The following is a 67031-nucleotide window of genomic DNA, read 5'->3' as shown; positions in this document are numbered from 1 at the left end:
ATAAAAGAATCAAACAATTATTTTATTGGTCAGAAATGAAACAGCAAGTGGAGAAACTAGTAAAAGAATGTGAAATTTATATTAAAAATAAAATAGATGGAACTCCATATGCAGGGCTATTACAACCTCTGCAAATTTCCATCCAAGCCTGGCAAGAAATCAGTATGGATTTCATCGAGTCGTTACCAAAATCAGAAGGTAAAGATACTATATTAGTAGTGGTGGATCGGTTAACTAAATATTCACATTTTATTCCTTTAACTTATCCCTATTCAGCACAGAATGTAGCAAGATCATTCTTAGATACAGTATACAAGTTACATGGAATGCCACAAAGTATTATATCAGACAGAGATAAGATCTTCACCAGTCAGGTATGGCAAGACTTATTCAGATTAATGGAGGTCAAACTACATCTGAGCACTACCTATCACCCACAGACTGATGGACAAATAGAGAGAGTAAACCGATGCTTGGAAACATATTTAAGATGTATATGCTTTCACAGTCCGCACAGATGGCTTAAATGGCTATCTCTGGCTAAGTGGTGGTATAATACCAACTATTACTCCTCCCTAGGGATGATACTTTATCAAGCCTTGTATGGACATCTACTCCCGATGTATCCGATAGTTAATATGGACATGCAACAGCAAAGTACAGTGGCAGATTGGAACAAAGAAAAAACTAAGATGCTACAGATCTTAAGAGACAGACTCAAAGAAGTACAGAACCGCATGAAACAAAATGCAAATAAGAGAAGAATAGATAAAGAATATCAAGTAGGAAAAATGGTATACCTCAAAATCCAATCCTATCGACAGACTACAGTAGCCATGCACAAAAATCTGAAGCTTACCTCACAGTATTTTGGACCTTTCAAAATATTAAAAAAAATTGATCCTGTGGCTTATGAGCTTAATCTGCTCGAAGGATCTAAAATACACCCCGTATTCCATGTTTCATTACTCAAACGAAAGATTCAGAAACTCGAGCAAGCATCACCAACAGTACCCCTCATAGGAGAAAAAGGATAACTATTAGCCCAACCAGAAAAGATTCTAGACAGAAAAATGGTTTGCAGGGGAAACAGGGCAGTTACCCAAGTGCTGATTAAGTAGAGCAACCTCGACGAAGAAGAAGCTACATGGGAAGACTACTGGTCTCTCAAGAACCAATTCGATCCTTGAGGAAAAGGATCCTCCGAAGAAGAGAGAAATGTAACATCCAATCAAAAAAAAGAAGAAAAGATTAGTTAAATAATAATAATAATAATAATAATAATAATAAAATAGATATACTCCTCTTCTTCAGACTGCTGGAAGGGGAGCATAAGAGATCAGGAAGGAGAACTCTAGCTCTCGAAAACTCCGATCCAAGTCGGACACATCTCTCTCTTCCTTAAGGTGGCTAGGGTTTCAGAAGATTCAAAGGGTCTGCTAGGATTCCAGAGAGAAAGAGAAAAGGAAACAGGAGAAGCAACAGGATCCAGAGGGTTCCAAACCCTTATATTCTGTCAGGTTCGGATTATGAATCCGGTCAGCAAACCCAACAACCTACTCCGACAAGCCTTAAAAATATCCCCTCATATTTCATTTCACATTTCATTTCAGGGATATTTGCATTTCATTTCACATTTGTATTTCATTCCGACAAAATGCCATCTCCATTTAATTAGAGTTGCATTTTATTTCGGGAGCATTATATTTTTATTTCTTGTAACTGCATATAAATACCAACTGTAACAGAGATTTGAATCAAGCAATGAAAGTATTCAGAATTCCCTCCAAAAGTTCTCCTTCTTCTCCGATCTAATCTACCTCTCCGATCTGATCTATCCTTCTCCTGTAAACTCTCTTCTTCTCTCAATTCTACTCACAGATCTACACAAAAATTACACTGAATACCTCTCTGGAAGTTTGGGATATTACACTTGGATGACAAAGCAATCTCTTTAATACGTGGACTTTGGTATGTTCTTTCTGTTCTAAACTTTTGATGAATATGATAAGTGTGAATGATTAATGTAGCACGTCTATTCATTGAACATGGAACAGGCATCTAAAAGACCATTCCAGAATACCTGAGATTAACAAATCTCTTGTTTTGTAATTTTATGATGCATGCAGCCACATATATTGAGGATGTTCTCTGGTGTTGGCACATTTACATGTGATGTTGGAGGGTGTATGATTCACAATCGTAGTGGATTGGAATGAAAAATTGGAATGGCCATATCTCCTGAAATATTTGGTTTGTGATGGTGATTAAAATTGAAATTGAAATAAAAATTTAAATTCTTAAAAGAGACTTTGGATTAGATTTTAGAGAGACTGAGTCACTTCTATTCCATCTCAGAAATATGATGGGACTCCATCCAACTAAAAGGTTGAAATGGGAGTCATCTATTTCAAGCCCTAACTCTCCTCCAAGCTTACCTTGGTTCCATGGTGAGACTGGTCTTACCTTAGCATGTTTGTTTGACAAGAATTGGGAGGTGTGAATGGTCTTATATTTTGACCTATGATTATCAAGTTTCTATAGGGAAAAACAAAACCAACAGAAAACCTTGAGTATCATTTTCTTTACTCATGGTTTTGCGCGTGAGTAACAATAAAAGATATTAATAGATTATATATATATATATATATATATATATATATTATTATTATCAAATTGTTCATGTTAATATTTTAAATTACATAATATATGAATAATGTGTACATATTATTATCATATCATGATATATCATACATTATACAAGGGTTTAGCTAGATTGCTACCGGTTTCCAACGAACGATGGCTACAGTTTCGCTTCCATCATTTGTAATATGTTTCCAGCTTTTCCTGCATCGCAGGACTTCATTCTTTGTGTTTGTTTCCATTTCTAAATGTATTAACATCAGGATAAATTGCCAATCAGGAGGAAAGGATCACTGCCTACCATATCCAAAATAATAATAATAATAATAACTATTATTAGAGCCCATTAACGAATGCCTTAATTATTTTCAATGACATGTCAGAATTTAATTAACACAATGTGTATTGACAGAAAGAAAAAAAAGAAAAAAATAAAAATCTAGGTAATCCATTAACAACAACTTCATAATTACCATTTGTGTTTCATTAGGATAGATCTTAAGTTCTTAACCGCTCATAAATGGCAAAAAGGGGAAAAAATACAATTATCACTAAAATAATATATTTTACTATAATTAATCAATCAATAGAAATTAAATACACCAAATCAACTAATATTCGAGGCCGGATGGTTGAGGGTGCCAAGCATAGCTCCGGTAATTCCAAAGTTAGGCAATGGGTCCTCCAAGTGGCGCTTATTCCCCCTAAACAAATTGTGATATTTTCTTCTCTGCTTGGACTGCTTCTTTTTTAGGCCCTAAATGCCCTTCAGAAATGCCCCTCTTTAGTGAGATGGGAGCTATCCAATGGCAAGTACAAGAATCTCAAATGCTCTACAGAGCAAATGGAAAAATTTGTACATGTTCAGCAAGGCAAAAGTTATGTAACTTGGCTTAATATAACACAGTAAATACCAGTACAGGTCTTAAATACAGGTTTTCCACAAACTAAACTGGTCAGCATAGGCAAATTATAAGATATATAGGAAGTCCAAGTTCACAACCACTTGGACGATGGAGAAAGGAAGAATAGGAGAGAAAAGAGGCCTAGAATTAGAAGAACATATTACATATGCTAGTTCTTCCTTGGAACAAAACCATATGCTGCATATCGATGTAATCCATGTTCCTGAGTTTGAATCTTGTTGAAGACTACATTTGCTACTTCTAAATCAGCACATCCATCATCAAAGTTGAGAGCATAACCCAAGGGATCATACTGAAATTTGACCACCCTTTGTTTCCTTCCCTTCCTTATGGCTCTTCTAATCCTTGCTCTAATCCTCCAGAGAAGGCTTCTGTGGTGCTTCCTGCTATAGTTATTCACACATGCCACTCTCCCTGCCCGACTCATCTCTGATGCTTTGGTTTTTAATGTATGTTTGCTTAGAAATTGGGCAAAAAACTGGAATATGTGACAGCAAACCTCTTGTTACACCTGAGACAATGGACAAGAGAAGGCCTTCACTCCACTGTCCTGCAGCCTATGGATGCCTATGAACCACCATTTCTGAATCCTGATGTTGTCTCAGGGTTGTGAATGGTTACAGCTGACTAGAGTGCTATTTTGTTCGATCGAGTTGGATGCAATTTTCTGCTTCTCTACTTATCTGTAAGTGCCAAAGAAGCTTGGAGGATTTCAAGCTTGATGGTTGAAAAGACTAACAACATTAAAACTACAAAGAATATCTCATTTTCTCCAGGAGCTCCCCAGTTCCTCAGCATGACCATGTTAGTCACAGCCGAGAGACACAAAGCTACAAGTCATCAGATTCTCCTGCAATTTACCGGCTTTCAGTTTCCTTAGAAATTGGAGGCAAGACACAAAAATAAATAGCATCAAACCTCAGCAGATTCATCATGGATGCTTACCAGAGTGGCTGAGAAACACAGTTTTCATGGTTCAAGTCCATCTGCTCATGATTGAGAATTCAAGAGATTATTATCTCTCTCTCTCTCTCTCAGGCATCTTCTTGGGACCTCTGCAACAGCTTTAGTTAGCTCACAGGAATGTAAGATTTGCCTGTAATTCCTTGAGCCTTTGAGCAGATTTAAATAGCCTAAGGTTCAAAGAGAATACACTTGCCATTTTAATTTCTGGCATATGGTTCTAGGTTATGACAACTGAAAAGACGATAAAGTGCTGCATTGTAACAGATACGCTTTGTCATCTCACAGTGTGTTGTTCTTTTTGGTGCTATCTAGTTTAGTGTTTGTAAAGGCTGCATTCAAATAGTGTTGTTGGGCTTTTAAGAAGTTTTCCTGCAGCCATGGCATGTGGGGATGTGTGTGGAAGGAGAAAACCTTTCAGGGAGCCATGAAATGGGTGATGATTCTGGGATTCTTTTCCATGATGGATCAAATCACCATGACTGTCATATCCTCCATCCTTGGGGCCCATCCTCTACAAATCAATAGCAAGAGAAAGAGGAAGGAATAGCCTTCAGTAGAGGAAAAGTCCTTCAGAGTTTCTGCATGCTTTTCTCTCTCCTGATGGTTTATTAATTAGAGGGAGGGAATAGCATCACCTGTTCATATGCTGTGCAGCCTCAAACTGCTCCCCTTGTTTGAATGTGTTCGGATTATGTGGTCTATATTCCCAGCGGCTTGGCCAGGTTACCTGAGGCTGATGGCCTGTGGCTCCTTCCCCTGGGTCACATGGTTTTCATAAAAAAATTGTTTGCATGATGATCTGATGATGCTACCAATGAGATCATGATAATGTGCAGGTAATCTATCCTGTCAGATTGATCGATCTATCATCTTTAATCTGAATGGCCTTTTCTGACCCATGGGCAGGACAGATGGTGATGGGTCCTTGCTCCTCTGAACTGAGGCTGTTGTGCCCAAATTACTAGGTGGAATGATATCCAAGGTTTCAGTATAGATGGTACTCCTATATAATGGGCTGTTCTGACATTGTTATTTTCTACTATAACAGAAGTGATGGCTGTTATCCATGGAGTCAACCAATGACTGGCTCTTTTTAGAATGTAATTGTGACCATTGTAATGAACTAAATAACTATTATAATGAGAAATGACATATAGTAACAGAAAAATAAAGGCATGCTTTGTTAAAGTCGCTATTTATGTAACATGTTAATTTTTACTTTTGGCAGAATTAAAAATGCTTTTCTGCTGTTCTATGGATATTTGAATTTAAAATGGGTCTTTTGCATGTAAATATTTTGCTTAAAAATTTATGAAATATTAGGAGTCTTATTTGCACATTTGCAGAAGTGCTTTCTTATCCAAAGAAATCCCAAAAATGCCTTGTTCCTTGAGTTCCTTCATGGAAATACAAAGCTTTAACCGTGGATCTCAGCTCTAACTAGGATGGTGGCAAGGAGCATGTAGAAGCTCCTAAGTGATGATTAAAGTGAGGCAGGGGAAGAATGAGAGGCGCTATATTTGTGGCTTGTGAGGCCATCATTTGCAATAGATAAAGGAAAATTGTCAAACTTCTACGAGGTTAGACCTGATGAAAATACTCGGCAAAAATTTCATTTGTGGGTGTTGAAAAGTTGACTTGGAGCTCAATTGGAAATTTTCTAGAGGATACATATTAATTTGCAAAAAAAAAAAAAAAGTATATTGTAGAAAAGACATTAAATATTAGTTTTTGAGAAAAGAAACCTTAAATATTATTTTAATTTGATGAACAGTAAAAAAGTTGCATGATGGCCGTTAGATGGATAATAGGTAAAATCATTGGACACCGAAAGAATCCAAAAAGCGTGTCAGTCTTTTTTAAGTGCACGGATCTTCTGCTATGCACTACAGTGTGCAATGCGTGCCGCATGTAGCCACATGCACGATTCATCGTGTGATGGATGGTGCATATAATGTATCGTACCGTACAATGCATCGTGTGCACAGCAGAAGATCTCCGTCCTTTTTTTTTTAATGGGAAGAATAGGGATGTCACCGGATGTGGTTTGGACGGGCTAATACATGGTACCCATCCCATACTTGCCTTGGACGTGATGGATGGAGTTGGATAGTATGTGCTTTATTATTGTATCCGATCTGGATCCGTTATAGATTGGGTAAACTCTATCCTATTAAGATTAGGTCGGATGAAATATCCAATGAGACGTCAAAGATATACATTTTTCTCCCATGGGGGAGTTATTTCACAATTTGGACTAGAGGCTTGGAAACTTCTCATACCAAAAAAGGTAAAATCGTTTAATTAGATAAGCTTCAATAATAGAGCTCTAACAGGCCGATATCCTTGCAAGAAAAGGTCTTAGAGGTCCTGAATCATGCCCACTATGCTGTCAAGAAGAAGAAACACTGGACCATCTACTACCGAGGTGCACATACTCTAGGACTGTGTGGGATCATCTTCTGTGTCACCTCTCTGTGCCCCGACCACCGCTCAACTATCCGGACATCTAAAATAAATGGATAGACTCTGAACATTTCAGTGAAGAAGCCGCTCTGCTGAGCCTCGCCTCGATTACTTGTTGGTGTGTCTGGAGAGAACGAAATGCGAGAATTTTTTATTTTGAAGCAAAGATAGCTATAAAGATTGCTGAACAGAGAGCCTTTTTCTACACTAGTTGGACATCTGAATTCCCAAATGAAAAGTTGCAGCTAATATCAGCCCAGTTAGCTCACCTGAAAGTTAAATGCTGGTAGTTAAAAGCCTACGAAGGAGAAGAGGAAGAGCAAGCTCAGTGGTTCCAAAACAACACCCCATGTCTGCTTCAATAATCATGAGTTTCTCACGTAAACCATGCAGCCATGCAAAGTTATTGAAAGAAGCACTAATTAGGTGGGCACCAACGAAATCAGCTTCATATAGAAATGTCCCTTAGGGAGTGAGCTTTTGATTACCACAGCTGAATGTTTTAAGCTCCCGACAATAGAACAGAATCATCCTAAATACCAACACTCTGCTGGAAGGGGTCGTCAACTTGTGCTCGGAGAGGGCACATAGATATCGCTTCTTTGTAAGCAGCTTGTACCATTCACCTGCTACAACTTAATAAATAAATTGTGGGGAGAGTGCCTTGCTCCTCTCACTAGCACTTTTAAAAAATATATATATATATCTAATGAGGCGGAAAAAATTATCAATATATTTTAATTGAAAATACTGACAAGATGTGAGAAAAAGAAAGGAGCTTTTGGAGTTTTTCTAAGATGTTTCTTTTTTTTTTTTTTTAGATGTGCCACGTTTCATTCTAGGCTTCAGACGTCAACCAAAGTGACATAAATTCCAAAGGCTCCATCTACATGGCTAGATAGAACAAATGCATTTCACAAAAAATAGATAAAGTTCTCTACATCTAAGAGAACTTGTTTGGTTCGCAGAAAATAAAGGGAAAAAATATGGTCAACAAGAAGTGAAAAAAAAAAATTTATTTGTTGGAATTTTTAAATCAGAGAGATTGAAAAAAGGCATTTTCATAAAAATATAATTCCTACGTTTCATGGGGAAAAAAACTCATGTAGGACATGGGTTTTTGATTATCCAATGAAATAAGAATTGAAGCCTTTTTTTCTCAAAAATATCATTTTAAGCTATCAAAAAGTTTATGGTGGAAATAAACACTCTTTATCACAATGCTTCAAATCTTCCTCCACCACAATCTAGGGCCAAAAATATCCTTAATCATTTTTATTGGCAAACCATAGTAATATATAGAATAAGGTAAGATTTTTTCTTATATTAAGGATAAAATATATATTTTATATGATTTTTTCAAAAAAATTGATGCTCAACCAAAAATAATGCTAGGGTTATCCAAGCTGGAGGCAAACTTTTGTTACTTTCCTCTGTTCTTATTGCTGAACTCATTGCAGTTTGGTTGGGTGCCGGGCTACAATTCAGGATCTTCATGCAATTCAGGTTTGGGGTAGAGGATGATTCTGCTATTGTAATTTCTTGGCTTACAGCTAGTTCTTCTAAACCCCAGTTGCATGATCCTATTCTAAGAGACCTTTGGCATTGGAAATTATATGACACTTCTTTTCACATCGCTCATATTTATTCGGAAGCAACCCAAATGGCTGATTATTTAGCCAGCACGGATCTCCTTGGTGATTTTACTCAGCATTCAGGGGATGTATCATGGTTACACTTACTTCAAGCAGATGATTATGGTATTGGTTTTCGCCGACGCCAGTAATCTTAATGGTATTATGCTCCTTCTAGTTTTCTACTTCTTTTCAGTGCTTTAATCTTGTTTACAATACGGTGGCGTGCACATAATGTATGGAGTGCTTTGGGGGTATTCTACTTATCATGTTCTATAGTATGTTGTGCTGTCATGTTTCTATTGCTTCCCCTTCTCGTTATAATTTTTCACTTACAAGCCCTATAGAATAAAATAAGATTTTTTCTTGTATTAAGGATAAAATAGATATTTTCTATTATTTTGTCAAAGAAATTGATGCTCATCCAAACATTAGCCATATTTCAGCGTGGATCGTATACCACACTAACTGTCCATTACACGATGGATGGCCAACAAACAACAAGCCTAAGGGCACGAGATATGCTGAGTGCTTTAGCTAATTAATTTTAAAAAAAATTATTTATAAAAATAACATAATTTTTAACTTATTTACCAGATTGATGCAAAAAGAATAAAACATCATTTTGAATGGTATTTTATCATCACCACGTCACTCTCCATTTTCCACGTAGACGACGTCAAAAAAAAAAAAATTAAAATCGCCAAAACAAATGGTGCTTTTTAAGACACCATTTGGAATGGCATTTTTAAAAATACCATTCCAAATTGCATTTTAAAAAACACCATTTGTTTTGGCGATTTTAATTTTTCCCTCCAAAAAAAGAGAAAAAAAGGTAAAAAATGAAATAAAAATAAAAAATTTTAAATTTATAAAAAAATAAAAATTATAATTTTGATAAAAATAAAAATTATCATTTCAAATTAGTATCCCCATTTCAAATTATCTTTTTAAAAAAAATATCTGAAAAAAATTGATGTAAAAAAAAATAAAAATACCATAAAAAAAGAACTGAAAAGAAATAGAAATTATAATTCTAAATTTTAAGAAAATAAAAAATTTTAATTTTAATTCAAATAAAAATCATCATTTCAAATTACAGTCTCCTTTTCAAATTAATTTTTTAAAAAAATATCATTAAAAAAATGATAAAAAATAAAAATTACAATTTTTAATGAATTTTAAAGAATAAAAATTCTAATTTTAATTCAAATAAGAAAGATAATTTTAAATTATTTTTTCCATTTAAAATTAATTTTTTTTAAAAAAAATCTCAAAAAAATCATAAAAAATTAAAAAAAATAAAAAATACCATAAAAAAAGAAAAAAAGAGAAAGAAATGAGAAAAAAATAAAAATTATAATTTTAAATTTAAAAAAATAAAAATTTTAATTTTAGTTCAAAAAAAAAACATCATTTCAAATTACTTTCCCCATTTCAAATTAATTTTTTTAAAAAAATATGTCAAAAAAATAAAAAATTAAAAAAAAGTGCCATAAAAAGAAAAAAATTTTAAAAAATGAGAAAAAATAAAAATTATAATTTTTAATTTAAAAGAAACAAAATTTTTAATTTTAATTAAAATAAAAAAAATACCATTTCAAATTATTTTTAAAAAAAATATTCCAAACAAAGAAGAAAAAAAGAGAAAAAAATAAAAATTATAATTTTAAAAATAAAAATTTTAATTTTAATTTAAATAAAAAATTAATTTAAAATTATTTTTTCCATTTAAAATTAATTTTTTTAAAAAATATCCCAAATAATATCTTAAAAAATTAAAAAAATAAAATATACCATAAAAAAAGAAAGAAATGAGAAAAAAAATAAAAGTTATAATTTTGAATTTAGAAAAACAAAAATTCTAATTTTAATTCAAATAAAAAACATCATTTCAAATTACTTTCTCCATTTAAAATTAATTTTTTTAAAAAAAATATGTCAAAAAAATAAAAAACTAAAAAATTAAAAAGTGCCATAAAGAAGCAAAAAATTTAAAAAAATGAGAAAAAATAAAAATTATAATTTTAAATTTAGAAGAAATAAAATTTTTAATTTTTATTAAAATAAAAAATATCATTTGAAATTACTTTCCCCATTTCAAATTATTTTTTTAAATATTCCAAACAAAGAAAGAAAAAATGAGAAAAAAATAAAAATTATAATTTTTATTTAATAAAAAAAAAATTTAAATTATTTTTTATATTTAAAATTAAAAAAATATATCAAAGAAATCTTAAAAAATTAAAAAAATAAAATATACCACAAAAAAAGAAAAAATGAGAAAGAAATGAGAAAAAAATAAAAGTTATAATTTTAAATTTAAAAAAATAAAAATTTTAATTTTAATTCAAATAAAAAATATCATTTCAAATTACTTTCTCCATTTAAAATTAATTTTTTTAAAAACAATATGTCAAAAAAATAAAAAATAAAAAAATAAAAATTACCATAAAGAAGCAAAAAATTTAAAAAAATAAGAAAAAATAAAAATTATAATTTTAAATTCAGAAGAAATAATTTTTTTTTATTTTAATTAAAATAAAAAATATTATTTCAAATTACTTTTCTCATTTCAAATTATTACTTTTAAAAGATATTCCAAATAAAGAAGAAAAAAATGAGAAAAAAATAAAAATTATAATTTTAAATTTTGAAAAAAAATTCAAATATAAATTCAAATAAAAAATATAATTTCAAATTATTTTTCTAATTTAAAATTAATTTTTTTAAAAAAATATTTCAAAATAATCTTAAAAAATTAAAAAAAATAAAAAAATATCATAAAAAATAAAAAAAAATAAAAAAAAATAAAAATTATAATTTTAAATTTAAAAAATTAAAAATTTTAATTTTAATTTAAATAAAAAATATTATTTCAAATTATTTTTTCTATTTTAAATTAATTAATTTTTTTTCTTACCACACTGTACGTTGCTGTTTGTGTCCGTACCAGATCGAGATGTACCAGTGCAGTCTGATTCATCTCATAATTAAAGTGAAAAAAGTAATTTAAAATAATATTTTTTATTTGAATTAAAGTTAAAATTTTTATTTTTTTATAATTTCAATTTATAATTTTTTTTTCACATATTTTTCTCTTTTTTTCACTTTTTTATGGTATTTTTTTCTTTTATTTTTTTAAATTCAAATTCAAATTTTAATTTTTTTATAATTTAAAATTATAATTATAATTTTTTTTACCATTTATTTTTATTTTTATAAATTTTTTTTTGTATTTTTTTCTTTTGTTTGGAATATTTTTTAAATAAATTAATTTGAAATGAGAAAAGTAATTTGAAATGATATTTTTTATTTTAATTAAAATTAAAAATTTTATTTTTTTTAAATTTAAAATTATAATTTTTATTTGTTTCTCATTTTTTTAAATTTTTGACTTTTTTATGGCACTTTTTATTTTTTTAATTTTTTATTTTTTTGAATATTTTTTTTAAAAATTAATTTGAAATGGAGAAAGTAATTTGAAATGATATTTTTTATTTGAAATAAAATTAATTTTTTTTTAATTTAAAATTGTAATTTTTATTTTTTTTCTCGTTTCTTTCTCATTTTTTCTTTTTTTATGGTATTTTTTATTTTTTTAATTTTTTATGATTTTTTTATATATATTTTTAAAAAATTTACTTTTAAATAGAGAAAATAATTTAAAATTATCTTTTTTATTTGAATTTAAATTTAAATTTTTATTTTTAAAATTCATTCATAATTATAATTTTTATTTTTTTCTCATTTTTTTCTCATTTTTTCTTCTTTTATGATATTTTTTTTAAAAAATTAATTTGAAAAGGAGATTGTAATTTGAAATGATGATTTTTATTTGAATTAAAATTAAAATTTTTATTTTTTTAAAATTTAGAATTATAATTTTTATTTCTTTTCAATTCTTTTTTTATGATATTTTAAATTTTTTTACGATAATTTTTAGATATTTTTTAAAAAGATAATTTGAAATGGGGATACTAATTTGAAATGATAATTTTTATTTTTATCAAAATTATAATTTTTATTTTTTTATAAATTTAAAATTATAATTTTTATTTTTTTAGAAATTTAAAATTATAATTATAATTATAATTTATTTATTTTTTTTTTGAAAAAATTAAAATTATCAAATAATATGGTATTTTTAAAAATATCATTTGGAATGGCGTTTTAAAAAATGCCATTTGATTTGATGATTTTAATTTTTTTTTTTGGCATCGTCTATGTGGAAAATGAGAAAAAAGGTGGGTGACGTGGCGATGATAAAATGTCATTCAAAATGGCATTTTATCCTTTTTACATCAATCCGATAAATAAGTTAAAAATTAAGTTATTTTTGTAAATAATTTTTTTTGTAAAATTAATTAGGTAAAGCCTTCGTGTCTTGCTCCTCTCACTGGCACTTTTAAAAAAAAGAAATATCTAATGAGGCGGAAAAAATTATCAATATATTTTAATTGAAAATACTGACAAGATGTGAGAAAAAGAAAGGAGCTTTTGGAGTTTTTCTAAGATGTTTCTCTTTTTTTTTTTTTTTAGATGTGCCACGTTTCATTCTAGGCTTCAGACGTCAACCAAAGTGACATAAATTCCAAAGGCTCCATCTACATGACTAGATAAAACAAGTCCATTTCACAAAAAATAGATAAAGTTCTCCGCATCTGAGAGGACTTGTTTGGTTCGCAGAAAGTAAAAGAAAAAAATATAGTCAACAAGAAGTGAAAAAAAAATTATTTGTTGAAATTTTTAAATAAATTTATTTGTTGGAATTTTTAAATCAGAGAGATTGGAAAAAGGCATTTTCATAAAAATATAATTCCTATGTTTCATGGGGAAAAAAACTTATGTAGGACATGGGTTTTTGATTATCCAATGAAATAAGAATTGAAGCTCCTTTTTCTCAAAAATACCATTTTAAGCTATCAAATGGTTTATGGTCGAAATAAACACTCTCTATCACAATGCTTCAAATCTTCCTCCACCACAATCTAGGGCCAAAAATATCCTTAATCATTTTTATTGGCAAACCATAGTAATATATAAAATAAGGTAAGATTTTTTCTTATATTAAGGATAAAATATATATTTTATATGATTTTTTCAAAAAAATTGATGCTCAACCAAAAATAATGCTAGGGTTATCCAAGCTTGAGGTAAACTTTTGTTACTTTTCTCTATTCCTATTGCTGAACTCATTGCAGTTTGGTTGGGTGTCTGGGTTACAATTCAGGATCTTCATGCAATTCAGGTTTGGGTAGAGAATGATTCTGCTGTTGTAATTTCTTGGCTTACAGATAGTTCTTCTAACCCTTAGTTGCATGATCACCCCTAAAAAGTTCAGATAAAAAAGAACTTCTCTTTAATCGAATCACCCCTAAAAGGAAGGAATTCTCTGCCAGTCTAATCTACATGCAATAATCGAGGATTGATCGAGACTCCCTGGTGTACACGACTCCAACTCCTCCTTTATAAATAGAAGGTCGCGGAGATCTGCAAAGTAAGTTCTTGACTCCCACTCTCTCCTTCTCATTATTTTCCATTTCCTGACTTAAGCGTTAGAGGATCCTCATCAGAAAACACTTCGATAGGACTTTTTTGCAGGTTCAAAGCCGAAGCTCGAGCAGGATCTCCAACATACGCCGTCACCTCGTCCATCCGACCTCAGGTGCAGGAGCTGTACGTAACAATAATAATCTTAAAAACTAATGGAGAAAGTATGTTGTAATTTTACAAAAAACAAACTACCTCATCACCTTAACAAAATCCAAAATAATATAAATTGACAATTACACTGGCAGCCAACAAAAATTGTCATTACTATTGCAATATTAGCGTCAACAATGAACGTTTATGCCTCCATGTGAAAGGACATTTAATCAGGTGCAGATTCCACTGCCCCAAATAGTTCACAAAGCTTAAGTCTTGACTACTTTTTTGTTTATCTCGAATGCCGTTATAAGTGTGCCGTCTAAACAATGGGGTAGTTCTTCTTCAACTTTTCCTCCTATGCCCCTTCTTCTTTACTAGTCTCATGGCTACCTCCTCCTTTTAGCACACTTAAAGTTAATTTTGATACATCCTATGTAATAAGGGATCATAATGCTAGGGTTATCCAAGCTGAAGGCAAACTTTTGTTACTTTCCTCTGTTCCTATTGCTGAACTCATTGCAGCCTGGTTGGGTGTCCGGGCTACAATTCAGGATATATCTTCATGCAATCCGGGTTTGGGTAGAGGATGATTCTGCTATTGTAATTTCTTGGCTTACAAATAATTCTTCTAACCCTCAGATGCATAATCCTATTCTTATGGACCTTAATTTGGCATTGGAAATTATATGCCACTTCTTTTCACATCACTCATGTTTATTCAGAAGCAACCCAGATGGCTGATTATTTAGCCAGCAGGGACCCCCTTGGTGATTTCACCTGGCATTCAGACGATGATATGGATGTATCATGCTTACACTTACTTCAAGTAGATGATTATGGTATTGGTTTTCACAGGCATCAGTAATCTTAACGGTATTATGCTCCTTCTAGTTTTCTACTTCTCTACAATACTCTATGTTATATTGTTAATCTTGTTTACAATATGGTGGTGTGCACGTAGTGTATGGAGTGCTTTGGGGGATTCTACTGATCATGTTCTACAATATGTTCTGCTGCCATGTTTCTACTGCTTCTCTATATTTGACAGTGTTGCTACTGCTGTCTCCTGTTTGTGTATGAGTCTTTCATTATATACTCTCTCCATCCATTGGGAGCTTATGTAAGCAATATCTGGATTACAGCTTGCTTATGTATTTTCAGGCTCTACTGCCTTTCTTGGAGTACAGGGATCTTTCTGCATGTTCTATTATCCTATTAACTGTTCCTAACCTGATATGCAAAGACTTCAGTTTTGAGTATTCTTTCAAAGCAGATGTTCCAGCAACAATTTCTTCATGTGGTTTCATCCATCACTGGAGAAAGTGTCACCTTGCCAATTGCCATGTATTGTTTCACAACTGCATTAGGGCTTCAACCATTGGCTTTCTAGCTATTTCATCATAAGTACTTGCTACTTTGCGGTTCACTGTTACACTCTCCACTCTGTTCTACTCTGAAGATGCTTCACAATTCATTATCAAGTTATTATCTATATTAGGCTCTCCAGCTACTTTGTGCAACAATGATCTTTGCTGTCAACTGATGCTCCTTTATTTATTGGTCTGCTCTTCACTGGTTTGCTTGCTGGAGCTCAGGATATCTGTGGCAAGATTGCCTTTTCATACGCTTATTTGGCTTGTTGAATGACTCTACACTTTTGGTTCTGTATTTTCTTATCTTCCTGCTGCTGTTATATGGTGCTTTGCTGGTGTACAGGCTTACCCCCTTAATCTCTTATTTTGGTTTCCTTTTGTATTCATTTGAGCCAAATATATGTCCGGAATCTACTGTTTTGTTTTTGTAGTGTAAGACAGTTTTGTATACTCTTCTGTGTTGATATTAATCTAGCTTGATTTCTTAGCCAAAAAAAAAAAAAAAAAACTAAAAATACATTAAAGCCACTATCGATCACATCGTGTCCAGGCGACAACTTATCCTCTCTCCTCTTTTTTTTTTTTTTTTTTTTTTGGGAGAGGACGTTGGACTCTGGTTGTTTTTTAAGGGCATGAATTTTCTCTGTGCACTAGTGATGCATCATATGATGGTGCAACACGCACATGAGCCATCGTGTAATAGATGACTACATGCAGTCATGGACGGCTGCATGAGGTCGTGTGCGGCATGCATGCACAGCTCATCGTGTGCAATCATCCATTGTACGATAAATGATATATATTATATATCGTATCGTACAATCTACAGCAGAGTTTCCACACTTGATTTTTAAATTATATTTAATAATAAAAATTTTTGAGCTAGGCTTACCGTGCTTGATTTTTAAATTATATTTAATAATAAAAAATTTTGAGCTAGGCTTACTAGAGAGATATTTATGATGTAGCTCAAAAGCAAGTAGTTCAAGTGACCTCAGGATTCTTACCAGAAAAAGGTGACTTTAGGACACGTCGAATGCGTAATTTCTTCATAAATATATCCTTTTTGAATTGTGTCCACCAATATCAGGGCTGTATTTATTAATTTTATATATTTTGAAAAATTTTTAAAGACCAAGACTTGTATTAGTCCGCCTTCCATGGAACGCCACCAGCTCTTGCTTGCAAGACTACCACGGTCAAGTCTATAACCAATGAGCTTCCTCTCTCTGACCACCCAAGTGACCATGGTAAAGTCCTAGGTTCTAACACCATCCCGCGTTCCCCATGGATAACGACACCCGAACCGGCCGTATAAAAACGGTTGGTCTCTGGGTGTCCCCGCAACGCGGTGAGAAACGACTAGACCAAATAGCCGGCCGGCGAAGCTTCCACTGAAAGGGAAGTCGTCTCCTTTACTTAGTTGAACCCTTCCAAGTTCCCCTTCTCTCCATCGATCTCGCCCAGGTTTTGCGGGCGCGCGCGAGAGAGATGGCAGGTCGGTTCGACCCCAACCCCTTCGAGGAGGAGCAGGTCAACCCTTTCTCGGTGAGTCCATCTCGTTGGATCCCTGCTTTGTGGATGAATGAATTCCTCTGCCAATTGAGCTCCTCTTGGAGAAGGATTTTAAGCAGGGCGTAAGCTGCTAGGATTTAATTTTACGGTCTTCAATCTTTTTCTGTTTTAATTGCTTATCGGCTTTTGTGGGCCTAATTTGTAGAGTTACTTTTGATTGAAAATTTTGATCTTTCTCACTTCTTAATTCCTCAAGAAAAGGCAGTTGATTGATTCATGCATAGATTATATGTTCCAAGTATTCGATCTTGATCGATAATTTTGTAATTCTAAGAAGCATTGAGCATGCCCTGTGCTTTTACTTTTGATGAAGGAAAGTTCGACTTAAATTTCTTTGTAGGTCAGAGCTGTAAATTTGGTAACTTGGGTTTTATTTGGATCACTGCATAACTTGTTTATTAGCCGGATGATGGTAATTAAGTATTTAACCCATAGATGAGGAAAACATGAAGACTTGATGCCATCTTTGTATAGCACTCGGCTGAACGAGCTTTTGCCATAAGTAGGACCTGGCAGAGCAATAGAGGAGGTTTTTGGAACATAACCTTTGACTTAAGAACATTGACTCGTGGAATTTTAAATGGGGAATGCATCTTTTGGACTCGAGAGGACTTGTGAAGCTAGAGGACCCCATAAGAGATATTATTTTGCAATAGAATGCACCTTTTTGGAGTTGAGAGGACTTCTGAAGCTAGAGGATCTCATAAGAGATAATTTGTAATAATTAGTTAATTTGTTCTTAGCGCTATTCCTAAGCACAGATGGTTTATATTTTAACATCTGTCTGTTAAATGTCTACTGCTTAGACCCTTGAGATGATTTAGGGATTGTATGCCATGCTATACACCAATGGCTGGGATTATAAATTTTTGTTGAAGAAATTATTTTCATGGAATTTGGAGATAGAAATGCTAAAGCCTTGTGAGACTTCTTTATTCCTTCTTCAGAATGAAATTTCATTTCCTCCTGATCAGACCATGTTATAAGAAGGCGGCAATGCATCATGTTATCCCCCTAGTAGTAGCTTGAGTTTAAATTTCAAGGATATGAGTCAAAGCATGAGGACATATAATTCTTCAGATAGCAATAGAAGCTTATTTCAGCTCAATGTAGTAAAAATTATTTAGTATTTTTCATACTGAACACATTCATCAGAAATAGCCCCAAAACTGTTGATAAAAGATCTTGGAATTGGCTTTTGAATTGATACTATATAGCTTAGATTGTCATTAATCAGAAAAAATCTTTATAATTTGCTAATGAGCTTTGGATATCTGTGCATACAATGTTAGTTTGATTGGGTACTGGAATTGGGGATCTTGGATCTGGTTTTTGAATTTGTATCATGTAGCCTAGAGTATTATCTATCAAAAAAAAAAAATCTTTATAATATTAATTTACAAAATGAGCTCTGGATATATGTGCTTACAATGTTAATTTGATTTGGTACCGATTGAGCCAGACTAAATGTTGAACAGAAGCCTAAAGAAGTGCTAAAGTGCTGACCTGTTCAAGCTAGATCAGGCAATCTTGGCTGATTGTGCCCTCGGTTATGACTTAGGGTTTAATCTCCCAAATATGTTTTGAAAACTATTAAAGGCTGGAAGTCCAGATATGGAGATAAAGAGAACCAAAATGAAGCATTGAGTTTAGAACACATTAGGCACTCTGTGTTGGAAATAGGTTGGTAGTTGGAAGGTTGTTGGACAAAGCAATTGTTGTAGTTCTACACATGATCCTGCATCTTTTTTGTTCTTTTGGATTCCTTTTTAAAGTTTGATGTAAAAGATGGGAATGGTCATTGACCATTCATGAAGGAAATGAATTTGTTAAATTGAAAGAAGGGAAACAGAAATAGAAAAGAAGATCACACATTTATATAGTTTTCAATTTTAGGGAAGAGGATAATTGAAAATGGTACTTTAAAAAGAAAAAGAAAGAAAGAAAGAAAAATTCTGAAACACTTTCACAGGAAAATCTGCAGCCACTAATGAAATAAGTGGAGGATACATAACCAAATAATTACACAGGAATTAATTTTATCAGATTTCTTGTGACAGGAGCCAACACTTCAAGGAAAAGCAACAAGACAATCAAACTATGGTGGAGGTCCATTCTATACTACGGTATGTTTATCATATTCTACACTACCTTTATTGCTTTTACACATTCATGAAATTCATTAGAAGATTGCATATGTCATGCCCCAAATCCGAGACATAACACGGTCATGCTATCGAGAGATGCTGCCTCAATAATACGAATCCTAACAATCATAATCAGCTAAAATCTATCACAAATAAAATATAATATGATATTTAATTCTATCATTCATCAAGTAATTAAATCAAGATTGGTTTAGAGCATCTAAATCCAAAATCAAATACCAAATTTATATCTCAAAATTCATAAATAGTTAACTACAAGCCATGATCATTTAATAAACTAAGTCTCAGCTATAAAATTTTTAAGCTTGCTATGCAGATCCCCAAGTCTAGATCCTCCGTCGATCTTAATCTTATTCCTCTATAAAACAAAAAGAAAAATAAAGAAGTATGAGTTACACCAGCTTAGTAAGTAAAACCTATGCTTCCTTACTGGATCAAGCATAAATTTTTTCATGATAATACAATATTTAAAAAATAATAGATATTACAAAATAAAATATTTCATAAAGCATATAATAAAATAAGTCATAAATCAGTCATGCATATATAAGTCCTGAACATTTCATAAACATGATTCTTAAGTCATTTTTGTCATGTATTCATGTCATTTTTGAAAATATTTCTCATAGATATTCGTGCTACAGTCATTTTATACCCATGACAAGGCTAGTGTGGTTAATTGATAGAGTTGTTATTTCGTATGCCAACTTTATACCCGTTGGCAGGGCTTGTATTCTTATGGATGCTAACTCCGGATGTCGACCTCCCCTTAGGAATTTATTCATAGTTATCTGAGAGCTTTTGAAAATTTTATATCTTTTTTTTAAAACATACATATATATAGATGAAAAAAAAATTCATATTTCATAAATATATTATTTTCATAAAATATATTCATGAAATCAATGGTCATAATAAAACATACCTTTTTCATATCTTATAATTGTTGATTTTTATTTTATAAAAAATATGATTTCATCAACAATAGATCATTTGTATGAAAAATATAATAATTTAAAAATAAATAAAGAGTGTAAAATTCACTTACCTTGTTCGTCCTAAATCTTTAAACTTTGTTAGATGAATCACATAATCCTATTGAAAATATTAAATTATAATTAATTTTCATTCGATAAATGCAATAAAATTAAATAATAATGAAAGAAGGCAGTTGACTAGGTGGTCGATTACTCAGTCCATAGACCACCCAGGTACCAAATTAATTTGGAGTCATCTTATCGAAGTCAATGTGGATTCGTAGAAGAGGAAGGGATGGCCCAGTACAAGATCTATAGGTCTTCTTAGAGAGAGAAAATGGGTGAAGAGAGAGAGAAAATAGCATTTAGGGTCCCATCATCATCTTGAGAGAGAAAGTATGAGAGAAAAACTCTAGAGAGAAGGGGAGAGAGACATGAGAGAGAGAACCTCTCTCTTTTCTCTCTCTTCTTCTTCTTTTCTTTTCTTTCTTTCTTTTTCTTTTCCTTTATTCTTCTTTTCTTGGCCGATTAAGAGAGCAAGATGGCTGATGGCCGGAAGATCGATGCCGAGCAGTGACATAGGCGGCTGGTAATGCTGGAGCAAAGGACAGCCAGCAGCAAGTGGTCGGCCAACAAAAACAAGAACAAAAATCTCGAAAAAATAGGGGATCCACCCCTTTTCTTTTATTTTTTCGGTCATTGGTCGATCACCGGTGGCCAAAACCTTCAGTGAAAGCTATTAGGTAGGTGGGGGTCACGATCTAGGAGTGTGGCGCCATGGGTAGCGGCGCTGATGGCCAAAAAAGGAAGAAGGCTTGACCCAAACAGGAGAAAAACAGGGCATCTATTTTTGTGGGTTTTCCGATGAAGCTAACAGCCGGCGGCCAAGCGCAATAACATAGGAAGAAGGGGAAAAAGGAGAGGAAGAGGGGCCGGGCTTATCTCGAGCTCTGGTGATGTCTCCGGCGAGGATTTTAGGCGGGCACAATAAGAGTAAGCCATGGCTTCAACGGGAGAAAATAAGGAGAAAGAAGAGGGAGGAAAGCCGGTGCTCATCAGGGACAACTTAGGAGGAGGGAGGAGGGGATTTATAGAGGAGCCTTGGAGTTTTAGTTGCCCTAGGACTTTGGCTCTTCCCAGATTCAATCAAAGAAGGAGAAGAAGACTCCCGTCCTCTTCCCGGATTCAATCGAAGAAGGAGAAGAAGACTCCCGATGGAGTCTTCTTCCACCCTTTTTTTTTTGTTTTTTCATTGGCCGCTTTAAGATTCGTGTGGCTGGTCTAGGATCGGATTATCACAGCATATATATACCCATTGTTATTGCTTATATTAATAGTGGAAGAGTGTTTTCTTAGTGTTAAGGAATGACCAATTTTTTCAGTTCATTACCTACATAGGAGCAAATTTATCTTGTGGCCTTCAATGATTTGACCAGAAAAGAATAATGATGTATGAATATAAAAAGCATTAGCGAACCGGAAGATAATAACTCAAAGAAATATGAAGCATACTAGAATCATGTTGCTTTGTTGAACAATTTTTAGAGAAGATAAGTGAACAAGAAAGAGAAGAAAACCTGGGACAATGATAATAACTAGATTATACCAATGCCATATGGTTGGCGAAGGGGCTTGTAGTTGCATCAGAATTAGATAGAGGAAAATGAGGGCATGCAGAATCCTAGACGGGCAACAGAAATTGCCAGAATTCCAAAGTAGGCATAAAATAGTTATGCCAGCTAAAATGGGCATAAGGAGGTTTGAACGAGTGTAGCCTATTCTAAATCCATGCCCTATCTGGAAAAAATGTTTGCTGGGATAAGACCTTATCTAAGCCTTATGTTCCTACCAGACAGGACCCTATTGGTTTAGGTTCTTTTGATTCATATTCTAACACATGAAAGCATAATTGTCTTTTACATTTTACCTTTCATTAGGTGCACTAAAAGCAGGATTTCTCCTTTAGAAGTTCATCTGAAAGATGAAAATTTCTCGGCTCTACACAAAACAAAAGTATATTGGGCATTTCTTTGTTTGTGGAAAGCATGTTAATTATGTTAAATGCTATAATCAATGTAGTAATCTTGTAATTGTACTGTGTTCGACCATAATACCTGTTTTCTCTCATTGAGTTTCTTGATTCCTTGCAATAGTTTATGCGATGCTAATCAATAATTTCAATATTCCAGCACCCTGGTAGTAGTCTTTCGGATTCTAGACTCTCACCTCTTCCTCCAGAACCTGCTGAGTTTTACAACGATCGTGGTGTGACAAGGGATATTCCTGTTGATACAACAAAGGTAAGTTGATTCATTTAGCCTCACCAAAAAAAAGGAGGTGGAGGGGGGCACAGAGGGGAAAAAAGAAAAAAGAAAAAAACACTCACAAAAAACAAAAAGGGGCACAGAAAAGAAAACAGAAAAAGACAAAAAAAAAAAAAAAAAGAAGGGGATACAAGGAGTTTGTGTGGACACAGAAGGTCGCAGTACTAACATGGAAGATGGAAGACATTTACATTCATTACCCATTGTTCAAAGGCAAGGGTATTCTTGTAATTTAAATGGAACATTAGATGCACCCAGTAGAGTAGTTCAGCTGGGCTAATACTGACACATTTAATGTTCAGTCAATTTACAAGAATACTTTTAACTTTTACAAATGCATTAGAATATTTGAAGGGTATTTAAGTAATCTGGATGCTGTTTTTAAATGTCTCCCATCTGCTTTTCTTGTATCATAACCCTGTTCATATTATCGATACAGACTTACATTCAATATTACACATACGGACACAAAAGAAAAATGATAAGAAAACAGCTAATTTATTTATCACAATGTTTTTTATAAATTGTGTCAGGACCTAAAAAGGAAAGAGAAGGAACTCCAAGCCAAGGAGGCAGCATTGAGGAAGAGGGAACAGGTATTTCTGATTTACATGTTGATTTTGACCATGTGGTTGTTATTATCTAAATGAGACCAATGCATAGTGGAAATATTGAAATATGGGATATTCAGTTAATGACTGGACATATGTTTGAGTAGTCCTAAATGATTTTCTTATTTTATATATGCTGCTACCTTAATTGAAAATAGGTGGGCCTTTTGTAGATTTGGAACATTTTCACTCTGGCATCTCGGAATCTTTGTTTTCATATGGACCTGCTTTTGGGAAAAAATTGTGCAATGCTTGTAGAATAGTTATACTCACCTTTCAATCTTTGTTCTGTGACAAGGGGTTGGGATTCTCAGGCTTGGTGGTCACCGAACTCTCTACCAGCCTTTCCCTTGCCTTGAAGTCATCATCATGCCAAAGGAGTACTATCTTCAAGCATAGCACACAAAAAGAACTTTTAAAAATGATCGGGCATGAGAGGAGAGGAGAAAGGAAGATACCCATATGCATGCATCCTGTATTGCATTTATTTTCTATGGGATGACTATTTCTTCGTAGTATGACAAGGGAAGCAAAGAAGCCACAGTTTGGTTGTTTGAGTTATAACCCTTTCTGATCAAGTACCTTGGATGCACATCCCATTATTCATCATATGTAGTTCCACTTAAGCAAGAGATTTTTTGGTAGCTAGAAGCCCATAACCTAACCCAGGTTTTAGGGATTTAGGAAAACTGAAGATTCTCATAGCTGTAACTATGAATCATAGTCATATGCTAACCATTAGGAATGCACAATGAATTTACATTTATGAGATTGAGAAAGCTTTGGGCCCTACTAGCAGTTAAAATAAATTGGTATGACCTTATTTCATATGAGCTCTACCTGAAGTCAAATATGTTGAAACTGTGATTGGAAAACAGGAGGAAGTTACATGATGTTCTGCAAAGATTTAACTATTTAAGTGCTGTGGGCATAGGAGGGTGGCTATTAGCTGTTTGTAAAGTCTCTTCTGTTGATACAGAGTGTCAGAGACCTAGGTTCAATCCTGCCTGCCTCTGGTATTTAGCTGAGCTTCCATCCATCCTAATTCGAAAAAAAAACAGGTGTTGTTGGCTTGGCGTATGCCAGTCAGTGGTGAATTCCATGCCAAGACACATGTTATGTTATTCTAAAGAAACAAATAATGAAAAAAAAAATGAAATTCAATAAACCTTGTCAGTTCAAAAAAAATTACAAAGGAACTAATGAGTGCTGTGCTGACCTAGTGGCACTGCCGCCAGTTGCCATGAACTGGCATGGCATGACTTTTATGTTAGAACTTTGATGGAGTGAGCTTGGTGCTGTTTGGTAAAGATCATTCTTGTTGGTCTCCTTGATTTGTAAGTGGAAGCATTAGCAAAAAGAGATGTAGTTTATGCATTGATCATATTCTCAACCTGTTTGCAAACCTTTGTTATTGTTTGTTCTGCTCATCTCTTGAAATTATAAAGGCCTTCTTGATATGTAGATTTCACTGTCCTTTTGCTAAATATTCTCTTCTTCTTCACCTTCTAAATGACCAGCATACCATGCTTTATCATTAGTGAGACTTTGATCCTTAAGTCTTGTCATTTAATAGCGGCATCTTAGTTTTGAAGATAGATAATTATTTGAGATGGGCATCATTAGCAGTAACATACCCTTTGGCAGCAATAGGGGAATTCGTTTTATGTATTAAAGATATATATGATACCTTCAAACTTATATTGCTTAGATTTTTGACTAACAGAAGCTTTTCTAGACATTACAATATCTTGATAATTTTGAATTGATAGGTCCATGGTCTAATTTGCCCTAGCATGTTATTGTTTTCGCTCAGACTAGCTGCCTGTGAATTACAGATGGCTTTCTACTTTTTTGTTAGAGAATAATCAGTCTGAAGAAAATTTGGTGAAGTGCATTTTATGGCATTGTTATTGCTCTTCTTTTTTCAATTCCCTTTCAATTAAAACACATCAATATGATACTTTCATTGAATATGGTTTTAGTTCTTAAGTATCTACAAAGGATCAAGTGCCTCATTCTACTATCTTTTTGATAGATAAAATATAACAAAACCTGTATCCCTAAATTTTCTCCAAGTCTATATCGCTTCATATTTACTTTTGCGCTTCTTACTAATTCCAAGTCCCAGCAGGTCTTCTTTCTAGAAGAATTAGCACATGGTCAAGCAATCAGCAAAATCTCCTAAAGCACTCTGTTTAGTCCGATACACAATGCTGATCTTAATATTATATTTTATAATGTACACTTTGTTGGCATCTGCAGTCCATGTTCACATTCTACCTAAGGGTATAGCTGTGATGCTGGCACCTGCAATAAAGAATCAAATTTGTGAGGTCTTGTTCCAGTTATCAGAAACTGGTTGATGTTTTATGTTCATTGTACTTGAATGCAGGGCAAGCATGAGCTATGTCATTGGTAGAGTATGGATATGTTGAATTTCATCTTCACGTCAAATAGCACCATATGAAGTAATACGTAGATGGTAATTAAATTTCAAGGTGTCATATCAATTGTAGTCATGTTGCCCCAAAACACATGGTCGTTGTGGTTCTTGTATGATACACTCCCTATGAAGGGAAACTTGACTATATTTCGATGTATGTCAGAGTCACTTGCCACATTTATGCAATCTTGGTCATGTTCTGTCTCCACCCAATTCATCATTATTTTTTCCTACTAAACAGAATGTCTTTCAAAGATCTGCCTTTCAAGTTTCATTTTTCATTATCTAATCCTAGTTGCATGTGAGACCACATCTGATATCATGTGATTTAAACAATTTCTTGATGGCTGGCTAAATAAAAAAGGAATTGCATCAGTTGTGGACATATCATGTGATTTAAACAACGTCTCATTGGCTGGCTAAATAATTTCTCATCCAACTTTTCTTTGTTGTAACATAACTGATATTTGGAGAGAGAACAAAAAAATATCAATTAAGTATATGAGATTATGTGGAAGTTGGGCATATACTTTACTTTATTTCACTTAAATCAGTTTCCTTTCTACCAATTCTTGTTTTTTGTCAATTGATCTGGCTGTTACCTGAACTAATATTCATTTTTCTGAATATCCACTTGTGAAAGATCGACCAATTTCTGGGTTTTTAATCTGTCCAGAGAGCTAATTCACTTTTCCTTTTGCATGTTTATTGTGTTTTTCTTTTCCTCTAGTATTATTGACCACCATGTCATCTTGTATACCCTGCAGGAATTAAAACGAAGGGAAGATGCACTATCAAGGGGTATCAGAAAGCAATTCGACTGATGCATTTAGTAATAAGTGGCTAAAATAGGTTGATTACTTTCTAGCATAGAGTTAAATTTCACTCTATGTTTTTGCAGCTGGAGTTGTTTTAGAGGAAAAAAACTGGCCACCTTGTTTCCCAATAATTCACCATGACATCGCAAATGAAATCCCCATTTACTCACAAAGGATGCAGTATCTTGCTTTTGCCTCATTTTTAGGTATGCATTCTTTTCTGCAGTGAAAGTTTTGACTGGTTGCTTTTCCATCCGGCTCCTGCTTGCTTTCTTTGCTTCTAAATCAAATTGTCCATCTCTTTTACCTCATCTAAGCTCCTTCCCCAATCCAATTTTGTTTGGAGAGGAAGCTTGTCCGGTGTTCTGCTGCAAAAATAAGTTTTCTTTTATTGATTGACGATATCTGATGTAGGACCATGTAGGGATTGTCTACACACGCATGGAAGGTCCTATTGATGAGCCTGATCTAGGTTTAAGATCAAAGATTTTGCTCGTCTGGTTTGCAGAAAAGGCAGAAGAAGGATTTTTTGGCTGTTGTGATCAAACAAAAAAATAAAATAAAATAAAATAAGGCATCCCAAATATTTAGTCACAGAGAAAATATGGTAGAGGAGAATTTTAAGGGTTTAGATGTTGAAGAATAAATTGGTATTGACCGTAGTTTGAAATTCAAGTCGTGCTGCATGCAAATTTGTGGAAACGATGATTAAAGTTTATATCCAAGAAAGGAGGAGAAAGAAAGCAAAATCCAAAGTATCCAAAATTTGAGATCTATATTTAAGCATTAACCAATATAACAAGGATCAAAAAAAAAAAAAGATCAGTTATGGTCCTTATGGACTAAGCTGAATGTAGGATAAGCATGGTAATATATCAAAGAGTTACAGCAGAATTAGTGTAGTGTTAAAGAGAAGAGAGAGGAAGGAGGGAGGTTAGAGGAGAGAGAGGTCAAACTGGCAAAAGAAATCCCTTATTCTTCTCTAATAAACCATGAACCTTTTTACATCATCTAGTCTCAGTAGGCCTTGTCATGCCCTTCATGACTTCTTTCACAAGCAAACTAGAACTCTTCATTTTGGAAAGGAGGTGAGAGGAGGAGAGAAGGGCCAAACCTGGCCAAAGATACCCTTTGTTTCTTCCCTAATAAGCCACATACTTGTTAGGCACCGTGCCTTAATAGGCCCTTTTACACTCTTTATGGCTTGTTTTGCAAGGAAAACTAGGACTCTTCATCTTGGAAAGTATATCTCCTAGAGATGTAGTAGGCAGTCCTTTACCTTCATAGATATTTGACTCCAACTAAGATCCCCAAACATAGGTTCTAACTTTTATCTTAGCAACCTCTATTGATTCAACTTGGTCTTCTAAAGAGACAAATGAGAAGGCTATGGATGTGGTCACCATTCACAGTACTATAGCATGAACAGTGCTATGAATAGCATTCCCTCAAACAAGACATCTAGTTACAGGATAAAACTCCTGGCCTGTAGTACTATGATTTGATTAAACATCTAGAGGGCTCGAAATAGTGGAATTTTAGATAACATGACCTCCAAACACCATTTGATCACAGCTCAATAGCTTGGGCCCCAAAAATTGCTGAATGACCTCAAAACTTGTTTGCAAGGTTTTTTCTCATAAGGTGGAAGTTGTGGCAGCCAAGTTTTATGGTAGACTAGAGAGTGGAGACTGAATGTAATAGATAAGTTACTGAGTCATCCTCTTACAATTGGATTTTGAAGCTTTTACGTGGTGCTCAGATGCCATGAAACTTGAGGAGCAAGTATTGGATGGGTTGCAATGATGCAGTAAATCAACTGACAGAATATGGTTCAATAATTACAATTATGATAGCTAAAGTATACAATTACAACAAGCTAAGACCCTCTCATCTAATTTGTTAGTATTTTGTATGGTACAATGACATTCTTATTTTGATACAGCGCTATGGACCAATAGGTTTAACTACTTATAAACCTTACAGCATTAATTTTCCATATCCTGTCTCCCAATTGAATAGAATCTTATATTTGCCCTGTTTGTAATGGTCCAATCTGAAGATTGAAGAACATTACGCTAACCATAACAGTAGGATCTTTAACTGCACATATTTTTTATTTTCATGCATGTTTTTGACACTGCGGTCATCTCACTTTGATTGTTATTAACATACTGTCTTGAATCTTGCAATTTGGCCGTTGTGCAGGATTAACCGCATGTCTGTTTTGGAATATCATTGCAGTCACAACAGCTTTAATTAAGGGTGAAGGTGGGCTGATGAGTTTAAACATCACAAATCTGTCAGTTGATGATGTTATACCCTGTAGAAAACTGTTTTATGATTTTAACATGGTTTGTTTTAATTTTTATAGGTGTGAAAATCTGGTTCCTTTCTATAATCTACTTTATTTCTGGTTGTCCTTTAGCTTATGTGTTGTGGTACCGCCCTCTTTATCGTGCAATGAGGTAAAGCAATTTTGTCACATGAGGGTTTTTTAGTACCTATGCTGCACTCATATGTCTTGCATATCATTTATTGCATTACTACTACATGATAAGATTGTAGTTTTGATTGCATTGCAACATGTGTTTCAGGACTGAAAGTGCTATGAAGTTTGGATGGTTTTTCATGTTTTACATGGTGTGTAACATTACTCGGACAAGTTTTCCATACATAAAGCAGTAGTTATTAATAATTAGAATTTTTTGTAAAGGCTCATACTTTCCCCCTGCTTGACAGGTTCACATTGCTTTCTGCATCTATTGTGCTGTTGCTCCACCTTTTCCTTTCAAGGGAAAATCTTTAACGTAAGCTCCTTTTTAGTATCTTCTACATGAAAAATATAGATAAATAAGTGTGTTGTAGATAAATGAGTGTTTTGTTGCATAGAAGATACATAGCTAGCTCAATCATTAGTTTGTAATTTTTCATTTCGTTTCTTTTAATGGTTCCATCGCCCCATATCTTTTCTCTAGGAAGATGATGTATGTTTTCTTAAATACGAGAATGCTATTTTGTTAACTTAATTTGTTAACTGAACTACCTGAAAGTCATATATTTGAGAACTTTAAACTCTACAATTGCCAATTGCAATATTGAGTAAACACTGTTGCAGGTGTGCATTAGAAACTCATCTTAGTCATCTCTCCCATTCTCACTCATTATCTCATAGACCTGCATCTTTATCATAATTAACTTCAACTTTGAAATATAACATTTTAAGAGACTATATAGTATATACATCTTGCCTTGTATTCTATTTTTATATGGATCAATGTTTGTTTATCTTTTAGTAAATTTGTTCTTTGACTTCTTCACTGTTTTGGTCATCTGAGTTGCATCAATTTAATGGATGTCTACCATCTAAGTTTGTAATCCTTATCGTACATTTTATGTGGTGGTTTTCTGACAAGACTGTCTGTGTTTTGTGGTAATCATAATTGGTCTTCATATTGAACGTCTGATGTAAATTGCAAATATTCTTTGCTATGCAAGAAATTCCATTATGAAATGAATAAACAAACATGTGCATTTTCTGTACGTATATCTGACTTTCTTATTATCTATCATTGTTGTAATTCTGGACATTTGGATCATAACAAAACCTGTATTGTTAATTTTCTTTCTTGGTTTGTTTGAACTTGGTGTTTTGTAAATAAAATTAAATATTTATGGTGCATTCATTTTTCACAGAAGCTGCATGACTGCATTGTTGAAGCACCTGCTTTTAATGCTTTAAGTTGTAGACTCAAAATGCAGCACCCCGTGAGATTTGTTTGATATGCAAGTGACTTGGTCATCTGCATGCAAACCTTGGACTATAGTGTGCATCTGTTTCTTTATGCATATTGTGCACTTCACACTGCCATTGATTTGCATGACATACACACATCTGGTGCACCTTTTGGTGCAACACCATTTTTGCCACGATTAAGCTTTAGGCTGGCTATGGTCAGTCCCAATCAGTTCAGACTTCAGATTATTGTGCCAATCCATGTCTTTGGTTACTGGTGCTACTGCATGGGAAGGCAGTGACTGGGACAGATCCTATTGGAATTACACCAGATTAGGTCCAGTGCAAGTTTAATTCAAATCCAAGCAAGTTTAATTACATTATCATACAGTGTCCATTTTCAGAGTGCCAAGCACTAAAACAAATTTCTCATTGAGTACAAGCATGCTACCACCCCCAAGGTGTTTGTGGGACCCAGTTGATGTGGGGTTTCAATGATGTTTGGGCCTCAAAACAGACCGATCAAAGAAAAAATTTCCTTTTCAGATGAGCCTTTGACCAGGCATGTCTTCCAATCCCAAAAGAGTTGGATGGTGTGACAAAACCAAATTTGGTATAGAAGTCGAGATCTAGCTCCGGGAAGATTTTAGCTTTTTTGCAAAATAAAGTTATGGCCATTCAAGGAAAGTTTCGATCTTTTTTAACTAGAAGAGAAATTTCACTATGATTCTAAAAGAGCGGACTTTACTAGTATAAATAGAGGATTTGTGTGATAGTTTTATTCATCTTTAATGAAAGTAAAGGGCTTAGAACCCTGCATCTGAAAAATTCTTAATATTCTCTATTATTTTCTTCTAAAAGATTCAAGTTGAGCGGATTGAAGAAAATTCTTTCTTCTTCATGATGAAATCATTGTCTCTATTTATCTTTCTCCCTCCTTTTCTTTTTTCCCCCTTTTTGTCACTTGTTTAAGTTTGGTTCTTGTGTTAACACTGACATGCAGACTTTCCCTCTGTTACTAATGTAAGCTGTTACATTAAGAAAGCACGCACACACACGCACGCGCGCGCACACACACTGCCAAATGATTCTTTGGAAGGAATGCTTCACATTATAGATCATATTATCTGTTGCATTTGATGCATTCTTGTGCAAATCTTGACATTAGTTGAAGTTTCTGTCTGAATCTTGATCTTATGAGCCCTTTTCTTTCATATCTGGCATGTGCAATCACATGACTTCCCTATTATTTTAAAGAGAGGGTAATTATTATGTGCTACAAGCACACTTGAAGAAGATGATAGTTTGAAAAATAACTTGCATGAGGGCAACTTTAAAGGTGGTTGCTCGTGGATGCATGATGGGAGCTGTTTATCATTTGAAAGCGCAGATTATTACTATGGGCTGAAAGTACACTTGCGGAAGATGGTAATTTGAAAATGACCCTACATGATTAAAGTTTCAAGGATATCGCTTATTTAGTTTTACACCATCCATTTCCTAATTTTCTTCCCTAAATTTTATCATCCCTTTTAAATGCAATGACTTGGTTCATGGTGCACTGTAATGGACAGCAAGGTCTGCACACTACGAAAAGCACATACGTGTTTGGCTATAGTCTCTTTTAATAACATCCTTTGTTTTGTAAAGGATTTCGGTAATATGTTAGCTTTCTCGTCCTTTTATTTCAATTTACATATTGCTAACCCCTTCACCACTATCACAAAATCTGGTAGGATAATGGGGAAACTTTGAAAATACTGCAGTATATAGAGTTGTGAGATATACGGAATTATATCTTTCAAAAGTGTTGGGATTTTGATCAAGGCCATTATTGGTTTAAAAACAATAATTTTCATTTAATGTAGAGTACAATTTCAGTAGTTTCTGTAATGTTCAAATAAAAGTAAGGCAATGATCATATTTGTTAATTGTCATAATAATGTGAACTTCGCTGATGTTTTTTCTGTGCTTGTGGAACAGTGGTATCCTAGCAGCAATAGATGTCATTGGTGATAATGTTTTGGTTGGGGTAAGCATGTATAAAACTTCCTTTATCATTGTTGTTTGTTTGCTTACCAGACCTCAAACTTCGGCTAGATATATTGCTTCTCTTTAACTTCTCCCATGTCAGTCCATCGTCGTCTTTTTTGCTTAAGCAAATGCTTTAGTAAACTAGCTGACAAAATGTAGAGTCATGGATAAAGATGTACATTCTCCAATAGTGTACAATGGAATGCTTGGTGCTCAGTTTGTCTGGTTAGCCATTGCAGATGAGAACTGGAGATGGTAGGTTGAACTCCAATTACCATCATTACAAGTTCTATGCTCAGATGAGTAATGCCTTTAGCTCGTTGCAAATCATTGTGAGCCTATAGTTGGTTCAGTTTGTTACTGAAGCAACACAACTATGAGCCAACAGTTCCTGTTATAGGTGGGTTTTGTTTTCTAGCCAAGCCTAGGATAGAGTTTGACTATTTAAAATAGACATTGGTTTCATCGGTTATCAGTCTTTAAATGTTAATAAGTGTTAAACATTGTCTTTTGCTTTGATAGGTTGTGTCAGATTTAACACAATGGAGTTCCTCACCAATTTCAGTTTGCCTGATCATGTAATAGATATCCAACTTAATTCCTCTGTTGTTTGCAGATCTTCTACTTCATTGGATTCGGGTTCTTCTGCATTGAGTCACTGATCAGTATCTGGGTCATTCAGGTTATTTTCATATCAATATATGCAATTTTAGTTGATGATGGAAATTCTATATGTTGGTCATTCATGCTTATGCAGTATTTTGGTTGGCAAATTGTAGTGCCCAGTACTTTTGGCCAGGAAGGCGATGGATTATGGTTGATTTATCATAAACCCTGCCAAGCTTATGATAAGGGGAATCTTAATGTATCTCTGGATTATTGATCCATACCAATAGAATTATTTTTCAGGATCAGGGCACAGGTCTCCTTATGCTTACTGAAAATACAAGAGAACAACAAATTTCTCAAAATTGTGATGGAAAATAAGAGGGGAAAAAAATCCATACCTGGTAGTATGGGACACATCATTTTAGATATTCACTTTCCCATTGCTGTGTCGTTGTTCCATCCTCTGATGCTGGGGGGTCCAATTTCATGATGTTTCATAATGCTTCTCAGTAAAATTAAAAAGAAAAACGAGGATAAGAGCCCTACAGAGGTCTTATTACATGCCAAAAACATTACATTACTCGACAACTATTGATTCAAACTTAAGAACCAAAGCATGCATATACATATTATCATGTCATTCAAGTTGTCGCCATAATTCACATGGTTGGTATTGTTTCTTTTGGCAGCAAGTATACATGTACTTTAGAGGAAGTGGAAAAGCTGCAGAGATGAAACGTGAGGCAGCACGTGGAGCTCTGAGGGCAGCAATATGATATGGACTCCATAAATCACAGATTCTGGTCTGTTAATACCTGAAGAAAGAAATATTCACCATGCACTGAAGCATATGGTAGATCATCTATGTTTTCTATATTTGCTTACTGGCTTTCCCCCATGTATGTTGTATGTTCTGAGATTTAAAAGATAGAGGTGGTCACAAACAGTATCAGAGCACATTGGTAGCTACTATTTGTTAATTTTCACTGGAGAGGCCGTATAGTTTCTATATAGTTTCTGCTTTTATGTTTTTCCTTACCAATTTTGTTTGTTTGCATAATTTTACTGCAATCGCAGTTTCTGAATCAATGAATGACAAAAATCCCATTTTTCTAACATAGCAAGGCACCTGTTAGCAAAGGACTGTTTCTTTCTTTTCTCCTCTTATTCCTGGCATATAATGAGAAATCTATACAATTTTTTTGAATTGATGTATAGTTGTTACTTGCTGTAGATAACAGTAACCTAAGTGGATACCTTCTAAGGTGCCAGGAATTTGATTTGATGTGGGGGAGGAAGAAGATTTTACACATGGTGTGTGGGCGTGTGCATCCTATGTGGATGGTAATTTGATGGTCCGCAGCCTTAGCTCTAGTGGTAGGCATCCCTCCCTGCTTGGGAGAGGTCAAGAGATCGTAGCAGCATCAGCATCCAAACTGTATCTCATTCAAGACCAGATGGTTAAGGTTAAAAGATTATCTTAGATGAGTCGAGTCAGGAACTTGAGCAAATAATAACAAATTCTGATTCATCTGTGACAACTTTAAACTACTAATTTACAAAGACAACAAGCACTTGAAATCCCCTGTATGGTGCATCTGGTGATGTATATGCAATCATTCTTCATGTTTAGACTATGGAATGTCATAAGCATGTGGGGTTATAGAAAGGAAAAGACTTTAATATTTTCCAAATGTGTATCCACCAATGTTGCATGGAGGTCTTGAAACAGAAAGTCATGGTCTCTGATGTGAAATGGTAGTCATTTCCCAAAACTCGTCACCACTCATTATTGGTATGAGTAGTCACTCGGCTGCTACGGCTCTGGTGGAAACTATATGATTCAAGGATTTCAGAAAGTATAAATATCATAACTTGAGTTTTCATTTTGTAGTATGAAGTATGGATGTTTGTGAAAACTGTGATTTAGCCAAGGGAGAAATCTAATTACAATAATTATGGGAACTTAAAAATTGGAATAGCTGCTAATATATAGTGTTCGGATTAGGATGATTGCACCTCCAACTCTACATCTATTCTCATATCTTGAAGCATCAAAGGAGCAAGCTCACCATCCATCGCCTTTAGCATCCAAATTTGAGGTGGCTATTGTAAAGATAATAATAGGCCATGGATCCACGAAAGATGTAGGAAATTTTTTCCAAGAGTTGCGCTTCTGTATGTGCGTGTGTGTGAGAGAGACAGAGAGAGGGGAGGAGCGAGAAAGAGAGAGATGTTGTAAACGAACAAGTCATGATAGACAACAAAGACTACAAAAAACTATAGCCACAACAACAAGGCAGGATCTTCAATTCTTCCTCTTCCTTTGCTAGAACATTACCAGAGAACATGGACTACAAAATTACTAGAGAACTCGGATGGACTGATGAAAATAGCAATCTGTCTTGTGCTAACATCTTTGAACAATCATGGAGCAATAAAGTCAATCCACAAGCAAATGGTCCAGGTTCTCTCCTAAAATTATCGTGGCAGACCATAGTTTAGAATAATGCTTGCATGGTAAGGTCAATATGCAATCAGGAGCTTGCATGCAGCAACTTTCCACCTGACCAGGTTAAAGAAAATTCCAAGTAATGCATCAACCCAGCTGGGTCGGGTTGTAGATTTGAGCCAAGGATCAATCAAAGCTGAAGCAAACAATTGAGTTTGATGGGAGCTCGGACAGCATTGCTTTCCATTTCAAGGTTTTCTTGAATAAGTGTGGTCCATTCCATTTGTATTCGTATTTCATTATTTATCGTTTATCCTTTTGAATTGGTGATGCATACATGGAGTGTTGCAACTGAATGGCAATCCACTACCGACCAGGATTAAGTGCCTAAAGAATATGATAGACCGTTAACCAAGAAATTAATGACTTTACAAGGAAAGGCAAGTGCCCGAAGGAGAGCAATACACTGAGCAGGCTCGGTTCTCAAACCATAAATGGCGTAACTACCCCATTCAGATTCGGCAGCATACCTCCCTTTCCTTTCCTGTATGATGTTCTGTACTGGAATAAGCATTCTGGTTTATTTATAGTATAGCCCTACTGTGATGAATCTTGAACCAGCAACTTCCATGTAAAAGAAAAACTACTCTGTTATATTTTCCTACAGTGTTTCAGGGGAACCTGCAAATTTGTTTCCAGAAAGGCATTAGTCAATAAATTGTTAGACATCAGATCATATACTTGAGGATCAGGAGCCACAATGAGCCTTACCAAAGCTGGGTGACTGGCACCACCTATCCTGTTTAAGTGCAAACATTACATGGCAAGCTTCAAAGGTTGGAAGAGTTCCAGCTCTCATCCACTGCTTGGATGATCTTCTCATGCAGTAGTACTCCAGAGCATGCAATTATGCCTCGATCAAGGCCTTCTAAGTATATACCTCTAGAGAAGTCCAATGGACGGCCGCCAGCATCTGTGACTACCCCACCAGCTTCTTGTATGATCACAACCCCAGCAGCATGGTCCCATATCTTTTCTTTGTACCCAGCTCTTGGAAACTTCATAAAAATCTCAGCATCCCCTCGGGCTATGGCGGCATACTTCACCATGCTGTAAACACGCAAGGGCTGCTTTCTGCATATGAGGAAATAAAATATGAGGATGTTTCAACAGAAGACCCATGACCACAGAGATGTGTAAAGATAGAGCACAATGCGCCAATTTTAACAGTTCACTGTGGAAATAAGGGTGGATAGCTCTCACTTATTTGTTTAAAACAAAAGGAAACAACTCAGAAGTTGGGTTAAGAATGAAAAAGGCAAGGGCAGAAAACTTACCTGACACCAACACTCTGCGCCAATCCAGCTGTGAAGGAGTGGCTTGAATTGGTCTTCTCAACAGGCTCACAGAATGTTGCCAAAGCAGGATCATTGATGGATGATACTTGAATTTTTTGTGCAGAGCTTTGCCAATCAAAATTACCATAGTCATGAACCAATGGTTGCATCCAAGCTTCACCACTACCTTTCCGAGCATACATCACGCAACCTTTATGCCAGGACCCATATGCGGCAGGAGACAAATTAGACATGAGCCTGTAATAGCGTTGGTGATAGTTTAGCCATGCCTTCTTCATTGGGTAATTTGGGCACCCGAGAACACCAAGAATAACCTCTCCATCTTCTATCAAAGCAAGAGCAACAGCATACTGATCTCCACGCACAAAACCCAGCGTCCCATCCACAGGATCAAGGACCCAAAACTTTCCCTTGGGGCCTCCATTAGAGTTACATCTACTTATAGCTTCAAGAACTTCCTGAGTTCCAAGTGCTTTTGCAGGGCCTTCTAATCCAAATGTGGGAGCTTTGGCCAGACATGCATTCACAGAATTGACAACAGATTCTAGCAATGATGTGTTATCCTTTTTGGACAGAGTTTCAACATCTTCTTCTGCTACAATGGACACATTTTCAATGCCGAAGTACTGTGAAAGGACCCAACTGACAGTTGCTTGAACGCCCCAATCTACCATGCAATGAAACCTTGATGATTAACAATATATGGTATAAATTGCATATGCTCACAGAACTGGAAAACATTATAGAAAGAAATTAATATGCAAGACTAAATAGCATGGTAAATGTTAGCAAGAGGTCAACCAGATTCTAGTGGTTTCTGCTTATTGGAAGGTTGTTTCCTGAGAGTTTGATATCGTATGCATTCATATCTCCTTGCTAATAGCTGCATAGCCCGTTATTTCTGATTTTCACTAATAAGTTTTTTAGTAGCCAGAAATCACTCATTGAAAGAGCATGGCCTTTTCATAAATCACATAGATTTTCAAGAAAAAAAATTCACCCATATTAATCTAACATTAACAATCCATCACCATCAAAGAGGTGCCTTCGTTAATTATCTGAAAATGACCAACAAAGCATTATCATTCTCTAATTGCAACAGCTGTGAAGACCTGATCTTCTGCAAAGAGAGAGAAAGATAAGAGAAAAAAAAAATAGAAAGATGATTCTGCCTCCATCAAATCATCATGACATTTCATTGATTTGCATATTAGTCTCCAAGGCTTTTAATTAAGTCACGTAACCTTACTGGTTGCTAGTTGTGTTATCTAGACTACCAAGATTTTTAAAATCTTAGAGCATGGAAGCTATAGAATGACATGGAACTATTCTCATGTCAAGTTTTTTGATGATAACGTGTATGAACAATTATGGAAGAAACCTTGATACTGTACATCTGAGCTCGTATCTAGGTAAAAATGGCCGATCTGCTTCTTGCTCCCAGAAAGTCTACTATTTTTCAGTTCCCCACAAGTTCATCTAATTGTTGGTTTGATTGCTAGCTAATGAGAGAAATTCCAAAACGGAAAGCTAAAACTGAAACTTGCTATGACACATCATCTTGTGAATTGGTAGACAATCACTGAACCTATTTATCCTAACGAATTAGGGAGAGCTAAAACTGAAACTTGCCTATTCTACTCTAACTAAATAGACATAACAATGGAACAGAAACTATGAGCTGGGAAGAAGTAGACAATGGATATGCAAATTTAGAAAATGATACATTTACAACATTTATCCTTGTCAGACTATATTTATCTGAATCTTTAAACCTTGCTTAGTTCAGGGACAGTGCAGAACATCACCAGTTATCCTGTTGCATGCCAGATGACCTGTTTGCTCCCAAATAGAGGAGTATACTGAATGAGCAAAAGGGGGATCCTACAAGAATTTTTAACTCACTTTTTCTGCATAACCTGATAAAACTGGTCTAACAAAAATAATCAAATCATCCATTCCAGTTTATTCCTCCATTTTTGCCTCAAGTTATCCCACCTAACCTAAACAAAACTATTCCCAAACCAAGCAACGCTTAAGGGTCATGTTGAATGATGAAATGCTTTTTATTGGCTTTTCAAAGTGAGAAGATGTTAGGATCAATTGAAAAGTATAATGGACCCTATTGGAGTGAGTAAATTTTTATCCCTAAAATTCTCAACATATTACATGTTTAGGGGAGGACCAATGTCTGAACCTTGCATACCTCTAGAATCCACTCTTCCAAACTTCCTTCAGACTGTTTGGTAACAATGTTAATTTCCTCAAAACTTAAGCATTTGTTTAGAGCAGATACCATAATTTCATGTGTACATATCATTCATCAATTATTAATCATCTATGCACTCTTAACCGTTATTCAACAGCATTGACCAAGGCCTTTAAAGCATTGGGCATGGATATGATATTGGTGGTATAAATAATAATAGTCCACTACTCCACAAAACAACATTAATATAAAAACTCCATAATATAGTCATCACTCAAGTCTATAGACAACATCAATGACACAAACTCAATCAACCATCCATCATTAAAAGGTTAATTCACTCAGAAAAAGAAAGCTACCGATGCATCCCCAGATGCATCAAGTATATTGGGTGTTTCTGGCAAATATCAAAAGTCTACTTAAAGTATCCAGCACGTACCCTAAGCAAATCCAACAAGCATTAGGATCTGATATGCATCAGATATGGATATTGCATGTAATTTAAAGTGTCAATGCTTCCTAGACTAAGATTATATTCAGAGTGTCATGAATATATCAAATATATCTGAAACATGATTGATAGAAATTGTCCCCAGATATACACTAGCAGACCACAGATCCAGCATCAGCCATCAACATTTCTAAGCATCTTTGTTTAACATACTGAACAGAGAATTCGGAAGGACTAACTTCTTAGTAAACTTGAAATCTGGCAAGTGGCAACACTATGTCCTTGGATAGGTGTTTCCTTTTGAACATCAACATACAACTGACTTGCTATAAGGAGGTTAATCTACCTTGAAGTTAATAACATTAAAATATACACTATAAAGGCTACCAAAATTCTAAATAATCAATGCTCCTTGCAACTTTGGTCATTGAATTGTATTCCTTATATTCAGTGGTAATTAGATGAATACATTTAAAAGAAAAGAATAACCATCCAAAAGTTCCTAAACAAAAACAAGATATTTTATTGTTATAAACAAGAAAAAGCCAGATGTCCAGGTGTACACAAACACTTGATTAACTACTAAATGGCAAACAACTATTCTATAAGCAGTGATCAGTGAATAGTTCAAGAGTCTTTTGATTGAAGCAAGGTGGATTTTCTATCACTTTATAGTGCTTGTTGCCAGATTGTAGGGTTGTAAATTTTACATATGAAATTTATTCATTGTTGTCCTCTTAATTTATTCATCGAATTTCACATTTTGGAAGTTGGAAGTGTGCTTTCTACTGAAAAAAAAAGTTCAGAAAACATAAAGGCATAAACTCATGCTTGCCAAGGATAACCTATCGAATGAAAAAGTTAAAAATTTGAACAAAGGGACAAAACAAGTTCTTTTCATATATATTTTGGGGCTTGTTGCAAACATCGGAATCACAAATATCATACAAACATAAATTGTGGGGGCAATGTTGCAAGCACATTTATAGAAAGTGGTCTATGTGGTCACACATGCAACCACATAAGCATGTATGCAGCAGGCCTGACTGTCCTCCTAGGGCACAATCAAGCAAGCACATGAGCTAGGAGTCCATATATGCAGCCCAGGCAAATGCAGGATAACAATGCAGTTTGTGTTAATGTGCAGATTAGATGTAGGATATAAAGTCCACTCCAATTTGTGTCACGAGCTCATGAATCCTAACTGAATGCTCCTGCGAGGCCAAGATAAGAAAGATAGATGACAGAGGGCAACTTAAAAAAGTAAGCAACAAGTCAACAGATACCAGAAATGGGGAAATGGCATACTGTGAAAGGGGCCGAAAAGTTCACTCTAGCTTTCCTTTTCCTCTCCTCCTATGGCTATCCTATTCTGTCCCCATTCACTTCCCCAACCCATGCTCCACCACCTCTATTTTTTCCTAAATGTTAGCCAATACTTTTCCTAGTTTTCTATTTCCTTATCTGTTTTTATTAGTTTTACTTGATTTTTTTGCATATGCTGAGTAAGAAAAGAATAGTGCAAGAATTGGTGGCCAAGTATACTCCCAAAGTGCATTGTAGTATCCCGGCCACCAGCATATAAAATCCGATTTATTGAAGCTTGGCTGCAAGCAGGGGCATCACACATAAGAGCCAAATGGAACTTTTGGAATCTAACATTCATAACAAAATGTGCCAGCCATCTATAGGCTATAGATTTATTAGGTTCCACATAGAATATCATTTTAGTACCTACATTCAGAAATCAATCTATATGGTGCTTATGTAGGAGGAAATTTGAAATGAAGGTAATCACAAGTGGACAAGTGGTATTAAAAACCAAGACTAATAATATGCCAATGTTCTAATAACCACTTGAGTAAGTCAAAGGATCTAGAGTTCGTATTATTTTGACATCACAAGTGTTATTAAAATTATATTAATAGGGGAAGATGCATAAAAAACAACTCTTTCATTACACTTTTCTCTTCAGATAGTGCAGATCTTTTGCTCGACTATGTACTTATTTATATTTCTATTAGTGTTCAATCATAATTTTGTACTTCAGCAAATTCTCATAGTACAGTTATACTAGGTGCCTGGACCTCTCTGTATTGCCCAACACTCTTAACAGCTGCAACATTGCAAGACTTATTGTTGTCTTATACAAGAGTTTCTTCAAGCCTGTATAGCAATATATCACTCAACAGCCTAGAAAAGCATTTTCTTTGTCGTCCATATGCCAATCATACAATATGTCTTCATCTACCTCTCAGATCCTCCAAATAACAGATCCCAAGATGCAAGATGCTTTTGGTATCATTCCAAGGGTAAAGAACATCTTGTTTTGATTACTTAATCTGGATTTCAAAAACCATTTCTTTAATTATAGAGCAAGATTGGACTAGGTATGAGAGATAGAAGATAGCCTAGAAAATCTCCATTAAAGGGAAAACCAAAGATGCATCAGCAAAGCATATAATTTCATAGTATGACAGATATTCTACAGTCCTGCTAATGCAACTGCCATAACCGTTCAATATGTGGACTCACAATCAATAAGAGTAACCAATACAGCATTTAATCATAGGCCTGAAATGGGATAAAATCCAGTAGTAACAGTACAAAGAAGATCAAAAACAGGATAGGTTTTCCATAACTGGAGGAATATCATGCCTTATGTTGACTTATAAGCTTACAAGACAGATAATGAAGCAAAAGACCAAAAATGCCCCTAGTCTCACGGATTTAAATGATTAACTCAAGAGTGAAGTGAACCTGTATGGCATGAGACTTGAATAGTCAGCTTATCATTATAATGTTCTGAATGAAAGGCTTAGAATTTGAGTATTCCACTTGAGTTGATCACATCCTAAACAGAAGAAAATTTTTGAATTTCGGAATTTCAACACATTATGAGTTTATCAGGCTCCTTTAAGTAGGATTGGAATAAGGTGCCTTCTTTTCCATTATTCAGGAATTCAGCAATGAGAGACACTATGATGATTATTATTATTATTACGGCTAAAAAACACTGAGGCCAACACATTTGCCCAAAACTATGTACATTACAGCAATGCTGCCTTATTTGGTGATAACCAGTACATTGCGCAATATCAACTGGGAACATTCGTCTCCCAGATAGCAAAGGCTACACCGATGCAATGACCCATAAAAAAAATGACCACAAGCATTATAAAAGATTCTCACAAAAAACAACGTTAACAACCCAAACAAATACCAATCTGGCCCTCCGACAAAGAAACCAATCGACACATCCCAAACAAGCACAAATAGGCAAAAAAGATCAAAACTTCGATTCTCTAATAGCCTCCCAAAGGACGAACCCATCAGTAAAATCACTCCTTTCCTGAAGAAATCCCTAATTCAAAGAGGCATAACCATCACAAAGAAGACACAAATCAAACCACATCAACGGAAGAAGAAACAGTAGCGAAGAGCACAACCTGCGACGGTGACAGGGGAATCGTCGTCCTTGGACTTGATCTCGTCCTGCTTCCTCCCCACCAGCTCGCTCTGCACCCTCTGGCAGAGCGAACACGCCATCTGCACCAACCTCACCGCCACGTCCAGCTCCTTCGAGTACCTCTCCGCCTCCATTCGGGCGCTGCGATGGAATCCAACGGAAGGAATGGGGGAAGGGTCGTCCTCCGAGAGGCTGAGAAGCCGGCCGTAGAAGGCGGAGGCGGAGGCGGAGGCGGCGGGGAGTGGGGTGGTGGAGGAGGACCGGAGAAGGCCACGGGAAGAGAGGGGATGGAAACCTCCACTGAGGCGGGCTCGGACGCGGGTTAGAAGGACGGGAGCTTGGAAATTTAGCCCGGCTCGGGGGAGATAAATAGCGTGAGAGGACCTGGCCATCTATGCGGGCGTTGGAAGGGAAAGAAAGTACCGAACGCCGAGAGCTTTTGGGGTCTTCCGTTGGGGCCCGTTCTTTTATAAATAAATATTATAAAAAAAAATTGATCAACTCTTCTTATTGACCATCTTATTTATATTTCCATATTTTTAAATAAATAAATTATTTTTTATTAAAAATAATATTTATTTATTAATTGAGAAAAAATTCTTATTATTCATCTTTTAGATAAATAATTTTTTTTTCATCAATCAAAAAAATATTTTTATTTTATTCTTAATATATCATTAATCCCATAATAATAATATAATAATATATAATGCTATCTTATATATAATATAATATAATATAATTATCGAATAATAATATTTTATTATTTTAATATAATATTTGATTATAGTAATATGATGTCATAGTATAATATCTTATTTTATTATTATAATATAATATTAATATCTTGTATTGTTTTTATAATAAAATAAAATATAACATAATGATATATTATTTTAATATATGTTAATATTATATACTATATTATAATATATATGTTATTTTATTATATATATTATAATTTATTATATTCTATTATATGTATAACATATATTATCTATATTTATGAATATATATTATATAATATTATATATTATAACATATAAAATATAATATAATATATTATACTATATTATTATATATAATAATATTTATATAACAAAAGATAATATAAAAAATATGAATAAATTTCAATATTTTATTTAAAAAAATTAATAATGTAAAAGAATATAAATAATAAATTTTCGAATGATCTTTCGATATATATATAAAAAAAAATATAAATTAATTATTTTTCTACCCACGTATTGCTTCAGAAGTATCTATCAAAAAAATATAGATCTTGGAATAAAGTTTTTATCCTCGAAAGTATGGACTTTGTTAAAGTTATGTGGGTGCTTGAGTGGTTGGGGAGGTGTGACTTTATCATAGAGAGAGAGTAGGACGCTTTCGGTGGGGTCCCACTTTTCTTTTTCTTCGTTAGTTTGACTTTCTTGTTTGTTGTTTAACCAAAGATAGAGGACCACTGATTATGGGGATTAGATTAAGATTTATAAGTAAGAAAATGAGAAAGGGGAGGAGGAGGAATGTATCATTTTTTATAAGTAGTCAAAATGGTTCAAGTGACCTATGCATGTTGTATGAAAAGGATAGTTTGTTGGATTTCATTTCAAATATGTGATCTAATTATTACTTAATTAGGTTTAACTTATTAGATCAACCATATGTACTGAATCAATTATAGTAAGTCTAATTAATTAAAGAGTTATATTCCTAATCAGATCTAGACTGAAAATTAACTTTAATTAGAATTAGTCATTTGATGGGATAAAATAAGTATAAATATAAATATAGAGATGCCATAGTTCTTTTCTCCAACTTTCAGAAAGATGCAAATGATTCTCATCGATCGTCTATGTTAAGAAGGAGGGTGAGAAGAGAGAAGATCAGATGCCTCATAAGAAAAGACCAGACATCCTGTGAGCTATGTGATCATCATATTGGATAAACAATGATGCAATATATGATTTATTTACAATTTTGATTTTTTGCATGAATATATGAGCACAATCCAGGCATAACAGATTGAAATTATCTAACATGTAGTATCAGAGCATCAATTTCATACTTCATATTCATGTAAAATTTTTTGACTTATTTTTGGAACATTAAAATCATATTGTTTTTTAAATAAATCAAAGATTAGGAAATTAAATTATAGTTTTCTTAATTTCCTAAAAATAAATAAAAAAAGATTTTTGGGCAAACCCGTGCCGTCCGGCGAACGAGGTAATAGCCATGGCCGTTGCCTTATCGGCAGTGGGTCGGAGCAGTGGCAGTTGCCACCATGCCGGTAGCGAATCGCTGGACTGGGGGGCTATTGCTTCCCCGCGGCAGTGACACTGCCGCATGCGGTGTCTAGGTGTAACCGTGGGAGCAGCGGCTTGTGCCGCTATGGTGAGAGGTGGCAGGTCTTTCACTGCCCTCCGACGAGGGCGACAGTCCACCACCCTCCCTGCTTCCTTCTCCGACAGCCAGAGAGAATATGGGCGACCGATCGACTGCACAAACAACCGCCCGTGCAGCATAGGAGAAACCCCTCTCCCAATCAGATTAGGAAAGATGGGATTTCAGGTTTTGGATTTAATCCATCAAGGTTGCGGGTCAGACTCGAACCCGATAATCTGAGATTATTTTAAACCTTTTGTAAATAATACCCTAAAAAATAGTTTATTACAGAAAGGTCCCTATCATTTTCTGACGGACTTTGTTTTAAAGCGACTGTTTTATAGAAAAATCCCTTTTCTTTCTATTATTTACGATTAAGTCCTCTATTGTTAAGGTTTTTAGTAAAACCACTGTAACTTGCTCATTTTTCATCTGATTTGAATGATTTTTGAACCATTAGACTCGTGATTAGGGCTAGCAAAATATGACGTAACCCGCCAACCCAACCTGTGTTCGATCTGTCATAAACAGATTTAGATTTAGGCTAAATGAATTTGGATCATAAATGGATCGATCCGTTTAATCCATTTAATAATTGAGTCGGATTTGAATTTTAGATATTTGACCCGTTTAATCCGTATAACCCATTTAATATTCAAGTCAAGTTGAGTCAGATAATCTATTTAACTTATTTAATCTGTTTAATCTATTTCTGACCCATTTAACCCAATTTGTTTAATCTGTTTAATCTATTTAAGATCTATTTAATCTGTTTAACTTGTTTCTGACCTATTTAATCTGACATATTTAATCCATTAAACCTATTTAACCTGTTTAACCTAATTTGATTTATTTAATAAATAGATTAAATAGGTCAGATCGGATTACCTATTTAATAAACAGGTCAGGTTCAGATTTAAATTTTTAATCTATTTAATAAACAGGTCGGGTTTGGATTGATAATTTTCTGATCCGACCTACATTGATTCGATCCTTTATGATCCGACCCAACCCGATTGCCACCCCTACTTGTAATGGCTTGAGAAATATTTTAGTTGAGTTCTCATGCATGATAAAATATTTAAATAATTTATAGATTATTTATTTGATAATTTTACTCACTATTGCATTATTCAAGTATGTTTTCGTATAGCCTCAAAGGTTCCGAAGTACTTTATGAATCTTGGGTAGCTGAGCCATCGAGGACTAATAATTTTTTTCTCTTATTATATTTTGAAATTACTTAAAGGTGTATATATTATGATTAATCCAAAGATGACTGTACTCAGATATAAAATTGACAGCAATAGATTGACAATTTGAATTGCATAAAGACAGAGAGTTCTACACTCAAAGGTGGAAATAATCTTGGATTTTTGTAATCATAGTTAGTTAAACCATTGAAAGTATAATTAATATGATAGATTATAGTTTAAACATAAATTATGTGCTCATATCATAATTATTGTTCTCGCTTACATATTTCATATTATTATTGGTTATGAAAATTTTCATATTTATAATTTATGTGATGCATGTTTTGGCATTAATTGTTATGTTTAGTTTTGTGATTAAATTAGTTGCAACACTTATTGCATGTTATGATTCTTATCCAAAGATGTTTTATAGTTGGATAATAAGTGTTATTAGTAGAATTATATTTTAGAATCTACATCATAATTGTAATTATAAGTATGTTCTTTTATTTACAGCTATGACCTCTACTTCACTCTCATTGCATCTATCTAACATTTTCACACTGAATGGATCTAATTATCTTGATTGACTCGAGCAGCTTCTCATTGCTCTTGAATGTTTAGATCTAGATTTGGCCCTTCATAAGCATCAATCTGATCCACTTACTCTTACTAGTTCTTTAGATCATAAGAAATTATATAAAAAATAGAAGCATTCTAATAAATTATCTCTCATGATTATTAAGAGATCTATAGTGAGAGATATTAGAAGATCTGTTCCTGATAATAAATTAATCTTTTGGTATTTTTTCTCCATAAAATAACAGTTTACCAAATCAAATAAAGCCTTAGCTGGTATCTTAATGAATAAGTTAATTTTTGTGAAATATGATAGATTTTTTGGAGTATGAAAGTATATTATAGAAATGCATGATATAGCTGAAAAATTGAATAATTTGGATATGATAATATCTGAAAATTTTTTTATCTAGTTTATTCTCAATTCTCTTCTATCTTAGTTTATCTAATTTAAAATTTATTATAACACACACAAGAAATCATGGTCCATTAATGAAAAGAGATCTTGAAATAGAAAAGGGATCCTAGTTATTCACGTGGTTACAGAAGAGCATCCTAAAAGAAAGAAGATGAAGAAAGAAAATAAAGAATCGAGTAATCTATCAAAAAAATTCTCACAAATTAAAATATTTCTTCTGTAACAAGTAAGAACATATCAGAAAGGATTGTAAAAAAAGAAGGAAGTAGTTCGAAAAAAAGAGTATTCCCTTACCACTTATTTATTTCGAAACCAATTTTATAGATGTTTACCTAGTGGATTGATTCTGGTGCTACAATTTATATTTTTAATTCATTATAGGGATTCCTTTCAAGCCAAAAGGTAAATGATGGTGGATCTTTATAGAAAACTGAATGAAATCCAAAGTCATTTCAGTTGGGACCTATAGACTTGTTACATACATCGAATTTTAATTAGATCTATATGATATCTTTTATGTTCATTCAGTATCTAGAAATTTAGTTTCTTTATCAAAGCTTGATTTAGAAAGTTTTTCATTTACTTTTGTGAATTCAAGTTTTAGATTGACGAAAAATTTTATTTTGGTTCATATTGAAATATTGTGCAATGGGTTATATAAAATGAATTTAGATTTTTTTTTTGCACAATCTTTACTTGTCTTGAATGTCAATGTCGGAATGAAATGTGGTATTGTAAATGAGAGTTCTATAATATTGTGGCATAGGTGATTAGGTCACATATCAAAAAAAAAGATGACTAGATTGGTTAAGAAAGATATTTTACTAAATCTAGATTTTAGTGATTTTGGTATGTGCATAGATTGTATTAAAAAAAATAAATTAAAAGTCATAAAAATCATGTCATTAGAAGTCAAGAACTCTTAGAATCGATACATACCGATATTTATGACTATTTTTCACTTTGTTTTAGAGGACAAAGTTGTTTCATCACCTTTATTAATGATTTCTCATGTTATGGCTATGTTTTTCTATTACATAAAAAGTCTGAAGCTTTAAAAGCCTTTAAAGTATACAAGCTGAAGTAGAAAATTAATTGGACAGAAAAATTAAGATTGTGACATCTAATAGGAGTGGCGAATACTATGGTAAATATGATGAATCTGACAGTAATCCTAAATCTTTTGCCAAATTCTTTGAACAGTATGGTATTATAGCATAGTATACTATGTCAGAAAATCTTTAATAATATGATGTGGTTGACAGATGTAATCGTACCTTGATAAACATAGTAAGGAGTATGATAAATAATTTTTTATTATTCTTGAATTTATAGGGAGAAGCCTTGCAAACCGCTATATATATATCCTAAATCAGATATCTAATAAGGCCATTCCTAAAACTTCTTTTAAGTTATAAATGGATAGAAAATTAAGTTTAACGTATTTACATATTTAAGGTTGTCCTAAAAGGCTCAATTATATAATCTACAAGAAGAAATTGGATCTCAGAACTATTAGTTGTTACTTTATAGTGTATCCAAAAAGGCTAAAAGATTTTAAATTTTATTGTCCATCACACACCACTAGAATTATTGAAAGTAGAATTGCTAGGTTCATTGAGGATGGTGAAAATAGTAAGAGTGGTGAACCGCATAATACAGTTTTAGAAAAAATAAGAAAATCTTTTTTTATTATAGTAACATCTAGAGATATTCTCATGAACCTGTTCAATTTAAGATTATGGAACATCAACAGGTGGTTGATACACCACTTCCCAAACAGTATGTCAATGAACCTGATCCGACTGAAAATGATCACAATAATGATATCGAATCTAGAGTATTATGCAAATCTACTAGAATTAGAAGATCGACTATTACAAATTATTATATTATTTACCTACAAGAATGTGATTATGATATTGGGATGAAGGATGATCCAGTCTTATTTAAAGATGTCATGAATAGCGATGATTCTGAACTTTGATTAGATGCTATAAAAGATGAGATGAAATCTACGAGTAAAAATTAAGTCTGAAAACTTATCGAATTGTTTGAAAGATCAAAGTATGTTGGTTATAAGTAGATTTTTAAAACCAAATGGGACTCTAAAAATAATATAGAAAGATATATGGCTAGACTTGTAGTAAAGGGATTCACTCAAAAAGAGGGCATCAATTATCATAAAATATTTTTTATTTCTAAAAAAAATTTATTCAAAATTATTATAGCATTAGTAGCTTATTTTAATTTAGAGCTACATCAAATAGATGTCAAGACTGCATTCTTGATTGAAAATTTAAAGGAAGAGGTGTATATGGAATAACCTGAGGGGTTTTCATTGCAAAAAAAATAAAAGGTTAGTATGTAAATTAAAAAAATCTATATATAATCTTAAACAAGCTTTCAGACAATGGCACTTAAAGTTTAATCATATCATTATTTTTTTCAAATTTAAGAAAAATATTACTGGTCAATATATATATCTGAAAGTGAGCGGGAGTAAGTTTATATTTTTAGTTCTATATGTGGATAATATTTTACTAGCCAGCAGTGATTTAGGTCTCTTGCATGAAACTAAAATTTTTTTTTTCGAATATTTGGACATGAAAGATGTGAAAGATGCTTCTTATGTTCTTGGTATAGAAATCCATCATGATAAAAATAAGAGATTACTTGGTTTATCTCAAAGAACTTACATTATTAGAATCCTAGAAAGGTTTAGAATGTCAAGCTGCTCATCAAGTGAAGTGTCAATTGTTAAGGATAATAAATTTAATAAATTTTAGTGTCCTAGAAATGAGATTGAGAGAAATCAAATGAGGAATATACCCTATACATCTGTGGTGGGTAGTCTGATGTATGCTCAAGTATGTACTCGTCTTGATATTAGTTTTGCTTTAGATATGTTTGGTAGATATCAAAGTGATCTAGGTATGGACCACTAAAAAGCTGTCAAAAAAATGATGCACTATCTTCAGGAGACTAAGGACTACATGCTTACTTATAGGATAAACGATCAGTTAGAGGTGATCAGTTATTCAGATGCAGATTATATCAGCTGCTTCGATATTAGAAAGTCCACAACATGTTATATTTTTCTATGGCTGGCGGAGCAATTTAATGGAGGAGCATAAAATAGCACATTGTTGCCTGTTCTACTATGAAAGCTGAATATATAAGCTACTATGAGGCTTCCTCACATATTTTATGGTTGAGAAAATTTATCTCAGAGCTCGAGGATATGAATCTACTGAGAATTTATTATAACAATTTTGTTGCAGTTTTTTTCTCTAATAATAGCAAGATTACTAATGCAAATAAGCACATAGATATTAAGTATTTTGCTGTGAATGAGAGAATTAGTAGTCATCATGCGTCTATTAATTTTATTGGTACTGCTTGTATAATAACTAATCCTTTGACTCAAAGTTTAGTGTCCAAAATTTTTAAAAAGCATGTAAAAGTTATGGGCATTTGTTATTGAGATATTTAGTTTGTAATAGATACTTATTTTGAGATCTTTTAATAGTTTAATGACTACTGTTGGTGCAAAAATCTGCTTGCACCGGAGAAGCTGGAGTCGGGGAAGCCACGGTCGCCGTCGGGACCTGCAAAGGAAGTCTAAACCGGAGGTGGGGTTGCTCCGACAAGACCCTCCGACGCTCAAGTCAGTTCTCTGTCTCAACAAGAATGGAGTGCTCGAACGGAGAATTTAGCAGAGTTTTGAGATAAGAAATGAGCTTAGAGAATAACGTATCTGGATCCCCCTTTTTATAGGCGGAGGAGGTAATGGATTGATGGCGATGTTTGTAACCGTCTGGTAGTGGGCCGCCCATAGTCAGGGGAGATTTATTGTGAAGGGTAGTGGAGCGGAATCGTGGCTATCACCGTAGCTCGCCACGTGGAATCAGTTGCGAGGAGTGGAGCAGCATCCGTTGTCGTGACTTGCCAGCGGATGGGAGAATCGTCCGGTATCCGTCGCAGGAGGTGGAGCAGGATCGTGGCCGTTATTGTGGCCTGCCAGGGGGTAGTGGAGCTGTGCGAAATCCGCCACAGGAAGTGGAGCAGAGCTACGATGGTTACTGCGGCCTGTCAGGGAGTGATGGAGCTGCGCGGAATCCGCCACAGAAAGTGGAGCAGGATCGTGGCCGTTATGGTGGCCTGCCGGGGGTAGTGGAGCTGTGCGGAATCCACCACAGGAAGTGGAGCAGAGCTGCGATGGTTACTGTGGCCTGTCAGGGAGTGATGGAGCTGCGCAGAATCTGCCACAGAAAGTGGAGCAGGATCGTGGCCGTTATGGTGGCCTGCCAGGGGGTGCAGATCCATCGGCTGAAGTTCGGCAGCGGTCGGAGTCCGGCCCCCGTAGGAGTTTGGACTAAATTTGTCTGCAGCCGTTGGAGCCGAGGATGAAGTCCGGCTCCCGCAGGAGTCCGGGCGTGGTTTTCCTGCAGTCAAGGTTAAAAGTGAAGTCCGGCTCCTATAGGAGTCCGGACGGGGCTTACCAGCAATTAACGCTGAGGACGGAGCCCGACTCCCGTGGGAGCCCGGGCGGAGTCGGCGGAGTTCGGCTCCCGTAGGAGTCCGTCCAGCTCCCGTAGGAGTCTGGTCGCAGTCTGCCTTACAGCCGTTGGAGTCGAGGACGGAGCCCGGCTCCCATAGGAGTCCGGGCGAAGTTTTCCTGCAGTCAAGGTTAAAAGCGAAGTTCGGCTCCCGTAGGAGTCCGGACGGGGCTTACCAGCAATTAACGTTGAGGATGGAGCCCGGCTCCCGTGGGAGCCCGGGCGGAGCTGTCCTGTAGTCGATGTCGGTGGCGGAGCCCGGCTCCCCTAGGAGTCCGGACGGAGTCTGCTTGCGGCTGAAGCTGTTGGAGTTCTTGGTGACGGAGCCCGGCTCCCGTAGGAGTCCGGGTGAAGTTGTCGTGTAGTCGATGTCGGCGGCGGAGCCCGGCTCCCGTAGGAGTCCGGGCGGAGTCTGCTTGCGGCTGAAGCTGTTGGAGTTCTTGGTGACGGAGCCCGGCTCCCGTAGGAGTCCGGGTGAAGTTGTCGTGTAGTCGATGTCGGCGGCGGAGCCCGGCTCCCGTAGGAGTCCGGACGGAGTCTGCTTGCGGCTGAAGCTATTGGAGTTTTTGGTGACGGAGCCCGGGTCCCGTAGGAGTCCGGGTGAAGTTGTCGTGTAGTCGATGTCGGCGGCGGAGTCCGGCTCCCGTAGGAGTCCGGGCGGAGTCTGCTTGCGGCTGAAGCTGTTGGAGTTCTTGGTGACGGAGCCCGGCTCCCGTAGGAGTCCAGGTGAAGTTGTCGTGTAGTCGATTCCACTGAGGACTTCGGCTGTGGGTATTTTATACCCAACATCAGTCCCCCTACTTCTGAGTTTGAACTTCAAACGAAGGAAGTACAGAGGGAGAGATGGGCACAGCCGAAACCGTCCCTTCGAATCCTGCGCACTGCCGCCTCCGGATATTTTGGCATTAAATGTGCGCGTGCCGAAGTCTTTTCGAATTGGAGCGGTACGAGGGGACGCTTCAAAATTCCTGCAGGTACTCTGGCTTAGGTACGGTGCAATTATGATCCTGCCAACCGTCAGTCGCTTTTAGCCGTCTGCCAGGGGGAGTGGGACACGTGTCGGATGCGGACTGGCCTGGGGGATTCGCGATCATTATGGCGTCGGATCCCAGGGTCTATTTAAACCCGTCCTCCCTCCTTTAGGTGTCCTACTCCATTCCTGAGTTTTCGCTGGTGTCTGTCTTCTCTTCGAGAGCCCTGCTTTAGTGAGCGTCTTCTCGAGCCGTAGGCGCCTCCCATTTTTCGTCCTCCAGGTCCCTCAGAGTAATATAGGTTAGTGCCAACCTTCCTCTCACCGCCTAGGGGCTTCTCCTCTCATCATTACTTTTGTGCGTCCCTCCGAGTTAGCCTTCGGCCTCTCGTTCCCCTTTCGGTCCATCTTTTTAGGGTCCTTTAGATCCTCCCTTCGAAACTACTCAAAATGTCCTCTGGCTCTTCTGCTCCCGGCAGTTCCGAGAGTTCTTCTGCTTCAAACCCCCAGGTCCCTGTCTCTGTGGACGAACCCGCGTCCGGGGCTGGGCCTCGTCCGATTTTCGCACCAGGCGTTATTCCATGTTCCTCGACTTTGGAGGAACTCCTTCTGATAAGGGTTCAGTATGGGGTTCCTCCGGAGTACGACCTGGAGCTACCTGGCCCCTCTGACCGGGCCAGCACTCCTCCTCCCGGTCGCTTTTGTTTGTATCAGGAAGCATTTCGTGCCGGACTCCGGCTTCCGCTTCCTGCCTTTGTCGCTGCCTTCTTCCGCTTCTTGGACATCTCTCTCGCTTCCGTGGCCCCGAATTCCTTTAGGTTTTTGATAGGGTTTCTCTCTCTCTGCCACATAGTCGAGGTTCAGCCGTCTCTCTCCTTGTTTAGGCATTTTTATACCTTCAAACGCCATCCTTCGGTGAAGGACTGGTGGTACTTCTCCCCCCAGTTTGGTAAGAAGGGGTTGCTGAAGGGCGCCCCTTCTTCGATTCACAATTGGAAGGGGAAATACCTCTTCGTCCACTGCCCGACCTTGGAACTGGGCCTACCCCCTTGGGGTTCTCTGAGGGATTCCGTCCGTCGGGCTCCCAGCCTGGGGGAGGACGACCTCCAGGTTGCCCAGAAGCTTCTAACTTATCCCGCTCCTTCCCTTCCTAATCTTCTGAGGGAGCAGCTTCTTTTCAACATCGGCCTGAGCCCCCAGGATCCAGCGAGTATTCGTCTTATCTTTTCTTTTCTTGCCTTCCTCTTCTTCTTCTCTTTACTTCTTTTTCCTTCCTACTCTCTTCTTTTTCTTTCTTTTTTTTTTTGTTTGACTCTTGATTGATCGGTGTTGCTTCTTTTTCCCTTTTTTCTTTTCTCATTTTTTTTTTTAGCAATGGACGCCGAAGCAACGCGGATGCTCGCCAGGGGCATGAGAGCTCAGAAGAGAAAGGACGCGGCGGCCTCCGGATCGGCGAAGAGGGCTAGGGCGGAGGAGACGAGCTTGGCTGCGCCCGTCCAGGCGGCTCCGGCCATCGACATTCCTTCAGATGCCGAGCCAGTGGCTCCTCGGGCCTCCTCGAGGAGCCCGCCAACCGGGGCCCCCGCTCCGGGGGTTCGCTCCGCGGAGGCGCCCACCGCGGGGAGGAGGAGAAAATCGATGGCTCGCAGGGCGAGTAGCCACCGAGCTGCTGTAGACGAGTCCGTCTGCTCCGAGGAGGGATCGGAGAATCTCTTTAACGATAGGGACCTGATCAGGCGGTTGATCGACGGCTGCATCCTGTCCGACGTCGTGGGGAGGATCGACCGCACCGATCCTGAGCAGCGGGCTTGGGACTCTTTGGGGTCCTTCCTCGAGGTAAACAGATCTTTATTTACACGGTCACTCGGCCTCTGTCGTAATTCTTTATCCGGTCCTGCAGATTGGGCACCAGCTCTTCGCCTATATCGAGGCGGTGAGCCGCATGAGGAGGGACATCCTCCAGGCGGAGGAACGCTGCCAAGCCGAGGTTGCCCGCCTCCAAGCGAAGTCGGCTGAAGTAGCCGCCCTCCAGGAGGCCCTGGAAAGAGAGAAGCAGGCCCGGGAGGAGGAGAGGCAGGTCTTGGAGGAGTCAGCGAGGAAGGCGGAGGCTGAGGTCGCCCATTTGGTCGAGCAAACTCCAGTCCTGGTCTCGGAGGCCAGGGCCCTTGCGGTGGAGGAATTCAAGGCCTCCGCGGAGATGAGGGACCTGAATGTCCAGTTCGGCCAGCAGGCGTTCACCAAGGGGTTCGAGCTCTGCCAAGAGAAGGTGGCCAGCAAATTCCCCGAGCTCGATCTCAGCTTCCTCGAGGAGTCTGAAGACGAGGCCGGCCCCTCGTCTGCCGCCACCGCGGTCGCACCCCCCGCGCCGGGTTCTCCACCTCCCGCCCCTGAGGTCTGAGACCTCTGATCTTGTGCCCTTATTTTGTCGCAATATTTTCTTTCTGTTTGTCTTCACAATTATTCAATCAATAAAGTCGAATTTCTTGTTGTGGATGGCTTCTCCTTCCCCCTCCTCCTTCTTTCTGCTTTTCTCTTTGCAATGAGTCGTTCCCTGATGCTTTTGCCTTCCGATGGCAGTGCCCTGCAGAAGCACTCCCCTTGCCCCTGGGGGTCCCGCTGAAATCGACAATCCAGCGGTTGAAAAAAGAGGTCCTTTACCTGACGAAGAAGTTGAAGAAGTCGGAAGGCGAACTCCGCAAATCGAGAGAAGGCCATTCTGAAGCCGCCGCTGAGGCCGCCCACTTCCGGAGTCTCCATGTGAAGGCGATCATGGATTACAGTCGGAGGAAGGCGAACTTCGCAAAGGAACTCGAGGAGTGCAAGAAGAGCACCAGCGACCGTATTTGGGCTCAAGAAGCCAGGATCAGCGCCCTTAAGGTGGAACTGTCAGCTGCGAAGAGGAAGATCGGCCAGCTGGAAGGAAATTCATCCCGGCTCTTGGCCCGGGTCGATGATGAACAGAAGTGGTCGCAGAAGGTCTCCGACCTTCAGAAGCAGCTTCAGGACGCCGAGATGAGCCATGACGTTCAGCGGGCCAGCTGGCGCCGGCAGGTGGAAGAGTATAAAGGGAGATTCCGGACGGCGGCCGACGAAGTCGTTCGTCTCCAGAGGCAGCTGGCTAACAGGGCGCAGCTTACTTCCGCCCAAGATTCTGAAGAGCTCCAAGCCCTGAGAGGCACTGTTGAAGGGATTTCTGTCTCCCTCGGGGAGAAGTCAGCCGAGCTGCAACAAGTGAAAATCCAACTGGCATTTGAGCGGCGGGCCGTCGCAGACGCGGAGGCGGAGTCCGAAGTTTTGAGGAAGAGGCGTCGAGAAGCGGAGGCTGAGAGCCAGCAACTTCGTCGGGCGCTCCAGGACGCACTACGAAAGAGGGAAGAGCTAGAAGGAGAAATATAGAATCTGAGGCAGTCCTGGTTGAGGGACGGAATAGATAACTCTAGGTCGGAGGGAGCAGGGCCTCCTTAGAGCTCTTTTCTCCTTTCTGTCTTATCATGTAGTTACTTCCTTTTTGTCGTTTTGCCCTCCTTTCCTTGGCCTTCCTGGCATTGTAGCGTGTATATCGGAAATGGAATAAAAAGAGCATTTTGCGTTACCTCGTCCGCGCTGCACTAATATCGCTGTCCGCCGAACCTTTCTTGCCATCTGTCTTGCCCGATGTTGACATCGTTGGGAGGGGGCTTTTTCCTTTCATCTGATCTTGTTAGCCGGCCAGGTTTCACCACCATTAGCCCTCGCTACAGGAGTCATGGATGGAGTCCGACTCTCATAGGAGCCCGGCTGAAGCCTTCCTTGGGGGGCGAAACTCGGCTCCCGTAGGAGTCCGGGCGAAGTCTTCCTTGCAGGCGGAACCCAGCTCCCGTAGGAGTCCGGGCGAAGTCTTCCTTGCGGGCGGAACCCGGCTCCCGTAGGAGTCCGGGCGAAGTCTTCCTTGCGGGCGGAACCCGGCTCCCGTAGGAGTCCGGGCCTTCCATTTTGCTCGAGCCGGTGTGAGGTTCTCCCCTCGTTATCAGCCTGGCTCCTGGCTGTGGGGGCGCGTTAGGGCACTGTAAGGCCTCTCCCCCCATCCGGTCTAAAAGAACCGGGCCTTCGACTTTGCTCATGTCAGGACGAGGTTCTCCTCCTGTTCCTGACATGGCTGTGGGGGCACATTAGGGCGTTGTAAGGCCTCTCCCCCCATCCGGTCTAAAAGAACCGGGCCTTCGACTTTGCTCATGTCAGGATGAGGTTCTCCTCCTGTTCCTGACATGGCTGTGGGGGCACATTAGGGCGTTGTAAGGCCTCTCCCCCCATCCGATCTAAAAGAATCGGGCCTTTGACTTTGCTCATGTCAGGACGAGGTTCTCCTCCTGTTTCTGACATGGCTGTGGGGGCGCATTAGGGCATTGTAAGGCCTCTCCCCCCTCCGGTCTAAAAGAACCGGGCCTTTGACTTTACTCATGTCAGGACGAGGTTCTCCTCCTGTTCCTGACATGGCTTTGTTTTTGAAGGGGTCATATCCAGTCGTAACAAATCCACGTCAGGTGGGAAGGGCGCATTAGGTAGAAAGGAAAGTAGATTCAAGGTGAAATCGTAAGTGATACATTTACAGTTTTCCCGCTTCTCCTTGAGGCCCTCCGGTGATGGAGTCGATGGTCCCGATGGGAGGCCGGTCCCTGGGTTGCCCCTCCCTTCTCTGCGGTTCAGGCTGTGGGAGGGCTCTTGGCCGGTCTCCTCTACCCTTAGGCCTGCGGCGGATGAATCTGTCGAGTCGACCTCGCCGAATGAGCTCCTCGATCTCGTCCTGGAGCTGGATGCATTCTTCGGTGTCATGGCCGTGGTCGCGGTGGTAGAGGCAGAACTTGTTGGGGTTGCGCTTCCCGAGATGTGTGCACATCCTCTCCGGCCTAGGGAGCTGCTCCCTGACCTCCATTAGTACCTGGGCCTTCGAGGTGTTGAGGGGGGCGTAGTTGCGAAATCTCCCTGGTGGGGAGCCCCGCCGAACCCCGCGGTCCGGGCTTCTCTGCCTGCGTGCCCGGGGTGGAGTACGGGCGCGCTTATGTCCAGGAGGAGATCGGGAACGTGGCCGAGCTTCCTTTGGTCTTTTCTCAACTGCGGGCTTACTCGAATCTCCCGCTTGACGCTCCCTCGCTGTCTCTTCGTCCTTCATTTTGAAGGCTTCTTCCGCCCGGGCGTATCCTTCAGCCCGAGCCAGTAAATCGGCAAAATCCCTGGGGTACTTCTTCTCCAGGGAGAACAAAAGATCATTCTTCTGAAGGCTACCTTTCAGGGCGGCCATGGAAACTGACTGGTCCAAGCTCCGGACCTCCAACGCCGCGATGTTAAAGTGGTTGACGTAGGCCCGTATGGACTCCCCTTCCCTCTGCTTGATGATGATGAGGGACTCCGAACCCTTCCGGGGGTGTCGGCTGCTGACAAAATGGGCCACAAATTGGTGGCTCATTTGATCGAAGGAAAAGATGGTACCCGGCTTCAAAGTCGAGTACCAGTTCCTCGCTGCTCCCTTCAAAGTAGACGGGAAAGCCCGACATAAGATGGCGTCAGGAGCGCCGTGAAGCAGCATCATCGTCCGGAAGGCCTCCAGATGATCAACCGGGTCCGAAGTCCCGTCGTAGCTTTCGAACTGGGGAAGCTTGAAGTTTGGCGGGATCGATTCCTGCATGATCATTTGAGAGAAGGGAGGGTCAGTACAAATATCCTCACCATGAGCGGGGGGCGCGTGGTGGAGTTCTTCAATCCGTCGGTTCATCTCTTGGAGCTTCCGGTCTAGGAAATCCTCTCGACTTCGAGTCTCGAGGGTCCTCTGACAGAGCGGGGGCAGGGATCTTCCAGGGGTGGAGTCGTGGTCTGATTGAGGGCTCTCTACCCTCGGATTTGTTTTCCCGGGAAGGACGGGGCGGCTGGCCCAGGTGGCCCGCCCCGCCGCCGGGTTCTGACATTCCGGAGATGCCCTTTCCGGGTGTGCCGACGCCTGCGGTTGCTGCTGCTGCATTGCTTGCACAGCTTCGATGAGGCCTCTGACCTGCTGTGCCAGCAAGTCAAATTGCTCCGCACCGACCGCCGCCGCCGGAGGAGGAGGAGGAGGTTGGGAAACAGGAGGGGAGGCCGGAGCCTGAGATCTGGCCGCGGAGGCCGTGGACTGTCGTGTAGACACCTTGCATGGAGGCATCGAGCGTGGATCTCACAGGGGAAAATTAGGAGTGGGTGTCGGAGAGATGATCGAAGGCGGCTCCGTTGAACACTCCTTTAAGAACAAGGGTACCGCGGAGGCTCAAGCCCCTTCCTCTAGCGCCAATCCTGTTGGTGCAAAAATCTGCTTGCGTCGGAGAAGCTGGAGTCGGGGAAGTCGCGGTCGCCGTCGGGACCTGCAAAGGAAGTCTAAACCGGAGGTAGGGTTGCTCCGGCAAGACCCTCCGACGCTCAAGTCAGTTCTCTGCCTCAACAAGAATGGAGTGCTCGAACGGAGAATTTAGCAGAGTTTTGAGATAAGAAATGAGCTTAGAGAATAACGTATCTAGATCCCCCTTTTTATAGACGGAGGAGGTAACGGATTGATGGCGACGTTTGTAACCGTCTGGTAGTGGGCCGCCCATAGTCAGGGGGGATTTATTGCGAAGGGTAGTGGAGCGGAATCGTGGCTATCACCGTAGCTCGCCACGTGGAATCAGTTGCGAGGAGTGGAGCAGCGTCCGTTGTCGTGACTTGCCAGCGGATGGGAGAATCGCCCGGTATCCGTCGCAGGAGGTGGAGCAGGATCGTGGCCGTTATTGTGACCTGCCAAGGGGTAGTGGAGCTGTGCGGAATCCGCCACAGGAAGTGGAGCACAGCTGCGATGGTTATTGCGGCCTGTCAGGGAGTGATGGAGCTGCGCAGAATCCGCCACAGGAAGTGGAGCAGGATCATGGCCGTTATGGTGGCCTGCCAGGGGGTAGTGGAGCTGTGCGGAATCCGCCACAGGAAGTGGAGCAGAGCTGCGATGGTTACTGCGGCCTGTCAGGGAGTGATGGAGCTGCGCGGAATCCGCCACAGGAAGTGGAGCAGGATCGTGGCCGTTATGGTGGCCTGCCAGGGGGTGCAGATCCATCGACTGAAGTTCGGCAGCGGTCGGAGTCCGGCCCCCGTAGGAGTCCGGACTAAATTTGTCTGCAGCCGTTGGAGCCGAGGATGAAGCCCGGCTCCCACAGGAGTCCGGGCGTGGTTTTCCTGCAGTCAAGGTTAAAAGCGAAGTCCGGATCCCGTAGGAGTTCGGACGGGGCTTACCAGCAATTAACGCTGAGGATGGAGCCCGGCTCCCGTGGGAGCCTGGGCGGAGTCGGCGGAGTTCGGCTCCCGTAGGAGTCCGTCTGGCTCCCGTAGGAGTCTGGTTGCAGTCTGCCTTGCAGCCGTTGGAGTCGAGGATGGAGCTCGGCTCCCGTAGGAGTTCGGGCGAAGTTTTCCTGCAGTCAAGGTTAAAAGCGAAGTTCGGCTCCCGTAGGAGTCCGGACGGGGCTTACCAGCAATTAACGTTGAGGACGGAGCCCGGCTCCCGTGGGAGCCCGGGCGGAGCTGTCCTGTAGTCGATGTCGGTGGCGGAGCCCGGCTCCCGTAGGAGTCCGGGCGGAGTCTGCTTGCGGCTGAAGCTGTTGGAGTTCTTGGTGACGGAGCCCGGCTCCCGTAGGAGTTCGGGTGAAGTTGTCGTGTAGTCGATGTCGGCAGCGGAGCCCGGCTCCCGTAGGAGTCCGGACGGAGTCTGCTTGCGGCTGAAGCTGTTGGAGTTCTTGGTGACGGAGCCCGGCTCCCGTAGGAGTCCGGGTGAAGTTGTCATGTAGTCGATGTCGGCGGCGGAGCTCGGCTCCCGTAGGAGTCCGGGCGGAGTCTGCTTGCGGCTGAAGCTGTTGGAGTTCTTGGTGACGGAGCCCGGCTCCCGTAGGAGTCCGGGTGAAGTTGTCGTGTAGTCGATGTCGGCGGCGGAGCCCAGCTCCCGTAGGAGTCCGGGCGGAGTCTGCTTGCGGCTGAAGCTGTTGGAGTTCTTGGTGACGGAGCCCGGCTCCCGTAGGAGTCCGGGTGAAGTTGTCGTGTAGTCGATTCCACTGAAGACTTCGGCTGTGGGTATTTTATACCCAACACCTACTATTACTTCTATTTAATTATTGTTTATATATATTGTAGTTGAGTTTTGCTAAAATTAAAATAAACAGAAGTATCATTCATATGACATAACAGATGGACCATTATCATAGGCATTATGATTTTAAATAGCCTATATCTCCAGTATACAAGACTGTCTTAAGTGAGAATTATTGATGTCATGATACATAGAAGAGAGTATATCAATAGAGATGTATAACCGTCATGATCTGCATTAATGATTTTTGCTTCATCAAAGTATAAAGAATTTATCAAGAAATAGATAATTGGGCAATTTTTTTTTAAAATGAGTGCGCATTCGTTGGGTTTGCAAAATTTTGATTTAAGATTGTTGGTTTGAACATTGAAATATTTACTTTTTAAGTGAAATATTTTTGAAAAATTAAAGAGTTATTTTTTAAGTGATAATATAGGTCAAGTGGGGGAATATTGAATTTGACTCCTAATATATGGCCTAATTATCACTTAGTCTGTTTTAACTCATTGGGTCAAACACATATATTGAATCAATTACAGTAAGCTCAATTAATTAAAGAGTTCTATTCCTAATCAGATCTGGACTAGAAGTCAACTTTAATTAGAGTTAGTCTTTTGATGGGACAAGATAAGTGTAGGTATAAACATAAAGGTGCCCTGGTCCCTTTCTTCAACTCTCAGAAATGTATGAATGATTTCCATCGATCGTCTACGTTAAGGAGGAGGGTGAGGAAAGAGAAGATCAGACGCACCATAAGAGAAGACCAGATATCCTGTGAGCTACATGATCATCATATTGGATAAATGATGACACAATATATGATTTATTTGCGATTTTGATTTTTTGCAGGAACATAGAAACACGATCCAGACATAATAGATTAAAATTATTTAACATAGTTCAACACGGATCAAGCAAACCGAGTCGATGGGCTACTTAGGTTGAGCTCAGCTTATACTCAAACCAAATAGAATTGAACCAAGCCATAAATCACTTGACCTTGGCTTATTACATGAAAGGGATCTTTCAGGTAAAGCCAAGCTTGATGCGGAATGTAGAGCTCCAATGATCTTTTCTATCACATAGGAGCTATAAATATAAATTCAAAATGTGGCTTGTTTGCTGGTTAAAAAATGATATTGTGGGAGACTTATTGAGTCAAGGTTGAACTGTTTACATATTGGTTAGTTTGTTTGTATGTCCATTGATTTTGATAATGTACAAGGTTATGTTTCAAGTCACAATATTCTATCACAAGTCAAATGAAGCAACTTCTATTAGATTAATTTTGTTTTAAGAATATTTTGACGGACCCCAGTGGGGATGTGGGTGATCCAGTATTATTAAATTTTTTTGGTCTCATGGTTATCGTAACATATGTTTGAATAGAAATAACAAGAAGAATTTATATTATGAGGCCTAACTATTTCAGGATTTTTTTTTAGATAATGAAAATGATGGTAGTATATTATACTAGTTGGCAATAATAAAAGAAAAGCAAAAACACGGTAAGATTAATTCGGAACCTGACCCAGAGAATTCTGGTATATTATTGGTGCTCCAATTCTAGACATAAAATAAATGAAACAAACTAATTCAGAACGTGACCCTAGACTAAAAAACTCATGGTATAGCACCAGTTTTGGGCCCATGTAACGAACGTGAGAGAGAGAGAGATGAATACTGTTGGTCTACTTAGTTTGATGCTAAGAGGAAGATGCTATACTTCATCAGATTCGGTTTTACCACCTCTGTGAGTTAGCAATCAGAAACAGGGAAAAAAAAACATGCATGTAACTTGTTACACGCACACCACCTTTGGAATCTTACATCTCTCTCTCAAACAAAACCAAAAACAATGGAACAAAGGCCCCCTGCATTCATTAAAATTAAGAGCATCTCTAGGCTCGCATATAAAGCGTATAGAGCGGAGACACTTCACTCAGCGAGCACAACATAACATCACCCGTGGCATGTGCAAGGGATGTCCAAGAACTGACATTACATATACATATAGCTAATATTTGGCATCTACCAAAAAAAAAAAGAAACAAGAGGACAAGAAAAAAGGGATTTCTCTACTAGCTTAAGCTATGTTTATACGCTCATGAGGCTATCTAACTATCAGCTTAAGATTTTTGGTCAAATTGTTAAAATTTGATTTAAAATCTTCAGATATATTTGATTTATTTTCGGAATCGAAATTGAAATGAATTTTAAAAATCAAGAATGGTGCTTATATGCCTACAGACTTACCGTCCTACTAGCTTGGGTTTTTGTGTCGGGTTCCAACAAATCCAACCATTTACGTTAAAAGTTCTTCCACACACTGTTTCGCCATATGCTATCTTTCTCTGTATACAGTACCAATTCCCAATTACCGTATTACACTGCAGCGATTATGTTGGGTGATTAGTATCTATTAAAAAAGACAGTAATCTTAAAATAAAATAGTTTATTTGTAAGTTGTTTGCTTATTTGAGAATAAGTTACAATGTACAAACAAACCCAATCTCCTATCTTGGTAGAGCTAAAAGGTCAGAACTCCAAAACTCTGTGAACACTTTCTATTTCCATGGGTTTATAGCGTGACCAGTCCTAATTTATTCTGTAATTAGATACAAATTAGCTGCCAATTGATTTAATCGATCATCAATATGCAAATATATCTTCAAAAACTGAATCACAGCCCCGTATATTTTTGATAAGTTATAAATTGCCAGAGTATTTTTTTATTTATTTAAATATCATAAGTCTTAAGAAATAATCTGACTTACTAGCGTATTAACCCCAGATTATTAATTACTGGATATTAATTTTATCTTAAAATATAATTAAAATTAAATTTTTTATTGAAACTCAACGTCCTTTTAATATTTGTTGGAGCTTCATTAGATAATATTTTTGTTAGTTATAATGACTTTTTGGATCAGGGACAGAATGTTCTTCTTTAAAAAAAATTTTTTATAAAAAATTTTCTAATACATAGGCCATCCAATCCAAATGAATTTGCAGCGTATCAACTTAATTTAAATAAATTATAATAAATATTTTTAGTAAAATTTTTAATACAAAATATTAAAAAAAAAGAGAAAAAAAATACGCAACACAAAACCCCAGCCATTGTCTATGCTTCTCTGTTCGGCTGTTCCACCTGACCGAGACTCCGAAAAAGAACGAAAATACCCAACACAAAACCCTAGCCATCGTCTAAGCTTCCCTGTTGGGCCGTTCCACCTCACCAGCCCTCTCAAAAACGAAAAAAGAAAGGAAATACCCAACACAAAACCCCAACCATCATCTAATCTTCCCCGTTTGGCCGCTCTAAGCCTGCCATCCGGTTGGGACTCCTGAGGATGGAAAAATTCGAGAAAAAATGGATGAAAATGCTTCTATCAAAAAACCAACCGGAACTTGAGAAACCACTTCGATCTCCGTTAGGTGCTCTCCTTCCCTATAGATCTCCAAAGAAAAAAATGAAATGAAATGAAATCCCATATGGAAAAGGACTTACCTTTCACTTTTTCCTCCATTTTTTCCCTTAGAAGTCCCAATCGGGGACCTACTCACACTGCCACAACTAGCCCGAAATCCCATATGTTGAGAAGAAACCCAACCGTAACCTGAGAAACCCTTCTGATCTCCCTCAAGTGCTCTCCTTTTCCACAGATCTTCGAAGGTTCCACAGTTCCACTCGATGGGAGGTGGGGGGGGAGGGGGGGCGCTATCGTCGGGCTGCTCGGAGAGATCTCGATCGGGTGGCATCAGAGGGCTCCACGATTCTACTCGAATGAGACTAAGAACGGAGAAAAATTCCACGATTTCACTCCCTCTCCTGATCGAACTAACTCCACGTGTTTTTTCTCTTTTTTTCCTAATAATCCACATGTCATATGGAGGCTTCTCCGTTGAGAGGCCTCTGTTTTATATTATATATATTAGATTAGTCTTATACATTACTATAGTTCTAAGTTTTAACATGGGTGTTTGAAGTAATTAGATAATATAATGTTGACAATATTTGATAGTCCAGTCATGATTAAGTATAATTGAAGCAGGTGATCTCCAACATTCTTCAAAATTTAGCTTGGAATCTTGAACACCTTATATTAGCAAAAATGAATAGGATAGAAGCTTCCATTGAGACTGATTGTCTTTTATACAATGAAACAAATCTAAGCAGCATACTCCACATGCTTATTTGAATTATTTGTCACTCTGGAGCCTATGATCTGCGCATTTTTTGGACCAGCAAAGGGCAAGCACCCTTTCTTGATCCTTTCCTGCTTCCCTTTCATGGAGGCTTGTTGGGCTTCAAAAGAGTGGTGTCCTGCTGCCCATTTCATAATAGCTTTTAGAGAAATGCTTTGTGCACTGCCGGGGATGCAGCACTATATGTACCACCGTAGTGATTGGCCCATACATAGAGTCGAAAAAAAAAATTTTTTTTTTTTGAGCGCCGCACCCCAGCCTCATGCATGAGCCAATCACCGTGGACAGTGCATGCGGTGCGCACCACCTGCGGTGCACAAAGCATTTCCCCAGTTTTTATAGGAGAGTGAGTAGATATAATAAAGATTTTGCACCCGACTTTGCGTGTGAGCCAATCACCGTGGGCGATGCACGTAGTGTGCACCGCCTGTAGTGCACAAAGCATTTCTCCAGCTTTTATAGGAGAGAAGTAGATATAATAAAGGTTTTGCTAAGGTGCTTCAAAAGTTATTTTAGTCTTTTTATTATTCATCCATTTCTGATCGTCAAATTAACTATGGACTATTAGGATTTTAACTGAGTGAGTATCCATGTACATAGTTGGTGCGGTAAATATTTAAAAAATTATAACTATTTTATACCATCATTAAATCAATTTTTTTTAAAAAAAATCTTCTCTCGTGGTCACTAAGGCAGAGGAGCTGTGGGTGGAGCGATGATGGCACAAAGAAGCTGCAGACATGTGTTGGACTGGAGAGCACGAAGCTACCGACGTCGGGGGCTGGGGGAACCGCGGCGTCTTAGATAGGAGGGCCTAAGGTGGGGGTGGCAATGGGAACCGTGGATGCACACGGGGGCAGGAGGTGTGGAGGTGGGGGGGGCCGATATCGGAGGATCTGCACATGGGGGGGTCGCAGAAGCCCCAGGCGCCGGAGAGGGGGGCCGGCGAGGGTGGGTGGGGGGGTGCAGAACCCATCGGTGAGGGGTGAGGGAGGAGGTGGGAATCACGAGCATGTGTGGGGCGGGGGTGGGGGAATGGTGGGTGCGCAGAAGCCACTCGTGCCTGATTAGAAGGGAGGCGGAGTGTGATAGCCCAACCAAGCCCAGCCCAGCCAGCAGATCAAAGCCCAAAAAAAAAAAAAAAACAGGGGATGCAAAATCGGGAAGAAGACTCCCGATAGGAGTCTTCTTCTCCGGCGAGTCCCGGGCAAATTAGGACCCCTCGGAGTCCTAGGGTTCTCTATAAGAAGACCCCCTCCCTCTTGAGACCCAACATCGACCTCCTTCCTCTCTCCTTCTCTCCGATTTCCTCGAATTAGAGCCGCGGACACCGTCCGATTTCTCGCCGTAATTGCTCGCCGGCGAGGTCTCCGAAGGCTGAGGTAAGTTTTCCTCTTCCTCTCCTCTTTCTTCTCCTTCCTCCCATGCTCCTGTGCACGGCTGCCGGCGACGAGTATCGCCGATCTTTCGGTCGGAAAAGACGCCCTGTTTTTGGGCCTTTTTCCTTGGATTTTTCGGCACCGACGATCGAAAGTGATCGCCGGCCATGTCTCCTCCGTGACCGAGGGAGTGGCCCCCGTCGGCCGCCGGCCTCCGCCGCGGCAGCCGTGGCTCGAACGGCTGGTCAAGGCCGGAGGACGCCGGTCCTCTGTTCCGGCATGGGAAGAACTAAGAAAAAGAAGAAAAGAAGAAAAAAAAGAAGAAGAAA

The 67031-nt window shown here is 37.9% G+C and overlaps 2 protein-coding genes across 2 annotated transcripts; one reads left to right on the top strand and one right to left on the bottom strand.

Annotated features, from left to right (window-relative positions):
* The first annotated feature begins 16984 nt into the window (after window positions 1-16984).
* Window positions 16985-33996, top strand: LOC105052705 (secretory carrier-associated membrane protein 2). The gene is made up of 13 exons (XM_010933621.3): window positions 16985-17208; window positions 19296-19361; window positions 22570-22680; window positions 23238-23300; window positions 26529-26562; window positions 26663-26785; window positions 28788-28850; window positions 28954-29047; window positions 29177-29222; window positions 29322-29389; window positions 32299-32347; window positions 32966-33031; window positions 33648-33996. The coding sequence occupies exons 1-13, from the start codon at window positions 17152-17154 to the stop codon at window positions 33732-33734; spliced, it is 927 nt and encodes a 308-aa protein (XP_010931923.1). The 5' UTR covers window positions 16985-17151; the 3' UTR covers window positions 33735-33996.
* A 1682-nt stretch (window positions 33997-35678) lies between these two features.
* On the bottom strand, window positions 35679-43311 carry LOC105052704 (3',5'-bisphosphate nucleotidase AHL). Its single transcript, XM_010933620.4, has 4 exons — window positions 42878-43311; window positions 36748-37435; window positions 36182-36544; window positions 35679-36091 (listed from the first exon to the last, which is right to left on the bottom strand). The coding sequence occupies exons 1-3, from the start codon at window positions 43287-43289 to the stop codon at window positions 36241-36243; spliced, it is 1404 nt and encodes a 467-aa protein (XP_010931922.1). The 5' UTR covers window positions 43290-43311; the 3' UTR covers window positions 35679-36091; window positions 36182-36240.
* Between the last annotated feature and the right edge of the window lie 23720 nt (window positions 43312-67031).

This window comes from Elaeis guineensis, chromosome 10 (assembly GCF_000442705.2).
Source record: "Elaeis guineensis isolate ETL-2024a chromosome 10, EG11, whole genome shotgun sequence".
In the NCBI taxonomy this organism is placed as follows: Eukaryota; Viridiplantae; Streptophyta; class Magnoliopsida; order Arecales; family Arecaceae; genus Elaeis; species Elaeis guineensis.
Note: the sequence above shows the minus strand (reverse complement) of the source record. Positions and strands in the feature narration are given on the sequence as shown.

Excerpts from the sequence above, each read along its gene's own strand:
- LOC105052705 (XM_010933621.3), top strand. The coding sequence starts at position 17,152 with ATGGCAGGTCGGTTCGACCCCAACCCCTTCGAGGAGGAGCAGGTCAAC. Across the intron at positions 26,563-26,662 it reads GGAAGATGCACTATCAAGGG|CTGGAGTTGTTTTAGAGGAA; the intron begins GTATCAGAAAGC and ends ATGTTTTTGCAG. Across the intron at positions 32,348-32,965 it reads GTGATAATGTTTTGGTTGGG|ATCTTCTACTTCATTGGATT; the intron begins GTAAGCATGTAT and ends TGTTGTTTGCAG.
- LOC105052704 (XM_010933620.4), bottom strand. The coding sequence starts at position 43,289 with ATGGCCAGGTCCTCTCACGCTATTTATCTCCCCCGAGCCGGGCTAAAT. Across the intron at positions 37,436-42,877 it reads TTCCCCTGTCACCGTCGCAG|ATTGGGGCGTTCAAGCAACT; the intron begins GTTGTGCTCTTC and ends ATTGCATGGTAG. Across the intron at positions 36,545-36,747 it reads GCGCAGAGTGTTGGTGTCAG|AAAGCAGCCCTTGCGTGTTT; the intron begins GTAAGTTTTCTG and ends CCTCATATGCAG.